General features: G+C 40.7%; 2 protein-coding genes across 2 annotated transcripts; both read right to left on the reverse strand.

Annotated features, from left to right (window-relative positions):
- Positions 1-1616: 1616 nt before the first annotated feature.
- On the reverse strand, positions 1617-13421 carry LOC120536941 (tripartite motif-containing protein 16-like). The gene is made up of 6 exons (XM_039765516.1): positions 12816-13421; positions 11091-11186; positions 5788-6021; positions 5549-5708; positions 3522-3575; positions 1617-2805 (listed from the first exon to the last, which is right to left on the reverse strand). The coding sequence occupies exons 1-6, from the start codon at positions 13401-13403 to the stop codon at positions 2264-2266; spliced, it is 1674 nt and encodes a 557-aa protein (XP_039621450.1). The 5' UTR covers positions 13404-13421; the 3' UTR covers positions 1617-2263.
- Positions 13422-22899: 9478 nt separating this feature from the next.
- On the reverse strand, positions 22900-41770 carry LOC120536942 (tripartite motif-containing protein 29-like). The gene is made up of 6 exons (XM_039765517.1): positions 41146-41770; positions 32918-33013; positions 30383-30616; positions 30113-30272; positions 28615-28670; positions 22900-24010 (listed from the first exon to the last, which is right to left on the reverse strand). Exons 1-5 carry the CDS (start codon positions 41716-41718, stop codon positions 28618-28620), a joined length of 1116 nt encoding a protein of 371 aa, XP_039621451.1. The 5' UTR covers positions 41719-41770; the 3' UTR covers positions 22900-24010; positions 28615-28617.
- Positions 41771-53072: the final 11302 nt, after the last annotated feature.

The following is a 53072-nucleotide window of genomic DNA, read 5'->3' on the forward strand; positions in this document are numbered from 1 at the left end:
TTTGAAAAAATAAAAACTTTGGTAAATAAAAATCAGTCTCATTACTTTTCTGCCATATATATATATATATATATATATATATATATATATATATATATATATATATATATATATATATATATATATATATATATACTGTATATCTTGTTTAGTTGTGGGTCCTAAGGTGACCTATTCCCCTTTACTTCCCTATACTCCTTATTACATAAACTTGAGCAAAATTCTCCCTAATCCCTGTTATAGCCCTAATATGTTACACTGTCTTTTATATCTATGACCTTAGGGAACAAGAAGAGGTATTAGTGAGGTAGGTAACGCTTACCCTATGGTTTAAATGTTGATCCCAATGCCTCAGTGCAGTGATGGGGACGCTGTGTATAAATTTCACTGTCCTTCAGAAGAGACGTAAAAACCGAAGTCCTGAATCTTTGTTGTCATAAAAAATCCTTGGGTATCCTTCGTAAAGAGTAGGGTGTATCCCGATATCATGGCTAAATTGCTCTCCATGGCCTAGTTACTCTGGCCCCCTAGTCATCCTCTGTGTCTAATTGGCTATCTCTCTTACCCCTTCACCACCTAATAGCTAATGTTAGTGAGCATACTGGTGCAGAAATGGCTGTTGTTGCATCATTCTGGTGGATGCTACACATTAGTGGTGGTTGAAGTGGCTCCCCACTGACTTTGTAAAGTGCTTTGAGTAGTGAGAAATGCTTTAAATAAATGTAAAGAATTATTGTTATTAAGATAGAGTACCAGAACAGGCAGAAGATAAAGTAACACTTTTATCATGTACTTGCCGTCCCTTACAGCTCTGCTCTCGTAGTAGTGAAACAGGACAGTGAGGAGGGCCCTGCCCGGCTCCTCACTTCTGACGTTACACTTCCCCCTTCCCTCAGCCAATTTAGAATCTGTCTCCGACTATGATTCTTAGCACGATGAGAGAAGTCGCAAAATCAACCAAAATCATTCCATCCATCCATTTTCTAACCCGCTGAATCTGAATACAGGGTCACGGGGGTCTGCTGGAGCCAATCCCAGCTAATACAGGGCACAAGGCAGGAACCAATCCTGAGCAGGGTGCCAACTCACCGCAGGACACACACAAACCAAGGCCAATTTAGAATCGCCAATCCACCTAACCTGCATGTCTTTAGATTGTGGGAGGAAACCGGAGCGCCTGGAGGAAACCCACACAGACACGGGAAGAACATGCAAACTCCACGCAGGGAGGACCCGAGAAGCGAACCCGGGTCTCCTAACTGCGAGGCAGCAGCGCTACCACTGCGCCACCGTGCCGCCCATCAACCAAAATGTTCAAGCAAAATTATAGGAAAAAATCCAATCTAAATCTGTTAAGTAGTTCTCTCGTTCGCTAGCTAAGTGGATGTAAGACATGCCCTGAGGCTGGTGTGTGAGTTAGGAAGGCCCTGCCCCCTCGCCCTCGGCCTGCTGCGTGTTTCTCGGATTCGAGCAAATAAATCGTTACCACAAGTGAACTATGATACATAGCACAATAAGAGAAGTCGCAAAATCAACCGGAATGTTCAAGCAAATTATATAAATAAACCCAATCTAAGTCCGTTAAGTAGTTCTCTCGTGAAAAGCAGACAGATTACAGACAGACAGATGCTGAATTTTATATATATAAAGATTATATGTAGATAATACACCAACGATTACAACAATGCACAGATGCAAGTGTTGGCAAAATAATATTACTACAAGCTTGGAAATAATCAGTTCATCTTGTATAAGCTATCAGGTGCCTTTCTAAAGTTGTGTGTTGATTGGCCTCTGGTCCAACGTGGTTGAGCATGGCCCTTAAACAGAGTGGAGTAAACCGATAGCATGACCTGTCTGAATATGTCAGCCGAGAGTGAGAGAGTTTCTTTTCTACCCTGTCTTTACATTAATCCTGCTTACCTGATGTACCTCCTGGAGTAATGGGATAGGATAATTCCCTGCTTCATTCCAGTCCATGCTTTCCTCCTGGAGGCTGAGCTGGTGTCATACATTTGATTTATCTCTTCCATTCCAGGCTATGCTGGACTTTCAGTTCAGCCTACCTGTATTCCCTCAGACCAGCTGGCCAGAGTCTCTGAAATTTTTCTATACTAGTTTAGACACATTTAGAATCTACAACAATTCACTTTCTAGAGTATTTTTAAGTGTATACTTTCATCATAATAATATTACACCATCCTCATAACATATCCCTACTACCCTTTTCCTGTCTCCCATGATTTGAAACACCATTTTAGCACTAAGCCTGCTGGTTCACTTGGCAGATTGTCACACTGGAGCCATAACAATTAAGAGAAAAGCCTGGATAGAGCAGTTCAGTGAAGTTGCCCTCAAACCTGTGAAGAAGCGTCATTGTGTCTAAGATGCTGTAAAACGAGAGAGTACCAGAGGGGTAGTCCAAGTACACCCCGATTCTGGAGGAGTAGGGGGCAATTATTTCTGTTTCCTGTTTATCGTGGCGGGCGGAGTAGCTGGAACCAGAACAATACAAGCCCCAGGAGCTCTTATTGCCTCCCAGGTGGCAGTCTTCATCTCCTCCTTTGCGCCCAATCGAATGGTAAGCTACTCCAATGACTGCACGACTCCCAACAGTCTCCACTTCCCAGTAGTAGCGACTCTTGTACAGACCCTCATTGCAGAGGACTTGTAACCAACGATCAAATCTGTCAGGGTGGTCGAAGCTGGGACAAGGCTCTGTGCTGTGTGTGACTTTTCTGACATCTTCAGACAACCACAAGTATTCATTTGCTGTGCACGGGTTCAAGGTGAGTTGACAGGCATCTACAAAAGGTAGAAATTCGGAGGGTTACACTTTAGTGCAGCAATTGGAAAGACAGAATTAGTTGAATGTATGGAGGGATGAAATGAACATGAAGATGAATAGCCTCAGAAGGTAAGGCCAGTCTTGCAACAGAAAATAAATCAGAATTGCATGTTTTATTTTCCAGATACTACACTGTGTTGGACTTTATGAAATGATTTGGGTGCAGATAATTAGGAAAATAAAGAAAATGTAAATTGTATAAGTGGGACATGGGGCCACAACTAGCCAACATAACAGCTTCAGTATAGATTCGGCAAGAACCAGAACTGCTTTGAGTGGACATCACACTATTCTTTCATGGTTTCTTCATCAACTGGTGCATTCATGCGGATATCTGAGGTACCACTTTAGTATTTCCCATAATTCTCCTATTGGAAAAAGAACTATTGAGTGGGATGGCCAGAACACAGTATATGATTTATTAAATTGACATATTCCTAGTACTATTCCCTGAACATCTAATGTATGTTGCTATTCTTGCACAGAAATACCTCACAACTACCAAGAAAAATTATTTCACACTAAGGTCAAAGTGATTGCTTAGAATTACTTTGTATTTACTGGAAAGTACTTTGTGAGAAACAGCAGACCTAAAAAGTGTCAGTAAAATACACCCCACGGTATATACACCTTTGAGTGTCAAAGAAATCAGCGATTGGAGAAGTACACTTACATTTTAAAAAGTCTTTCTGGCTTCTTGGAAATCTCATGATGTAAACTGACTCTCCTACAGAACAAAGATGACAAAAGCAAAATACGGGTCACTCTTTACATAGGAATCTCATGCTTATTCCTGACTTCCCACACTTGCAAAGCAGTTTGGATAAACATCATAGAGTCTATAGGAAACTGAAATAAATGCTTATGATATAAGGACAAGGATATATCTTAACGAAAGACCTTTAAATGAAATTGTTAGGTAGGTGTATCTAGGAAAGTGGACTCAAATCTTGAAATCCCACCGCTGCCTCCATGATTAACCCAAACTTTAATTGTACTTCATATGTCAAATTGCTTCAGTTGCTAAGTACTTTTTGTTTGTGCAATTTACACCTGGATGAGATTCCATGTGAAGTTCTTTTTGCTTTGATTATGCTTTGGTATTTGGAACACTGTGTTAATCTTCAAGGGGAAATTAGCAATTGACATAACCTTTGTTAGGTCAGAGTACAGAGTCAGCCATTGTACAGCGCCCCGGGAGCAATCTTCAGGTTAAGGGCCTTGTTCAAGGGCCCAAAGGAGTAGGATCCCTTCTGACAGTAACGGGATTTTAACCGCCAACCTTCCAGATACCAGCGTGGATCCTTAGCCTCATGGCCACCTTATGTTAATAGATGAATCAGTAAGAATGTGTAACTTCATCCTTTGGTGGACTAGGGTTGTTTTCTGTCCTAAACCCAAAGTCGCAAGGATAGATAACAGCTTAATGTAACCAACTCTTGGAGGCAGTGTGTCTGTGATTAATGAGAAGTGAAACAGAAGAGTTTCAGTTCACATACAGTTTCTTGAAATTGCCCCTAAGATTTGGTTTCAATTTGATTTCACTATTTTAAAAAGTGAAACTCACTAAGGGCGACGCGGTAGCGCAGTGGGTAGCGCTGCTGCATTGCAGTTAGGAGACCCGGGTTCACTTCTCTGCGTGGGTTTTCTCCGGGTACTCCAGTTTCCTCCCACAGTCCAAAGACATGCAGGTTAGGTGCATTGGCAATCCTAAATTGTCCCTGGTGTGTGCACCCTGGCTCCCTGTCTGGGGTTTGTTTCCTGCCTTGCGCCCTGTGTTGGCTGCGATTGGCTCCAGTAGACCCCTGTGACCCTGTAGTTAGGATATAGTGGGTTTAATACTGGATGGATGGAAACTCACTAATATGAAATTTCGTGGGGAAATCAAGGGATATGGCTCCCCAAGGATTTGTTATCAAAGTCTCTTTCTTTGGCCGCTCTCCAGTACTGCCAGTTACTCAACTCATTCACCTGGCGGGTTTCACCTTGAACCGCTCATTTAGGGTCAGAGGTAACACCATCAGTGTTCAGTTTCTCCAATTCCATGAGTCAAAGTAACCCAGGATCCTTTCAGGGGCTCATTGGTGGCCACTTGTCCAGACCAGTGGATGCGTGGGGCTTGCAGGTAAGTATTTTCTGCCCACATCCCCCTTTCTGTGAAACACATCCTAATGATTTGTGCCCTGCTTTTGCACATGGTGAAGGTTCACGATGACATGAAAATGTTTGTGCTTATGGTGTTTATCTCGCTTCTGGCAAACCACAATTTGTTTTGTGATTTTTTCCCCTTCAACTTCAATTTCACACAAATCATCTCCTCATCGCTAGCTGTGGTGGTGGTGGGGGGGGGTTGTTTAGGTGGGTTTGGGGGTTTCACAGTGGATGAATCATCACCGTTGTAGCCCACTGCTTTAAAGACCAGTGCTTAGTATCTGCACAGGTCAAGTGGTGAATCTGCACATTCTCCCTGTGTTAGCTTTAGGTCTTTTCTGAGGTGCTCTGGACCTTCTCAGTGTGTGTGTGAAGTTAATGGGTTACATATAATAGTGTGCCTCATGAAATGTCCTGGGATAGGTCCTGCCTTGCATTCATAGGCTCTGGCTATGAAAGACATGGGTGGATGGATTTATTAGGACAGAATTTAATACATTAAATAATAAGATCAGCAATGGCCTACATGGTCTTGTGTATTTATCACACCTTTCTTGGTTGTTTTAAGTAGCTGACATTTCTTTACTGGTCCCATAGATTCCTTCAGAGAAGACAGCAACTCCTTCAGCTCCTTAATAGAAATGTCACTGCAGATAGTGGCGGACAGCAACTCTTCATCTCCAGGAGGGACAGGAGGGCATGGAAATTTCTACATCAGGAAAGCAGAAAGAATAGAGTTATAACTAAATAACTGGACATTTGCTGATGCCTTCTGCTGACACCCTCACCTCAAGGAATTCGATTCGGTTAATAACCAGTGCCAGCTCTGACAGCTCTCTGTCTCTATTCTTCAGTTCCTCAATCTCCTTCTCCAATTGCTCCTTGACGCCTTCCACCTTCTTCACTTCCCTCTCTGCCTGGTCTCTGATCAGCTCACTCACTTTCTTACTGGCCTCTTCCATGGACTGGATGACCTCATGGAATGCTGCTTCACTGTCCTGCACCTTTTTTTCTGCGGAGACCTAAGTGAAATAAGAGATCAGAATTAAACCAATTCAGTTTTAAAGAAAGGTCTATTCTTTTAGGTGCATTCACATCTCTCTCTCTCTCTATATATATATATATATATATAAAATTTGTTTGAACATTCTTGTTGATTTTGCAACTTCTCTCATTGTGCTATGTATCATAGTTCGCTTACGGTACCGATTTATTTGCACGAATCTGAGAGACATGCAGCATTTGGGCTCTCCTTAGTCACGTGCTAGCCTTGGGGTGTACCTTACTTCCACTTAGCTAGCGAACATGAGAACTACATAAGGGATTTAGATCAGCCTTTTTTCTAGAATTTGCTTGAACATTCCGGTTTATTTTGTGACTTCTCTCATTGCACTAAATATCATAGTTCGCTTGCAGGAGCGATTTATTCGCGCTAATCTGAGAAAGTGGCTGTGGGCCAAGGGGATGAGGAAACGTGATGTCAGGAGTGGGGAGCCGGGCAGGGCCCTCTGTCCTGTTTCATTATTAATACGCGGGTGAAGCCGTGAAATGTGAAAAGCACCCACTTCAGTCACCCTGTTTGTCTGCCTGCCCACATGAAACAACTCAAGTCTCATTGGACAAAGAGCATATATAGTGTGAAAAAACATGTACTATGTACATTACACTAAAGATTTATCCCAGAATGAAGATTGCAACAAATAAAACAGATATTATGATTCAGTGAGTTTTAGAAATTTCTCAGTGCTTGATTCAGCTTCTTTTTGTTCATTGTTGTTCCCATTTTGGATTTTCCAAAGTGATGAATCATATTTTACACTTATTTTTATTAATAATATTACTTTTAGTTTAATAGAATAACTTACCATTTCTGTTTCTATTTTGTTTTTGTATGGCAACCATTACTATGCACAGCAACTGACACAATGTTGTATAAACCTTTTGTTTTATATTTCTAGTGCACTTCACTTTGCCTAAGGTAAGCATTGGCATCAGATTTCACTTTCAGTTTTGAACTCCTGTATCATCTGATTCAGATTACCATTTTACTTTTGTGTTTTGTTTGCCTTATCGTCTGTCACTTTGGCTCTTTTCACCACAATTTGTTGCTAAACATGGCCATATCTTGGTTTCTTTGTGCTCCTAATATTCTTTAGCACCTGCATGTCATAACACTACAGAATGTGTCTGCAGAAATGACATAATTAATGTCACTGATGCAACAAAATGGTACATCAATGAAAGTCACTGTCCAACTTTATGTTTTTAAATTATTTTGAAAAAAAAAATTTTTCTTCATTAACCTAAGAGCTTCCTGTCAGGTTGTATTTCTTCAGGTTCTTCTTAGGTTAATTAGATTCTTTAAAGCCTTTGAATATTGTTTTGATTATTTATTTTCTGTAACTGGAATCCTCCAATACCATTTTATGTGTGGTTGGCATGCAGTTGTCAGGAGTTCACAACCTCCTGCTTCATTATAAAAAGCTTCTGGGTTGGCAATTTAGTATCCGACTTTGTTACGATATTCTGGAAATTTTTTTTTCTGTACTTCATGTTTGATTTTGGCTTTGAGTTGGCATTACTATCGTTCTTTGATTACTGTTTTGGTAGTGATGAATGACAGGACAGATCTCTGGTTTCGACTTTGCCTTCTGTTAATGTTTTCCTCTCCTAGCAATCTCAGTCAGCCTTCCATATGTAAGGCATAACATCAGATGGATAAACATTGGTAGAACACACAAGTACAAATGAGCAAAGAGGAAAGACTCTGAGCCTCACTATCCTTCTGCTTAGTCCTATCAGCTTAGTTGGTTGGCTACTCTATGTATTATCTCAAGATGAATACTGGCAGGTGAATAATAGGATCAGGTGATGAAAGACAAAGAGTCAAAAGCAAAGTTACAAGTCTGTAGGCAGAAAGAGCAAAACTTACAGCAACCAAATCCAAAAAGCAAGGTTCAAAGATACAGTTACTAAAAAAGAGCTGCATAACAAAAAAAGTGTTATTATCAGCAACATAACCACAGAAAAAACATAAAATGCTGGCAACATCACAAATATAACATGAAAAGATTTTCATAAAGTCAAATATTAAAATAATTAATTATATAAAAATTTCAAATTGAAACAATAAGTAAAAAAATATATACTGTATTTACCACTCCAGTTACCACAAAAACCATTCAGCCAAAACAGCTCTGCTACTCAACCCCTGGACTTCCTTTATCTTTCCTTCTTTGGGAAAATGGCTTAACATGGTTCACAGATGCTTCCAAAGTTTAATATAGCACCTTTAAACAATTTGTCATCCTTTGTATATTTGTTTGTGTTTCTTTACTTCCTCCTATGATGCAAAATGAGAACAGCCTAGTATACTGATTTTTACATTGGATTTCTTCAGAAAGCCTTTTTTATTTTAAACTGCATTTCTTAGCACTCATAATCATTAAACATTTTATATAACTTTTCTTTCTTTCTTTCTTTCTTTCTTTCTTTCTTTCTTTCTTTCTTTCTTTCTTTCTTTTTCTTTTTCACAATTCTGGCCACACTACCTCCCTGCCAGATTAACATTTTCCCCAACTCACCAGCTCCAAGCTTTAAAGGCCACAGAAGTTTGCAGTGCCATTCAAAGGAGGAGTTTAAAAGGAGGCAGGCCCTGGGGAGGCGGGCCCTGAGGCTTGTTATTTTTGGGTCAAGTACAGAAGAAATATGTGTGTTTTGCTGCTTTTTTATGAAAAATCACTTTGTTGTAATGAATTTTGCAGGTAATATGGACTTCGCTGTAAGGAGGTATTTTTAACCATTAAAACGAAAATTTGATTAAAGCAAAGTTCATTCTAATAGAATTTGTGCTGTATTATTCATTATTTAGCAGGTTGTTTCAAGGATGCACCGTATTGTTGCCACAAACCAATTTTGTTTTTAATTTATTTTGCAAAAAACATTTCCTTCATTAACCTAAGAGCTTGGTCAAGTTGTGTTTCGTCAGGTTATTCTGAGGTTAATTTGATTCTTTAAAACCTTTGAATATTGTTTTGATTTGTTGCTTTCACTAACAGGAATTCTCCAACACCATTTGTGCGTGGTTACCATGTAGTTGTCAAGATTTCACAACCTCCTGCGTCATTATAAATAGCTTCTGGGTTGGCAATTTAGTATCCTACTTTGTTATGATATTCTAGAAATTTTATTTTCTCTGTATTTCATGTTTGACTTTGGCTTTGACCCCAAATTTGTTTACAAATCTTGTTCTTGTCTAACCCTTGGTCTTGTCACACAGTACAATTGTTCTCTCAGCTTTTGACCTTCACTTTTGTATTGACTTCTATTCCTTGTCTTTACTAATTCCTCTCAGTTGTCTACAGAGAAGAGAACAATCGTGCTATAAAGCGTGTATCACAATATCTTTTGTATGTGGATTAAACGTTTTGTCTCATGACTGGTACGTTTCTTTTGGGCAAAAATATGCCTTGCCTCAGATGGTATTATTTAACCTGTCAGGCCTGCTCTCCAGAGATGTTTGCCTCTCGGAAGCAGCAATTACACAATGTTTAGATGGAGATGGATGCCTACGTGCTTGTGTCACATTCCAAGGAGAGCTTAATTAACACAAAAGGTTTAAAGGTTTCTATGGTCATTATTGTCACATGTACAGAGTGCAGTGAAATTCTTACTTGCATATGCTAATCAGCATGCAACTGGTCACAATTCTCCAGTGCCATAATCAATGAGTATTACTGCCTAACTTGAAACTTCTGTCTTCTTCACTCTCAGAACAACATGTTGCCAAGTTCACATGGCATTTAACCTGTGATAGACAGCTGGCAGCCCAACCCGGCTGGAACACCCAGAGACTGAAAGGAGGGGGAAGGTAACTATTTAAGTGCATTGCCTCCCCCATAGACTCTAGATGACAGCTTCCCTACAGTATAGTGGTGCCCTGAATTCCCGCAGGGCACTATAGGACATGGAGTTCAGCATCACAGCCCTGCTGGGTATCGTGGGTGCCACCAGGGGATGTTGTAGGACACTGGGAGACAAGGTTCTCACCGAGTCCAGGAGTACTAGTAGGTCACGAGGATGGAAGCCCCAAAGTACTTACAGGCTGATTTAAAAACTTGAATTCTCCATCTGACCTGAAAGTAATGGCAGATTCAAGTGGACAGAAGAGCAGAGGCACTTCCGGGTCAGGACTATATAAAATGAACGCTGAAAACCCAGCAGATGAGCCTGTGTCGGGAGGAGGTGGACAGCACTTGCTAGGAGGTGTGGAGGAGGAAAGAAGAGAGAGAAGATTTGTGGTTATTGTGATCTTTGCTTTATTTATGTGTTTATAGTGGCTGTGGTGCTTGGAGGGCACTGTAAATGAAGAAAATAATTAAATAATACTTCTTAGTGCTTTTACCTGGTGTCCTTCATGTCTGTCTGTTGGGTTTAAGGGGCAGCAATTACTCCTAGTGTCTACAAACCCTATTCAAGACAAATCATTTTAACAAATTACCCTGTTTAGAAAAAAACTGTCCTGCCTCTTCTGTATTCAAGTTGAACCATTGCTTCAGGGAGCTACTATTTTCCTAACATTGTCACACATGTGCGACTAGGAGAGCTGAGTGGAGCAAGTGGAGGTTAGTTACCCGCCAGGCCAGGGGGTGGTGGAGTGCACTAAACCTACCTCTGTTATCTCTACAGGCCAAACATGGGAAAACCTGCCTGATTCAACATCACTTCCGGTTCCGGCCAGATGACATCACTTCCGCCTTTCGGCTTATAGAGCTACCATCTTTTCTCAACTGTTCACTTCAGTTCAGGACTCAAAAAAGAGTACATGATTGCTACTTTAAAACCCTTTTTCAGCCAGGGACAATATATGGGTGGCTGCCCCAAACCTTTTTGTGTGTCTCAAGGCTGTTCATTTCACAACATGTCTAGCCAAGGTAAAGCCAGTTTAAAAATTACACCCCGTTACCCTGTAAAAATACCCACTCAAGAAGATTATGTGCAAAGACAAAATATTAGAAACACCATTCTTCTTCATAAGATAATGAAATGGTGGAGCGACACATGAGCTCCATTTCTAGCATGAATCTCTCACCTTGATCAACTCTGCGGCCTTCAACACCTCCTCCAGTTTCTTCTCTCTTTCCTGGACTTTCTGCTGGATTTCAGTCTGTGCTGTCCCTAACTGGGCCTGGGTGGTCAAAGGGGGATTCTTTCATTACTGATGTAGCATTCACAACAAAGGCAAAACAACTGTAAATTAAATAAACCTTAACAAATGCCTGTGTTCAGCATGGGCAATGAATTTACATTTAGAGCAGACAGTTTGGTCAGTCCATTCTTAGGTTACATTTACATTACTACATTACCACATTTACTTAAAATGAAAATGATCTCTGTGTTTTCACGTCATTTTCAAAAGTATCTCTGTCCACACTAAAATGACTGCAAATGCTTATGATGCAAATGTCCGTCAACATGGGGCACCCATGCGTTGATGGAAAATAATCCTTGAAAAGGCGGTAATGCCACTGGCCATGGGGTTTATCACAGAACTGTAATGACCAGTAAATTATTTGTGCATGTATGCAGCATTCAGACACAATTTAGAAGCATACAGGTAAGCAACATGCACTATGGAAAGCAACTCCCCTATGTCTGCTATTTTTGAATATGGTTTTCTTCTGTAATGTTGTGAATAACACTTTCAGAAATGCCCAATTGAGAGGGGTATACCACCAAACCATGGCTAGATATAAGGGCAACACATAAGCTTTATAAAAATAAAAAGGTTTATTTCCACATAATGCTTGTAACAAGAATGTAGCTCCATAGAGCACAAAAGGCAAAATGGAGTTGCCTAAAACCCAAAGTAATCCTGGTGAACAAGGTCCCAATACAGAAATCCAGAGACATAATCGAAATAAACAGAGCAGAAGGTCAAGTAATCAGTAAATCACAAATGGAACAGTAAAGCAAGGGTAAACTCATCACTCCCACACACATTCAAAATGAACTGCCAGGAGCTGTGGAAGACCCTCAAGATTTAATGGCTGTTGGGCAGTTCCTAGTGGTGATTGGCTGGTGACTCCGCCTCTTGGGGCACCACCCACAAAACAAAAGTAAAATAACACTGGCAGCTTATAAACAAGATCAAAAACAAAGAATAATGCACATGATCTACAAAAGCAACATTAACATCAATAAATGGCACACATAGCACAAAACTTTGAATCCCAGCCAGAGAAGCATGACATGTGAAGGGTGACCAGTCAGGGACTGGGATGTTGTAAGGGGCAGGACCCAATCAGGGAAGGGCTACATAATAAGCATGAACCAATCAGAGAGGGGTTAGAGTTTATGATGTCAAAGGTCTGCATTTTCACCCATCTCTATTGCAAAGTCAAGCAGGCATTTTCAGAAGTATACAGCTCTGAAGAGTATTTCAGGAGTTAAAAACATCAGGGTAGTGTGGACGAAAAGACAAAAACAGACAGAAAACGAAGTAGTGTGGACCTATCCATATACGGTCAACATGCACTTTCACATGGTCAATAAAGGTCTGTGCATTTACATGGGGTCAATAAGTATTACTTATCCATCCATCCATTATCAAACCTGCTATATGCTAACTACAGGGTCACGGGGGTCTGCTGGAGCCAATCCCAGGCAATACAGATCGCAAGGCAGGAAACAAACCCCAGGCAGGGCACAAGTATTACTTATTGTATACTTATTATGGTCACAATAGTCAACAGTGCTCTATCAGTGTCATGGCTTAGATATTCCCACCGTCGTTCATCCCACCCCTGTACATCACCCGTTTCTCCACATGCTCTGTCTCCAGCATTGCGGTGTCATGGCTCTTGTGTTCTGTCAACACACAGCTGTAACAAAGACACAGCCGATCAGTCCAGCAGAAAAACTTAATGGGTTCCCCATGTATTAAGCAGAGCTCATCAGGCAGATCAATCTCCGGATCATCCAGCGTGTGCTTCCTAAATGCTTCAGAGTTTCTATGAGGCTGAATGTGAGTCTCGCAGAAGAAGGCCTGGCAGGTCAAGCAGTACTTCACAGCTTTTCGCTTCTTATCAGTGCAGACATCACACTCCATATCTTCAGGACCTGCACAGCTTTCCTCAGGCGGGAGGCTGACCTCCATCTGTTTTAATTTTCCCATAACTTCAGTCAGCATGGCATTTCTGGACAGGACAGGCCGGGAGCTGAAGACTTCATTGCACTGGGGACACTTGTAGCCCTCTGCCTGATCACTCTGATCCCAGTGTTTATTAATGCAGTTAGTGCAGAAGTTGTGTCCACAGGTGGTCGAGACAGGGTCCTGCAGAATCCCGTGACACATGGAGCAGTTGAACATTTCCTGTAACATCGACAGCCAAGCTTCTGCCATTGTGCAGCAGTCAGGCAGAGGAACGACTTCTAAATAAAAGAAAGTAAAACCAACGATCCAGTTTTCAGGAAAGAGTCAGGTGTGGTCTTGGGCAGGAACCAAATGCTTGGGAATTGCTTCATGTAGGAGTGATCCCATATGTTACCAGCACTGTGTCAGCTTTATATTTTAATGAGTGAAAACAGCAGGAAAACACAACTTCAGGTACACTCCATTACAGAGCTGAGATGCAGTTCCAAGAAACAAGGAAACCAGAGACTTCTGAGAAGTTGGAAAAGTGTGATTGAACTATAAAAAAATGAGTTAAAAGTCTGTCAGGGGACAGCCATCTAGACACAAGATATTTATAAGCACAAAATGGCACTGATCACTGCTGACCATGGGATCAGCCTTCCTGGGAATACTATCTAGTGAAGCTTTGTCATGGGATCTAGAATTACAGGCTGATTTAAAAGGAACGAGGCAGACCAACATGTAACGATACATTGCTCTCTGGTGACATGTGTCACACGCATGCACATACAGAGCATCTGCAAGGCTCTGGCATTGTGACCCCTCTGCTCCAAGTATCTGAGGGATTTGCTGTCACTAACGCCTCCTTCTTTTTCATCAGCAGACTGAAGGATGAGTCAGTAGATGACTTCTGACATCACTTCTAGATTTTGCAACTTCTGTTCCGTTACCAATTTAAAGAAAGACAACACCAGAAGTCAACATTCATTTACAAACCCAGCTCCAAGAAGGTCACATCTCCAACGGAAGAATAACCTAATAGAGGAACATGAAACTCAGGAGAGCTAACTAATACAACCTGTAAACAGGCAACAGACGGTCTGGCATTTTGGTTGGACTTGTAAGTGCTAAAGTGGATGGACTAGGCATTTAGTCAGTTAGTAAGTCATTTTCCAACCCGCTATATCACAGTGTCACGGGGGTGTACTGGAGCCAATCCCAGCCAACACAGGGCGCAAGGCAGGAACAAATCCCGGGCAGGGCACCAGCCCACCACAGGGCTCACACACACACACCCACGCACCAAGCACACACACTAGAGACAATTTTAGGATCGCCAATCGACCTACCTTGCATGTCTTTGGACTGTGGGAGAAAACAGGAACACCCGGAAAGCCACGCAGAAACGGAGAGAACATGCAAACTCCACGCAAGGAGGACCTGGAAAGCGAACCCAGATCTCCTTACTGTGAGGCAGCAGCGCTACCACTGTGCCTGAATGACATTTATTTTTATAATAATTGTTCAATATATTGTTCATTTGATTTGATTTGTTGTTGATGGTTCTTTAATGTACATAATATAAAAATATAATCATTGCCTTGCGGTTTACTGCTCAATGGAATCAAGGATAATATCCTACCCGGCTGGGAGGCCATAATAGAAGGAATACAGGAGTGGAGGTGCAGCCTTCAATTCCTGCCCCAATCAGGATGATGAATAATGGATAGACAGGGGGAGGTTGGATATTATGAGCAATTCATCCCCCAGCAGGAGAGATGGCAATATTCTTCTGGCTCGCTCCCAAATTGGACACTTGCTGGGTTGCCTGTGAATTGTGGTGCACAATCCACAATCACGCCCCAGCCTCAGGACATACCTTACCTCCGCTTAGCTAGCAAACAAGAGAACTACTTAACGAATTTAGATCTTTTTTTTTCTATAATTTGCTTGAACATTCCGGTTGATTTTGCGACTTCTCTCATCATGCAAAGAATCATAATTTGCTTGCAAGAGTGATATATTCACGCTAATCCGAGACAGAGAATGTGGGCCGAGGGGAGGGGGAAGTGTGACGCCAGGAGTAGGAAGGCAGGCAGGGCCATCCTCACTGTCCTGTTTCATTAATATCTGGGCGAGTCCTGGGAGACGGCTAGTAAATATATCAAAAAATAAGTAAATGAAGTGTATGGGCGACCAACCTCACAGAGAACAGACCACACCACATAAACTGTAACTACAAAAGAAGGTAGATCTTGATAATGTGATTTGAAAGAATGAAAAGTAAACATCACACTATATAAGAAGTAACTCCTGAGAAACATCCTCACTAACACCTAACACATGCAAAAAAAAAAAATCCTTAATTAAGTGATGGAAAACGATTTGAAAAAAGTCCAATAAGTTCATAGATAACCAAAATTATTGAAAAAGAAATTGAATGGATTAGAATAGAAGTCTATGCAGATGGATGGCATTAACCAGATGATAAACGATTGAAAAATAATTCGCTCTCCCAGCCGGGTTTACACAGTCTTACGAGTTTTCTTTGAAGTGATCAAAAATCCTTGAGAACTTTAACTATAATAAGGTGGGCTGCATTTCCCCCTTCTATACCTGTTTACTGCTGTAACTCTTCTTTGCCATAAAACTGCTGGTTTTCTTTTCTTACCACTATTGTATTTAACGCTTCCATTCCTGCCTAGGATCCTCCTTTTACTGCCATTACATATTTGCTATTTTTCTTCTCCTCTCATTATTCCCACTGCAGATCAGAATAAGAATTTTGATTATTGGCCTGGGAAGAAGCTGGTCCATTAAAAACCAAAGAGATATTGGTATTAAGACAATTCTGTGGAAGGATTAATTCTGATTAATGTCTTTATGAAACTATACCTGAAGATAATTATATCAGAGAGGCCATAAAATCATTCAGAGACAGCTGGCCAATCTTGGTAAAAGCCTATGCAGGCACAAGAGCAGGAAAGGGGTGGGGGTTGGCTTTGGTCATTTATTTATTTCATTTTATTATGACAGATATTGGAAATAAGCCAGTGCAAGATGATTCACAGGTGGATAAGCTCCAAGCTTCCTTCCAACAACTAGAGGATTTTATAAGCCATTTTTGGAGTATTGCATATGTTGAGAAGAATTTCAAGTGGAATGAAGGAAGGAGGAGAACAAGACTTCTCTGAGAACATGTATGCCTATTAGTATGCTCTCCAAACAAGAGGTTAACAGTTCAAGACTTATGTACAATATTGCTTAGGACATAACTGACCAAGAAGAAGATCCTAGTTGAGTTCATCCCATCATCATCCACCGAAGTATTAAAAACACCAGTGGATCCTCAGCCTCACAACCTAACGATAATTGCAAAGTTCTGACACAACACCTTTTCATTATAAACCATTCTTCACCTCATGAGGAGGCCAAATGTTGGTGTTCCCTTAGTCTGTTCTTCTCACACTTTACATTTTAACAACTGGAGCACAGTAAGGTTAAGTGACTTGCTCAGGGCCTACTAACCTGCAAACAATGAAGCCTGAATGGGCAGACAGTGAAATCTTTTTAAAATGAACTTTTAGATGTTTTCTTATTTGATGTTAAGTCTCTTAGCCAGATACCCTCTGGCTACTTACTCATGTGAGAACTATCTACTTCTTCACGAGAGCATGCCATTTCTTGCACAAACCAATTATTAATGAAGTTACAATAGCTTTTCCTGGCTCTTCAATTATTATATTCTCCTTATTCTGTGCCTCTTTACAATTGATGTTCTGGCACTAAAAAAAACAATTTTCTAAGTGAATAAAACTTTTTTTTCAAGTTTATGTTAAAGTTCGTTTTATGTGCTATTTGCAATAAATACATTGAAATTCTTTTTTCCGCTTATTTCGTCTGTAAACAGCTTAAAATTAAAATAATAAGTAATAACATGCACTCCAATTGTAGCATATACTATGTTCCGACAGACAGATACAAAATTATGAAAATGTTTAATCAAAAAGAAAATATTAAAACCTATTATGACAAATTGAATACTGAAATTCACAAAACACAAAATGAACAGTGCCCTCATTGCTAGTCCAGGTCTACATATTACCACCCAAGTATTAGCATTCCTATTCTGCAATACAGTCTCTGGCTAGAAGCATCCAAAAAATTATGTTCATATTTAAAAAAAGAGGAAAACATTTGAAGAAAAATGCAGCCCTTTCAACAGTCATTGCCACTTGTCAGTGCAGAACAACAGATTGAGACACATTGGCCACACCAGAACTAACGTCTACAGTAGGTGAGGTGTGGAGAGGAGATTCCATGACAACAGCACATGCCTTCCCAGGACCCAAGGCAGGGTGAGTCGACAGTAAGGAGAACAGCGACATGCAGACTGCTCCCTGAAGTTGTGGAACTCAAAAGCTCTATAATATTAATAGCCCTTCAATTTAACTCATGATGACAATCAAGAGAAAATGAAAAATGGTAGCTGTTGCTTTAAGAACAATTATCACTGCCATATCTGTGGACACAAGAAAGAATCTGCCTGTTGCGGTTATTTTGGTTCAATTCATTAATTTTTTTTATCTTTTTTAGTTTTTCACATCTACATGCATATTCTGTGGTTATTGTGCTTAAGTCCATGCTGTTTTTATATTTTTATTTTATTTTATTTTGACTTAATGCATACTTTTTTTAACCATCATTATTGTGGTCCTTTGAGTTTCCTGTATGTATTGCATAATATAGATTATACTTGTAATAAATATTTGCCATTAATGTATAAAATCTTTATTATATCATATTTTCTTTTCGTATTATTACATTTTTTAAATCTTTACTTATTGTATTTGTTTTATTTGATTTCCTGCTTATTCTACACATTTATAATTTATTCACCACTAGCTGTTTCCATGCAGCTCCGCCCATGTAGTAGTGAAACAGGACAAACTTTAAAAATCACTTAAAAAATGTAATTCTGGCCAAGCGGAAGGCAGGTACTCTCCAATGTTAAACGTTACCACTTTATCTGATTGTGTTCAGCTCTGACGGGAGAGCGTCTCCTGTGTGTGGAGAAGAGCATGTGGCCGTGATATCTCTGCCAATCAGCAGCTACTCTCTAAAACAGATGGGGCTCTGATTTCTCTCTCAAAAACATCAAACGTCACTCCTTAACAATCTGTAGGTGATAATGTCTGTTGAACAAACAGGTATCCCTAGCTAAGCAGAGGCAAGGTGCACTCCAACACATGACGAGACGTAGACCAACTCGAACAGAGGCTGATATGTGAGCAAGGAAGGCTCCACCCCCATCCCTTCTGCCCACAGCCTCTTTCTTGGGTCCGCGCAAATAAACTGGTAACGCAAGCGAACTATGATACTTAGCATGATGACAGAAGTTGCAAAATCAACTGGAATGTTCAAGCAAATTCTAGAAAAACACCTGATCTAAATCCGTGAAGTAGTTCTCTCATTCTCTAGCTAAGCGGAGGCAAGGTACATACCCCAAGGCTGGCATGCGAATGAGGAGAACCCCGCCACCCTCCCCTCCACCCGCTGCATCTCTCTTGGATTCCTGCAAATAAATTGGTACCGCAAGCGAACTATGACACTTAGCCCGATGAGAGAAGTCACAAAATCAACCAGAACGTTTAAGCAAATTCTAGAAAAAAACCTGATTTAAATCCGTTAAGTAGTTCTTTCATGACAGACATTGGATTTTATATATAGAAGTAGTACATACAGAAAGCAACTGTCAAAGGAGGTGTTAAATTGATTTATGACTTTAAGCCCCGCCCCAAACATAATTGATGACCTTAAGCCCCGCTCCTAAAGGATAGTGTCAAACGGTTGATTGATGACTTTAAGCCCCGCCCCAAATATGAAAATATGATTTATGAAAATATGAAAATATGAAAATATAATTTATGTAAATATAAAAATATGAAAATATGAACTATACCCCGCCCCTGGGGGGTGGGGGGTTGGACCACCGTCATAATTGATCATCTCTAAACCCCGCCTTTTAGGGTGGGTCTTTCGTAAACTGGACACTTATCACTCCCCATTAACGATACTCACTCCCCCGATGTACGCCTTTATCTCTCTATCCGCCTATAGGGTTAGGGGTGAGGCGTATCGCTCCACCCCTTCCCAACCCCGACTGTGGGAGGAGACGAAAGAGTTCTTGTATAAAATTCTATTTATTTAATGAAAACGCCACGACACACAAAAGCAAACAGAATGGACAGTCTTGTGAACGCTCCTAAGAAACTGAAAGTAAACAGGGTGTCCAGAAGAACGTTATGTGAGTTACAGGAACCACGCTTCAGCTCTGTCTGGTACGATTCTAACTGTGTTTTGTGCCGGGTAAAGGTAAAAAGAAATGCTGAGGGAACAGCTCACGATCGCCGTTTCCAAGAAGGAGCCTATCTTTGGCCTGCTAACCTTCAAGCCAACACTGCATACTCTACTCCCGACGAGATGATCGACACTAACCTACAGCCTCGCTACTCTGCGGCAGACCAGATGCTGACAGACAATGATTTGTTTTGGCCGGCTAACATTCAAGCAAACACCGCATACTCAACTCCCGACGAGATGATCGGCACTAACCTACAGCCCCACTACTATGCTGCAGACCAGATGCTGACAGACAACGATGTTGTTGGGCCAAAACAGGCCGTTTAACTGCTGCTGTCTGTTCCATAGACCAACAGGCCTGATCAGGAACATAGCTGGCAGGGTGCTGGTTGTTACCCGCCCAAAACACATCGCTGTCTGCCAGCATCTGATCTGCAGCAGAGTAGCGGGGCTGTAGGTTAGTGCCGATCATCTCATCGGGAGTAGAGTATGCGGTGTTGGCTTGAAGGTTAGCCGGGCAAAACAGGTAGTCAGCGGCGGACGTATGTTTCATACCCCTGGAGCATGGTTCTTCGGAGCGCATCAAAATGTCGAGGACTTCTGCCACCTCAGAGGCCGAAAGAACAGGGAGACGACCGGCCCAGCTAGCACCAGCTTCGGAAGGGTAGTTAGTTGAAGACATCGCGATAGGGTTTTAGGTTAATGTAGACTATGGAAAAGACCTCTGTATTTATCTCCGCTCACTTAGGGGCGGTTGACTCCCAGTTTTCTTCCTCCTCCTCCAAGCATGAATTATTCAACATGCTAAACTCCTCCTCCAATTTTCTTTTAATTCTTTTCATCTGATCGGACAGTTTTCCTTGATAAACAGCTTCATCAATATTTGGCATAAGAGCTTTAAAAAAAGTCCAGTCTTTTATAGAAAAATTAATTTCACTCACTCGTTCCTTTAGCACATTTTCTTTATCTTCATCCTCCTCTTCGTGATCGGCCTCGTTATATTTTTATATTTACATAAATTATATTTTCATAAATTATATTTTCATAAATCATATTTTCATAGTGTGGGGGCGGGGCTTAAAGTCATCAATCAACCGTTTGACACTTTCATTTAGGGGCGGGGCTTAAGGTCATCAATCATGTCTGGGGGCAGGGCTTAAAGTCATAAATCAATCTAACACCTCCTTTGACAGTTGCTTTCTGTATGTACTATCCATCCATCCATCCATTGTTTAACCCGCTGAATCCGAATGCAGGGTCACGGGGGTCTGCTGGAGCCAATCCCAGCCAACACAGGGCACAAGGCAGGAACCAATCCTGGGCAGGGTGCCAACCGTATGTACTACTGAATAGATATAAATTAGCAGGCTTTCACTGGTTTATTTAGTGAATGTTTAATTTATTTTCCTAACAGATTCTCCATAACATGCTGTTTTAGCAATGTAATTTTTGATTTTCAACACAGATATGAAGAAGGTTGCATAAACAGTTATGGACTGTAGATATTCAGATAGATTGATTGAATTTAAGCATTCAAACACAGGTCACAAATACATGTCTGTATTGAATTTAGTACCACATACAAAAGTGGCCTAAATCTCATCTCCAGAGTTTTGATTCCATATTTTTATGCTGTTCATGCTTCTCTAAAAAAGACTGATTCTGATTGAAAATGTAAGCATTGAGCTGTAGCGTGGTCTTCTTCTGGGGCACCTAGTAACATGCATTTTTAACTGGACCCCTCTCTTGTTGAATTTATTTATTTATGTTGTTATATTTCTCAGTTAAATTTAATTTACTTTATTGCCTTATCAATGCAATTTGCAGGGAAGTTAATGCAGTGAGACTTGTACAAATAAAAAAAAAGTTCCGTTGGAAGAAATTCCCTTACCTTTACTGCTTGACTTGCATCAAGGTAACTGAACCACATTTGTTTTAAGAAACAGAATAATATAATTTCATTTTATATACAAGCAGGGCGGCACGGTGGCGCAGTGGTAGCGCTGCTGCCTCGCAGTTAGGAGACCTGGGTTTGCTTCCCGGGTCCTCCCTGCGTGGAGTTTGCATGTTCTCCCCGTGTCTGCGTGGGTTTCCTCCGGGCGCTCCGGTTTCCTCCCACAATCTAAAGACATGCAGGTTAGGTGGATTGGCGATTCTAACTTGGCCCTAGTGTGTGCTTGGTGTGTGGGTGTGTTTGTGTGTGTCCTGCGGTGGGTTGGCACCCTGCCCTGGATTGGTTCCTGCCTTGTGCCCTGTGTTGGCTGGGATTGGCTCCAGCAGACTCCCGTGACCCTGTATTCGGATTCAGCGGGTTAGAAAATGGATGGATGGATGGATATACAAGCATTATAGGAATTGGATATCTGCTATTAAATTAACCATTGAGACGTGCACACAAAACAGGGTCACTCACTGATATCTCCAATTTTATAAGTTTACAGGCCTTTCATTTACCTCTGGAATGTTAGCGTGCCCTCACAGTCAGCTTGTGCTTATCCTTATGCACAGAGGTGGGTTATATTCAACTCCTTAAATATATGGAGGTGGTTGGGATGAGAAATGTCAAAAATACCACAACAAAGGATCAATACTGAGAATCTGTCATACAGTCATATAAAAAGTTTTGGGAACCCCTCTTAATTCTTTGGATTTTTGTTTATCATCGGTTGAGCTTTCAAAGTAGCAACTTCCTTTTAATATATGACATGTCTTATGGAAACAGCAGTATTTCAGCAGTGACATTACGTTTATTGGATTAACAGAAAATATGCAATAGGCATCATAACAAAATTAGGTAGGTGCAAAAATATGGGCACCCCATCAGAAATATGACATCAATACTTAGTTGAGCCTCTTTCCCCTAATCCATGATACTGAACAATCTTTGTTTTGAGATCTTTTGAAAGTTGCTTTGAGGATCCCATGCTGTGTGTCACTTTTCAGAGGAGAGTCAAAGGGAAGCACAACTTTCAATTGACCACCTTAAATACCTTTTATCACTCATGATTGGACACACATGTCTATGAAGTTCAAGGCTTAATGAGCTCATCCAACCAAGTAATCAGCTTTGAGCAGTGACATGCATTCAAATTAGCAAAATTACAAGGGGACCACATTTTTGCACAGCCAGTTTTTCACATTTGATTTAATTTCATACAACTAAATACTGCTTCACTAAAACTCTTTGTTCTGAAAACACCCCAGCACTCAGATGTTCCTAGGAAATGAAAGACATACCACTGTTATTTTTTTTGTTGAAAGTAGAGTCAATTATTATGCAGGCTGAGAGCGGTTCCCAAACTTTTTCATATGACTGTATTTTTCAAAAAAATCAATCTAAAAATTAAAGTTGTAGTAAGTAAAAGGGTCTGTGACACTAATAATGAACACTAACAACAACAACATACAAAGATTTATTTTGATTTTATCCACAAACTCTAGGAAGCTCACAGCGCAGATCTTTTAAACCTGAAGTTAGCATTACGTACCTCCGAGGGATGTTGCAATGCAATAGCAACTATTGCTCAAAAATGAGCACACCCAGGAAAACAAAGATGGCATTAGAAAAACACACATAAAATATTTAACAATTTAAAAATTAATATTGATTAAAAAAAAAGCTGGTGACAAAATTGACTTCTCTGTCCCCAAAAATCTATATCCAGATATAGTATGTAATTAGTGAAGCTCAAGGAACTTAAAGAGGGCTACTCTGTTACGCCACCATCTGAAGCTTCTTGTTTCAAATTAATTGAAAGCTTAAAAAATCTAGAAGTTTACCTGACACAGTTAGTCATTGGCTTCTTACACATTAACAATGAGTTATGAAAAAGTAGGTTTTAACTGGCTGTATAGTGGCTATGTAAAGAGAGGGAGATTGGGGGCATACACTGATACAGTGTGTTGTCGCTCCCACCACATGACAAACCACACTATGTAGAGTTCTGATTTATCTTCTTAAGAGTAGAAGGGTAGGGTAAAGATGCCAAGCATTTCAGGATGATGACTGAAGCCATGCACAATTGCATGTCATACCATGTGGTTCTTTTGAAGTCTTCCTCAGCTTGTTGCTAGGCTTTTTGCTTTATTATCTGCAACTTCATATGGAAAAGTATGAGTCAAAGGTCATTGGTAGGCTGGAGAGATGTCTGCACCACCAGTTTTAAAGGAAGTTGTTGCCTCCTATTATTGCATCAGAATTCACTTCCAATTACCGGTCCATGCCTAGTGTTCATTAAGTGAAGCAAGAGTTCAGTTTGCAGTGAGGTACTTAAGATTGTTGACCTTGTAGTCACCTCTTTGGTCTTGAAGGATGTCAACATTGTCTTTGAAATTCAGAAGGCAAGCTGACCAGATATTGGTCAAGGAGAGAGATGCAGAATAGCTCAGCCGTTTAGCAAAGCAAAGTCTTTTGGTAAAGCAAGTTTAGCGGGGAAGCTGGGTTTCTGTGCCCCTGTCAAGCCTGTTTTTTTTAACAAACGATGAGGGAAGCACAATGGACACATACTGTCCTACAATATAAAAGAACAACATGAGAACAGAACAACTGGAAGCATCAAGCCCAACAGCCCCTGGAACAACCAAATGAAAAAATAAAAAATATACACACATCAAAAATATTCATCAAAGTATCCAACTAATCAAATATACACATATTCATTATTACATTTGATCTTCTTCATGTCCATTGTAAGAAAATTAGTAAAATGAGGCAATGGCGCTGCTTCTCCACTTGATATTCTTTGTCTGCTGTGATTTTTGCTTTATTTAGCCCTTTCCTTTTTCCTCACCTTCTCTGTACACAAGATAAACTTTTTGCACTAATCTTCATGTCATACATGTCTCACTATATTGTCTTTTAGAGCCTACATATTCTCAGTATAGGACAATCAGTCTCCTGCAGGGATTTTCGTTTCTTGTCACTGTCCAAGACAACAGTTAACAGTAAATAGTGTCTGCAAATGGACCCATTTCTAAAGAGTGTGGTTTTGTGTGACAGGATCTCCTGACATTACCTGGTGTCCTGTTCATGGCTGGTTCAAGATCTAGAAAATGGCAAAGGACTATTACTTGAGTTTTTATCCACAGGTCATAAAACTACTTTAGCAGCCACTCATACTAACAAATGTATGTTTGTTTCTTGTATTTATATTATGTATGCTATGTAGACCCCTATGATTCAGGAGTTCCATAGGATAGCCAATTAGATTGCATGTTTTTGTCACCTGGTTTACCTGACTTGAGTCAGCTAACTCCTCCCACAAACCCTACTCTTACCCATACTGTAAATGAATGCGTCATGTACACATCACTGACATGTAATGACAACCACCGCAATGGAGCAGAGCTCTGGAGGTCCACAGCTTGACTCTATTCAGGTTATAGCTGCTTCATGAATCGTCTTATTAACATCATTGACAGTCACCTGTTGGATTCATTCACAAAATTAAGTTTAGATCTACCGAATATACTCGTGTTTTAAGTTCTCCCCTGGATAAGTCAGGGGCTTGATTTTACAGTATAAATTCCAGTATTTTGTAATGACGGTCGTATAAGTCGAATGCGGAAAACTCACACTGTTGGTCCAAGAGATTATGATATGCTAAAGCCCACCTGAGAGAGTAACCACCTAGCACACTGCCTTTTACTTTCTATGTATTTTACCTACATGACCACATGGTAATACCCAAACAATTCCAAAGTGATGTTTGCACTGTTTTGTGTTTTTTTGTATCTCACACCCTCATACACCTTTATCATAAGAGCATCCCTTATCAATGATTGAGCGTTTCATCAGAAGAAAACATGAAGCTGGTTTTAAATTAAAAGTCGTTGAAGTGGCAAAAGAAATTAGTAACTGCACTGCTGCAACAAAATTCAATGTGTCTGAGAAACTGATGTGAGATTGGAGGAAGCAAGAAGATTAAAAAAAAAAAATTAAGTGTTGTATTTTTGAAAGGGCGTATAAGTCAGGGTCTGATTTTATGATCAATTTTGGGCGTATAAGTCGTGGTCTGATTTTATGATCGATTTTTCGGGTTTCAAGACCTGAATTTTACACGAGTATATACGGTATTCAGAAGTGTAGGTGATAGGGCCCCATGTTTATTTGTTAAATATCTAAATACTGAGCTTCATTTGGACCCTGTATTTTCTGCATTAAGTAAGTTTATAAAGCATTATATATTTTTATTAATAGTAGTTGTATTTTATATTATCCTTATTATTAGTATTCTTCTTCTTCTTCTTGTCATTCTCCTTCTCCTTCTTCTTCTTCTTAGCAGTAGTAGTGGTGGTGGCATTCATTTTTTTTTTCTCTTGTTGTATCACATGTCACATGTGATACTTGGCTGTATCAAGTAACATAGAGTAACAGCATATCGTTACCCTGGACCATTATTATTATTATTATTATTGTTGCTAATTACACCTTTGTTTATAAAAGTGGGGGGCCCCAAGTTTCCACTTAGGTCCCAGTTTGGTGACACTGATCAGAGAAATCAAGCAAGAATGATTGCAAAATGAAAAGCAATAACCCAAAGTCAATTCCACCATAAAGATTAAAAACCCAAAAGATCCCAATGGCTGACCCTGTGCTTAGACCTCCAAAGGTCATACAAAAAGACAATTTCACCTCAGGGATTAATTAAGTATATCAAATCAAAATCAAAGTCCCATTGCTATCTTGTACTGCCATTTTATTAGTATATGAGTGATGACATAATGTGTCGTGCGACTAGCTATGGGGGAAACGACAGTAAACAATATGGCTACAGCAATACGTTTCACATTTTACAATTGCAAAATCCCATGCAAAACAAAATTTTGTCTCAGTTTTGCAAAACTGTATGCAAATTGAAATGTACCTGACTGTTTCACTTATCACAACCCATAACCATCAGAAGGAAATGGATAAAAGTTTATATCATTTAAATACCATTATGGCCAGAAATGGCAACTGGCAAGTCTATAGGACTAAAAATTATGTGAAATAAATGAATGCCAGGGATGTTGGGTTATCAAAGGAGCAGACTCAGGAATAATAAAATAGCAGGCAAGGGTGTGATTTTGGGAGTTCTGTTTAATATCGTGTGTCAAAGTAAATTTGTGATCTATCAATCATAGTGTAAAACTCAGAATTGAAGTCCTGGCGCTAATTTTTTGGGATAACAATACATTTTTATTCAGGGGGTGGATACATTTGTACAGTATTTTGAGGCATTTACTATTCCGTTATTTTGGTTGAGCTATTATGTACAAAATTCATTACAATTTTTTGTATGCCATTAGAGGCAAAAGAAATGCAGTCTTAGCATGCCAGAACATTAAAAACGTGTTTTATTTTTACTTTTGAGCAATACATGCATTTTTTTCTAAATAAAAAATCCTATTCTAAACTACAGTAAGATTAGTAAGATTGTTTTATCAGGAGGATCCAGGATGTGGACGGCTGCTCTTAAATAGCTGTGGCACAAGTCAAATGTTTTTGACTGACAAGTCATTGCCATCAACAAAATGCCATCCATGAGTCAAACAACAAAATTGCAACCGCTCTTTTAAAACTGAACCACAACAACAAAACATCACTGTCATAAACATAAAAATTAATCTAATGAAATATAGCCACAATAACAAAACATAGTCAAAGATGATCATACCAAATACCACCCTTTTATTATTTTCAAAACTTGTTTTTCTCTAATATAAGACCACTTTGACTAGAGAACATCCTGAGAAGGAAAGTAGGAGCCAGTCCAAGAATGAAATCCAGGAGATCCAGTATTCTGAATTAAAGTAATCCATATACAATATCTTAGCGCAGTGGAAGAAAGGTTTAACAGAAAGATACAACCCACATGGATGTGGGGAGATGGCACCATTAAACAGCACTGCTAACCACTGTGCTGTCAGACATTTCTGAATCGAATGGCATTATTATTCCAGTTTTTATTCTTCCTTTACTACTGAGGGTCACTGTATGCCACTGTTTAGCCTGGCAGCACTGGGTGCAAGGCAAGACCTAATCCTATCCTCTCTCCCTTTATGCTGCTGATTTTTGGTAACTGAAGGAGCCTCATGTCACAATAAAATCCAATGGTTGTGAAAAGCACTTTTTAAACCTGGGGTCAGAGGTCTCAAGGGTTTCCCCATTCTCACACATGTGCGAATAGGAGGACGCTGAGTAGACCGAAAGAAGGTAATTCCATGCCAGGCCGGGGGGTGGTGGGGTGCACTAAACTCTCTTCTGTTTCCTCTGCTGACCAGACAAGGTAAAACCTGCCTGATTTCTCGGCAAAGACATCACTTCTGGTTCCGGTGCCCCGAAAGACACCACTTCCAGTTCCAGTGACATCAGGAAGCATCACTTCTGGTCCCGGCATCCAAGATGTCAATTTCCGGGACCTGGTCTTTAAAGATGCCATTTTAACTAAATTATTGCAGCTCAACTTGAGAACTCAACCTGTGCACTTCAGTGCTTATTTAAAAAACCATTGCAGCCAGGTTTAATATATGGGTGGCTGCCTCATACCTTTCTGTGTATCAGAGGCTGAATTATTTCACACCATGCACTACCAAAACAGCATTGCTTCAGGTTTTAACAATGACAGCACAAGCAATTATGCATACAATATTTGCCCTCTAAGCTTATTTAAATAATTTTTGCCTCTTTAATTTCATCCTCAGACTTCTAAATTTCTGGGTTTTAATCTTAGCCTGTGTCATTGCTTCTGTGGAGGTTGTCCATTCTCCTCATGTCTGCATAGGCATTCCTGCAGGTACTCTACTTCTAGTTTTTCTCCCACAGAACCAAACCCATACATTACACTAAGTTGACTGTCCACTGTCATTTCTGGTGATGGCCCTGAGTGTGCCATGTGATGAACTGCCACTTCAACCAACTTTGATTCCTGACTTGTGCCAAGTGTTACTGGGATAGATTCCAACTCCCTAGAAATCTGAATGGGAGTAAGCAGGTGTGGGAAATAGAGAGACAGGTGTACTGACAATACAAGACACTTTCATGAGTTTCTGCGTATATATGAAATAAACATGAGGCCCAGGATGATGGGTTATCATAGGAGCAGAATCAAGCTAAAAATGGAATCCAACTTACATTTTAAGGTTCAAGTGGCGGAGCCACCCTCAGTGTTATAACTGGAACTGCACCTTCTGACAAGGAGAGACATACAGAACTGTAAACCTTCAGCACAAATGAAGGAATTCTTTTGTTTGACTTAAAACAATCTGCAAATGTTCCATGAAATATATTTCCACTTAATTTCTAATACACTATTAAAACAAAAACACCATGTAACAAGCTCAAAGAAATACACATGCACAGAAACAGATAACCACACATACACTCACAGGGTAAATTCTTAGGAACACATCTACACCTGCTTATCCATAGCAATTTATTTAATCAGTCCAGGCTGGTGATGGTGGTGTAATGGTGAGAGGAATGTTTTCTCTGCACTCTTGCAAACCATTAATAACAATTAATCATTGCTTGAATGTCAAGGCCTGTTTAAGTATTGTTGCTGAGTATGTGCATCCCTTCATAGCCACAGTTTACCCATTTACTTATTAGTACTTCCAGCATGGTAATGCACCATGTCGCAAAGCAGAAAAGATCTTAAACTGGACAATGAGCTCAGTGTTCTTCAATGGCCTTCCAACAGAACACCTTTGGGATGTGGTAGAATGGGAGATTTGCAACATGAATGCACAGCTGATAAATCGGCAGAAATTGTGTGATGCAGTCAACCTGGACTAGAATACCTTTGCACACCCCAATGGTTTACACCTATTGTATCTTTGTTGTTATATCTGACATAACCTGGGTAGTGAGATTTGTGCTGCTTGAGAGTGTTGGCCTGTTGGTCAAGCAAGTCGGTAAGAATTGCTAACTCTGCAAATCGGAGTGATTATGCAACATGAGATATTTCACTTGCTGAAAATAAAGTAGAAATTACCCAGCAGTCACAAGCCTGATCCATCAGCTTTTGGTTTCTCTTCACTGCCTTCTGTTGGTGATGCCACTCTGATCTTTTTACTTACTTGTATATGATGTATAGGGAAAATATTGGAATTGTCCTAATATTCCATTTCAAGATTTTAATGAATCTTGACATTTTAGGCTTTCCTGAGTCCGAAAATACCATTTTTGGAATTATGTCTGTTAGTCTGTGTGTCTGTCTGTCTCTCTGTGTGTATATGTAAACATGATAACTTGAGGACGCTTTCACTTAGGTGAACCAAATTTTGCATACAAGTATTGGGTGCAAAATGTAGATTTCTGTCAACTTTTGGGCTATTTCAGTTAACCAGAAGTGGTACTTTACCTTTTATTCATGCAGCTGCAGGGTCCGATTTATTCAACTTTACTTTTATAATAATTGTTCAATATATTATTAATTTGATTTGATTTGTTGTTGATGGTTCTTTAATGCACATAATGTAAAAATATAATTATTGTCTTGAGGTTTACTCCTCAAATATCCATCTCTATATCTAAGTATATGAGAAAGACGAGGGGAGACCACTCCCGATTTTTTCTTATAAGTAAAGATTTTTTTCTCCAGATGGAAATTTCAGATGGCTATGCATACCTGTTTTAGCGACTGCCTCCAGTCCTCGCTTGTTGATGTCCTCTAGAGTTGTTTCCAGACCTAACAACTCTTTCCTTAGTTCTTCAGATGAAAAGAATCTACATACAACTTTAGAAGGTAAAGCACCAGTTCCACAAGGGACAGAAGGTGTCTTGTAGTTCTACAACAGAGGACCAGAAATAAGAAGGCGTTGAGTGTTTTTTTTTTTTTTCCTGTTTCAAAAAGGAGATCTTTCACCAGCTTTTAGTTTGAAAGATGTAGAAATATCACCTGTAGGAAAAGAGTGTGGTCTTCAATATCCGAAAGCTTTATCATCTCATTATACTTTGTTTTCAAATCTTCAATCTCATTCTCCAGTTGCTTTTGAATCAATCTGGCCTTTTTAACTTCCATCCTTTTATGTTCAGTAATCAGATCACTCAGCTTTGTTTCCAACTGAGTGAGTAAATTTTTCAGGAGGCTAATAATCTCCTCACATTCTTGCTGTTCCCTCTTTGCAGAGGCCTGAAGTCAGAGAATAAAGAAGCTGTGTGTACAGTTTGAGAGGTGTGGTGACCATGGCCTTAAACCACCATAACCTCAAAGAAGCTGGATTAAGTGCTAGCACTTATTTAGTGTACAGTGGGACCCAGAGGAAATCACATACCCTGCCAAAACTCCTACTATAAAAAATGTGTGTAACAAATTTAAAGCATTTTAATATTATATATATAGTTACATCATAACCTGATTGATTGGCTCAAGCAACGTTTTCAGACAAAATGGAATAAAATTTACACAGAATGCAACAAGTTCATACCCAAAATTATTTATGCAGGATCCTGACTTTCTTCTTAGCCAGATCTCATTAAACCTTTAATCAATAGTGTCAAACAACCCAAAAATGACATGAATTGTAAAGATTAATGTTATATTTTAATTTAAATTTCATTTCTGAACTTTCATTTTCTCATATGATATCATAAAGATGAGTAATAGAATGGAGGAAAATATGCGCCAGTACACCTTCCAGATAAGATGACCTTTCCTGGTCAAGATGCCAAATCAAGAGATATTCTAAGAGATAATCATATCCCAGACCGGAGGGCGTGGCAGTACTGGTATCCTACGCTGATCTACTAGGAGTTGTAGCATCTGCTGTGATCTTTCAGGAAACCATGTCAACATGTGTTTTTTGATTGGCTGGAATCACCTCTTATAGGCCTTCAGCTCTTTAGTACGGTGAGCTTGGAGTGAGGAGAGTGAGGACTGGCAAGGGGTTACTGGGTGAGAAGAAAAACATGGCCAGGTCAGTGTAATAATGGAAGGGTGGTGTGGAGGGGGTTGACAAAGAGTTTACATATTCATTTGCAAATGTCAGGATTTTGCGACAGGAAAGGTTTTCTTCTGCTGACTCTACCATGAAGGTCATATTTGTTCTGGTGTTGCAGCACCTCCACCTCCATATATATATACTGCTCAAAAAATTAAAGGAACACTTTGAAAACACATCAGATCTAATGGGAAACAAAAAATCCTGCAGGAAATCTATACTGATATGGACTGGGTAATGTGTTAGAAGCGAAAGGATGGCACATCGTCTGATGGAAATGAAAATGATCAATATACAGAGGGCTGAACTCAAAGACACCCCAAAAATCAAAGTGAAAAAATGATGGTGGGGTTTCGGGTTGTTGGTTTAGCATGTTCCTAATGAGTCGACGGATGGTGTCTGGCTGGATCTCCTCCCAGATCTGGGCCAGGACATCACTGAACTCCTGGACAGTCTGAGGTGCAACCTGGCAGCATCAGATGGACTGAAACATAATGTCACACCCAGAAGTGTTCTATTGGATTGAGGTCAGGCGAGTGAGCGTGGGGGCCAGCCAATGGTATCAATTGCTTCATCCTCCAGGAACTGCCTGTATACTCTCGCCACAAGTCAAGTCAAGTCAAGTTAGGAAGCATGCACTGGTACAGTGCGTTGCCGCACCCACTACACGATGAAACAACCAGGAGGAACCCAGGAGCCACTTCACCAGCACAGGGTCTGACAATGGCTCCAAGGATTTCATCTCAATGCCTAGTGGCAGTCAAGGTGCTGTTGTCTAGCCTGTAGAGGTCTGTGTATCTCTCCATGGATATGCCTCCCCAGACCATCACTGACAGACCACCAAACCGGTCATGCTGAATAATGTTACAGGCAGTATAATGTTCTCCACGGCTTCTCCGGACCCTTTCACGTCTGTCACAAATGCTCAGGGTGAGCCTGTTCTCACGCCTGCTCTGTGAAAAGCACAGGGTGCCAGTGGTGGACCTGCCAATTCTGGTATTCTATGGTAAATGCCAATTGAGCTCCACAGTCTGGCAATGAGCACAGGGCCCACTAGAGGATGTTGGGCCCTCATATATATAAATTATTATATATACTATTATTATATTATTTATATTATTATATATATAATTTTTCTTCTTTTCAAAGATCTTACTCTTTTTTTCCTTTAATTAACTGCCAAATTTTCATTTTTTTATAGTAATTTATTGCTCTCTTTCATGCCTCCTTTAACTGAAACTGAAGTAAAATTGTAAAGTGCTGCATAGTAAATAGTGGTTGGTATGGCAAGAAAGGGTTGTGTTACCCTCCTCCTCCTCCTCCACTAAGCACCTGCTACACACATCTGTAAACTTCTTAAGGGTAAATGTTGCATAAACATTAGGAGGTTTTTCTTCACACAGAGAACTATGGACATGTGGAATAAGCTACCAAGTATTGTGGTATACAGGAGGACTTAGGTACCTTTAAACTAGTCTTAATACAAAACTCACCATAATTAGTTTTGCAGTTTCTTTCTTTGCCTGATGCTTCTGTTGCTTCTTCTTAACTGCTTTATGGATCAGTTTCATTTTTGCTTTCAGCAGGTCCTTTGTGGAGATATAATTCAAATTTAAGAAGGTGTCTTGAGGTACCTTCTGCAACCTTCTAGATTCTTTTGGCAAGGAAGGAAGCTCACAAAGGCAATGAGAAGAATGAAGAAAGGAAGTTTCCTGAAATAGGAAAATACCTAAAAAAACCTATGACTTCTAAAAATGTATTATGAGATGAAGAAATACAATATCACTATGAGGCACAGCCTTACCCAGGACCTGGAAGCTAAAGAGTGAAGTGATGTAAATGGATACACCTCACAAAGTATACTTAAGAGTGACTACATTAATGTTGGGAGGAAGAAGACCCTAAGTTATAAGTTAGGGGTAGACTAGGTTTCATGGGAGCAGTGCTGCCTCTAGCCAAATTGGAGCCATAAATGGAAACTTTTTGGGGGCCCACCCCAACATCCCCTTAAAATCCACTGCATTAGTGTTTCTTATAATAGCTTTCATTTGAACAATAAATCTATAAACAATGAAAAAATAACAAAGAAACACAAAACACAAATCTAACTATAAATTTAAGCATACAGGAAGGAGGGGCTCTGCACAGGAGCACTGGGCTTATACTTTTGTTTGGGATCCACCTGGTTGTTCTGAGGGAACCACAGAAGAACAGCAAGTCATGTGAGAGTATTCAATAGGGGCATGGATAGCGGCAAAAACCATTGAAGCCAACACATTAAATTATGAGTGTTATATAAATATATACATATATTCAGTATGTATATCTACTTATATAATAAAACACTAATGTCTGTGTGTTAAGTCCCTCAGAGGAATCTGATTGGTTAGTTTGGCTTTGGTGTGATTGGTCAGTTTGGTGACATGATGAAAGACACATGAGGAGGAGTAAAGGCTCATGCTGAGAGAGTCACCTTCAAAGGCAGAAAGGTGACCTCAAAAATAATGATAGTCTGAGAAGCAGGCCTTAAGGGAACATGCTGAAGAGAGGAAGTGCAGGTTCACACATGTGAATACAGAGGAAAGGCACTAAAAGTACATGTGGGCCAAGAGATTGCAAATTTTTTTAAAATTTTCTATTACCTGTCTTTGACAGGTGCTGTGGCTAATATACACATCATATGTATGTATATATATATATATATATATATATATATATATATATATATATATATATATATATATATATATATATTGTCGCGATGCCAGGGCGCGACCGGCCGGACGCCTTGGAAGACCGGAAGTGGGCATGTGCCCATCTGGGATCACGTGGGGGCCACCTTCCTGGTTGCTTTGGGGGCCACAAATGCCTTGGGAACTTGTGACCTCAGCACTTTCGCCACACCAGGAAGTGCTGGGGGGAAGACTTAGATGGATACCCGGGGAGCTGCCGGGGGAACATCCGGCACTTCCGCCACGCTGTGGCGTGGCCAACGAGGGAATGCCGGGAACCACCTGGGGCTCATCCGGGAGCGTATAAAAGGGGCCGTCTCCCTTCATTCAGGGGCTGGAGTTGGGTGGAAGAAGGACAAGGCAAGAGAGGAGAGTGGAGGCGGCCCGAGAAGAAGGCATTGTGAGGCCAGGACTGTGTGTTGGGGTTTGTGCACATTGAACTGGGTCTGAGTGACCAATATATTATTGTAAATAAACACGTGTGGTGGTTGATTAACAACATGTCCGCCTGTCTGCGTCCGGATCGGCTCCACTATATATATATATATATATATATATATATATATATATATATATATATATATATATATATATATATATATATATATATATATATATATACTAATAAAAGGCAAAGCCCTCACTCACTCACTCACTCACCCACTCACTCACTGACTCATCACTAATTCTACAAGTTCCCGTGTGGGTAGAAGGCTGAAATTTGGCAGGCTCATTCCTTACAGCTTACTTACAAAAGTTGGGCAGGTTTCATTTCTAAATTCTACGCCTAATGGTCATAACTGGAAGGTATTTTTCTCCATTTACTGTAATGGAGTTGAGCTGGAAAGACGTGGGGGGGCGGAGTTTCGTGTGACATCATCACGCCTCCCACGTAATCACGTGAACTGACTGTCAACGCAGTACGTAGAAAACCAGGAAGACCTCCAAAAAGCGCTTAAGAAAACATGAATTATATAATTGAGAAGGCAGCGAAACAATAAGAAGCGAGCGAGTGACATAGTATATGTATACTATGTTGTGAGTTCGGCCCTCCGGTTGTAACATGACCAAGCTGTGTGCTGAGCTTACTCTTGATCATGTAACTTACAGTTGGCCATGTGAACAGTAATCTTGTCTCAAATCTCACAGCTTGGATTGCTGCTGTCATAATCGGTTTGAGTTTCATGGTTTGTTTCAATTACGACAGTATTTGCAGGATTTGTTGTGTTGAAGTGACATTTGGCATCTGTCAAGTGTTGTAAGCACACAACCGGTTTCATCGATAAAATCACATCCAGCTTTTGAGAGTTTAAACATTCATAAACATCAAAGTGTCCACTACTGAAATCGTCACCTGTGAATCTAAGATGTTTAAGAGGCATTGGTGGTTGTCGAAAGGTGTAAAATATTTGGCCATTTCGGTACACTTGAAAGCGACAACCGAACAATTCAGCAGCAGCCATCAACTCACATGCAGAACCATAGGTGAAGGGCTTAAGCATTTCACTCTTCTAGTGCTCCTGTGTAGTATAATTATCTCCTGTACCATCATCAGTCCACACCTTGAACCTGTCCCAGTCATTCAATACATAAGACACAATGTTCCTCCGGATATCAAGAGTGAGCCTGATATGGCCGTGCAATATGTAACAAAGAGAATGGAAAAGGTAGGTGCCATCTCCGGGTATGGAAACCACTCGGTAAGTGACAGTTCTTTGATCGATGGTGATCACCTCGATAGACATGGTAATGGGGGTTGGAATGATAAAGGAAATGGGTACCTAAGCAATGTAAAGTAAGTGTAAAATACCTATACAATAACTATAATTGTAATAAACAAACAATAAAACAGCGGAGAAGCCGTGGATTAAACAAAAAGGCTGTAGTTATCAGTAGGGAGACGTGAATCCTGTGGCGAAGCAAGGAAGGGAATGTAGAGACCGGAGCGACGGACAGTCTTATATAGGCAGGCAGCCAGCCAACAACGTGGGAGGCGTTGGAATGGGGGACCCAACGCCACCTCACACGGTGACCGAGGTGCAGGCTATGGACGTACAAGGTGTGGCAGAAAAGTAATGAGACTGGCAACATTGCAAGCGATCTGGCAACGCTGCGCTGTTGTTCTTGATAGAGCACGTGTATCAGTACCCTCCCATAGCTCAGTGCGAGTTTCAACTCCTTCCGTTAACTACATGATTTTTGTGACTGCTATTAGCGAAGTTGTGTTTTTGGTTGTGCGTCACGCAAAATGGAACAGCGGAATTTGGAGCAACGTTGTGCCATTAAATTTTGTGTTATGCTTGGAGAATCGGCAAGTGTGACCAAGTTTTTTATAAAGACGTCCTTGAAAGGCTCAGAAAAAGGGTCATTCGCGTGAGACCAGACATTACAGACAAATTGATGCTCCATCATGACAACGCCCCATGTCACACTGCCCTCTCCATAACAGAATTTTTGACCTCAAAAGGCATTCCTGTGGTTCCCCAGCCCCCTTATTCCTTATTAAGGACGTCATTTCGGGACTTTAGAAAACATCCAAAAGAGTGTAACGGACATACTGAAGACCATACCGGTTGAAGACTTCCAGCGCTGCTACCAACAGTGGGAACAACGTCTCCATCGGTGTGTAGCTGCCCAAGGGAACTGCTTTGAAGGGGATAACATTGATGTTTGAAAAAAATAAAAACTTTGGTAAATACAAAATCAGTCTCATTACTTTTCTGCCACACCTCGTATATATGTACGTAAGTAGGATTCAGTTAGCGTTGGGAACCTGTGTACCAAATTTCTTGAAGATGGGCCCATAAGTAACAAAGACTGTTGAAAAGTTCAATATGGCGGCCGACAGTGGCATCATACCACCGAAATAAGTACGTACATTGGTTTCGGTTAGTGCAGGGAAGCCGCCTACCAAATTTCGAGAAGATGGGGCCATAAATAAGAAAGTTCAACATGGTGGACGTTGTTGTCCGTTATGACCATTACGCGTAGAATTTCGAAATGAAACCTGCTTAATTTTTGTAAGTAAGCTGTAAGAAATGAGCCTGCCAAATTTCAGCCTTCTACCTACGCGGGAAGTTGGAGAATTAGTGACGTTGGAAAGTTCAATATGGCGGCCGACAGTGGTGTCATACCAACGAAATAAGTACATACATCGGTTTTGGTTAGCACAGGGAAGCCACCTACCAAATTTCGTGAAGATGGGGTCAGCATTCTACCTACACGGGAAGTTTGAAAATTGGTGAAGTTGGAAAGTTCAATATGGCGGCCGACAGTGGCGTCATACCATCGAAATAAGTAAGTACATCGGTTTCGGTTAGCGCAGGGAAGCCGCCTACCAAATTTCGTGAAGATGGGGCCATAAATATGAAAGTTCAACATGGCGGACGTTGTTTACCGTTATCAACCGTTATGACCGTTACAGGTAGAATTTTGAAATTAAACCTGCTTAACTTTTGTAAATAAGCTGTAAGGAATAAGCCTGCCAAATTTCAGCCTTCTACCTACATGGGAAGTTGGAGAATTAGTGATGAGTCAGTGAGTCAGTCATTGAGGGCTTTGCCTTTTATTATTATAGATTATATAAATTATATAGATTATAATATTATATATATAGATTATATAGATTATAATATTATAGATATATATATATTTATAGAGAGAAAGTATGCAATGTCAAGACATAAAATTATAATTGATAGCCATTAGGGCATCGTCTGCCATGCCAGATATTAAGAACAAGTTGGATTGTTCAACTAGCTATTTTGAGAGAGAGAGAAAGAAGGAGAGAGAAAAGAAAAAAATTTTAAACATTCTGGCACCAAATTCAAATCAAGTAATTTGTGAAAGGTAACTGTTACCGTAATTCTAAGTAGAAAATACAAAGTAATATAGAAATTAAAATATATAGTAATATATTCTATATAAAAGTTATATAAATATCAGGGCTGGGCAAGTTAACACATCAATTAATTAACACAAACAATTATTTTATCGTGCATTAACACAGTTTTTGTTATTATTATTATTATTATTATTATTATTATTTTGAAAGCCTCAGTCTCGCTAGCGATCGATAGAGATCAGTGATCTTCTTGTTACAGCGCTTTTCGATATGCTTTTGCTAGAAGGAAAGTTAGCTTTGTTGATTTGACCTCGATTCCCTGCTTGTGTATGAGTAGTGAAGAGCAGACAGCTTCTAAAATGGCAGGTGGAGAGACACCAAAGTGAATGCTCAAAGCAAAATAACCCGTGGATGACTTTTTTTATATTATCGCTGAATCGAACTCTGATTTGTCAGACTGCGATTTTGATGCAAGTGATCTGGAAATGAAGATCGAAAACGAAAGGGAGGTACCAGCATCAGCCAATCTGTCCCCAGCTGATCGTGGTGCTGAACACATTCATGTAGCTGATGCACCTATGGCAACGTTGGCCTGGGAGGACAGACACTTACCATGACAGGAGGTACAAAACATATTGCGTCTCACTGCAACTGCCACCCCCGTGCACCCGTCTCACAAAGACAGCCAGCCCACCGTGCATTCCTGCTGGCCGTCGAGCCACTGCAAACTGCAAACAGGTGCCAACAGCAGGCACAAGAGGCAGCAACAGGCGTTTTATGTTGATTAATGTGTGAGACCGTTGCTTTGTGCGCTTTTCAGAAAACACAGTTTTTTGGAAAATATAATGTGATCATGCGGTGATCGTGGCTATGGACTCTGAGGGTAACTTGTTTTTCTATAACAAATGAGATAAAACATTAATGCCCTGGCAAAGGCAAATAGCTTTGGTTTTATATTTGATTTGATTACATTAATGTTTAAGTTGAGATTTACAAGAAATATTTTAACTGCTACTATGTAAAGGGAATACTGTTGTTAAAAAGCATCTTATTTGTTTAAAGTGTTTGCAGACCAAATACACACAATACATTACTTTTGAGTTCATTATTAAATTTTGTGCATAACAATATGATTGTTGTGATTGTCTGTGAAAAATTTTAATTGTTGCCAAGCACTAATAAATATATAAAAATAATTTAAAATAAAAACAATCAGCATATTATTTTTTAATCAGTTTGCAGAATCTGCTGACTTTTGTCAAGCTACCAATAAATTTTACGTGTTGATCAGTATTATAGCCAACTCAGTAATTATACAAGGTAGAGTTTGTGTTGCTTTGTTGCCAAATGATTTTTTTTGTTAACCAAGTATAAATACATGAGAAACAAATGAAAATGTTTTTCACTTGAGATCTACTGTCTTTAAAGTGTTTCCTTTTTTAGCTTTCAAATTATATACAGTAAGTGCAAAGAAAGCCAGCAGCTTGTCATAAGCCAGCATTTAAAAAAATAGAAATTTAAATTTGTACAAAAAATGTTGTCATATATACTGTACAATGCAAACCAGCCTTAGTATGCTAATGAATAGCATCTTGTGATATGATTAGATTTTAAACAAAGCCATTAAAATAATATTTGCATGATAAATGGTGTGCTTTCTTCTAAAGGCTGCCTGGCCTCACCCCTTTTACTTTTTAAACACACCACAGCCCTTCTCTCAATATGCCACACCTCTGTCTTTGAATTGTTCCAGCCCATTTCCACATGCTGTAGACAATATGCATGGTCCATTATAAGTGCATAGTTTCTTTGTACTCCTTGGCCACCGTTGGTGGCCAGTCTAACAGCAGGAATACATCTTTGAAAAATGAAGAACACATACTTTTTCAGACATCTTGATTAATTTTTTTGGCCCTGTAGCTGGCTGGGCCCTGGGCTGTAGCCCATGTTAGCAGAGGTCCAACAATACTGAGAAGGGAACAGGCTGCCTGGCCTTTAATGACAGCAGTAATTTTTTTTTTAATTGCAATGACTGTCACTCAGGCAGACTCCTAATCAATGAGCAGTATACTGAGCTGCTAGGCTGTACCATATAGGTTGTAAATGATGAATTTAGAATTGAACAAACTATTATCATCTTATACAGTACATTTGCTGGGTGTTTGTTTCTGGGTCTGCTCAAGGTTTTATTGTCTTTATGTTTTTGTTTCTGTTTTTTGCTTGTTGTGTGTATGCCATTTCCTTTTCTTGCCACCTTTCATTTTTAGAAGCTATTTCCTTGCTTGTGGTGTACGTTATCTTTTGCCTGAACTTACACTCCAGATTATGTCTGTCTGCTTTTCTGATTCTGTGTAATTTTACACTGACGTCAACTTTTATTATTCACTAGACCTGCCTATCACATAGTAGCTAGATACAAAATGATAATAGAAGTTTTATACGTTTATAGCTGGTGTGTGATTTAGTGAGAGTTTCAGTTTTACTTTGTTATTCCCGTCAAATACCAACCCTTTGTGAATTTTTGTGGTCTGGCATATTTTGGTGCCTGGTTGGACCAACCAAACTCCACATTAGAAGCCAATTCCTGCTGTTAATGAGACAAGTTCTTTAATTCTGTGCAACTGTGAGTGCACTCATCCTACTTGTCAGGCATTTCTGATATTGTTGATTCTGTTTCTTTAGTATCTCCCATCTCTATAATGTGGTGATTGTTTCCATAACCCAGACTGGAGACCCCTGCTTTAGATTTAACAGTGACACATACTATGAAAAAAACAGTTTAAAAATTAATGGAAGCCAAATTCTTATTTAAAGAATGTTGTAGAGGAGAGGGACATCACTCTCCACTGGCATAACTGATGGCCACACTTACCTTGTATTAATAACATAAATAGGTATTAATTACATTTTACTGAACACAGAAACTTTCTTGCGGTTGATCTGCATGTGTAGCTGCATGTGTTGTTGTCGCTACATAACTTTTAATTACATTTGCTTAGAGTGTATTTTTATAGATTACTTTGTGAGAGGTATTCCTATTTAAAAATTAAAAATGGTATATAAAAGTCATAGCCACAATTGCCACAGTTCATTCTATGAAAGCTCAAGCTAATATGTCATTGAAATCAGACAGTACACTCGTCACCTGCTTTAGTTGCCTTTCTTCTTCCGTTGAGCAAATATCGTGAGTCTTATGTTCACTCACTTCACATAAGTAGCAGATACAGGTCTGGTCTGTCTGACAGAATAACTCCATGGGCTTCTCGTGCTGACTGCAGACTCTCATCTTCAGGTTTTCAATGGGATCTATCAGCTTGTGGTTTCTCCAAATGGGAATGTCATAGTGGGACTGGACGTGGGTTTCACAGTAGGAAATCAAACAATTCAGGCAAGACTTCACCGCTCTGCACTTTGTCTCAGAGCAGAAATCGCACATCACTTCTCCAGGTCTCAAATCTCTCTTTACTGGAGAGCTCAGTCTCCTCTTCTTTGTCACATCGACTGTGGTTTCTTCCTCCGAGGACTTTTGGACCCGAATTGTCCTCTTGGTTGAAGTCCTTTTGCATTGAGAGCAACAGCTTACTCCAGTCTCAGTCATGAGGCCTTTATTGCATTCTGTGCAGAAGCCATGCCCACATGGGAGAAAAACAGGCTCCTGCATTTCTTGCATGCATCCGCAGCAATAAACAGAATCCTCTGGGTCTACTTCCTCCTTCATGTTTCAGAGATTGGCACACAAGACTGACAAAGAGAAGAGCTTTCAGTTTTCTGAAATGCCAGGTTGCTGCTTGCACTTTTAAGCAGCTATGGGGTGGAGAATTAGCCTAGTGCCGAAATAGCACCTGACAGAAAAGAGGAAGGATGCATTTCCAGGAAAGCAGAATGATGACTGCTGAAGAATCGAAACTTAAGCTGGGGCAGATGTTTACTGTAAATAAATTAATATTTGAGTAACAAATGTGAGCCATTCCTGATTTGTATCATCCTGCTCTGGAATGCAAGTGAATGACTACAAACTCACATGTCTGCTATGGAGCACAAATCACTTGAAAGCCCTACTGAATAAGAAGAAGAAAGCCTTCAGGTCTGATGATTAGGAGGAAATCAAAAGGTGCAGTCAGAACTGAGGAAGCAACTTTACAAGGGGAAATCCCATTAAAATGATGAACAGAAGTGCAACATATAGAAGAACAATGTGAAAGAAGTGTGGAACGGGATGAGGACTATCACTGGCTACAAGCAGGTTATATAACCTGCAGAAGAAGGAAAACAACAACAGAGCTAATAAATTGAACCAATTCTTGAATACATTTGACTCATTCCCATCTATCCACTGTGGACGAAGGTTCGAGACAACAGCAGGCAGACACCGATTCAAACAAGCAGAATTCTTTTTTATTCTTTCTTTTCTTGGTGAGCAGAGAAATCTGTGCAGACCCTGTCAGCCTCTCTACCCCACCCCCCTAGAGAGTCGGCTTTTATATCCTTTTTTTATCAGTACAAACTTACCGCAAAGCTTACCTTATAGTTGCAGCTTTACAGGCAGCCCTCCCTCACTGGTGGAGTAACTTCTTTTTTTGTTAACTAAGACAGGGTGCATCTTCCTAAGGGCTGACACACCCTTCATCCACCTCTTCCCACTTAGCTACTCTCTACGCCCAGGCTCTAACCTTTAACTTTCCTACATCACATACCTTAACAATCTTAATGCATTCAGTACCAAATGTTACATTGCACTTAGGTGTAGTCTCAAGATATTCTTCCTCTCTTTTGGACTAGGTCAAAAGGCCCTCAGCCCAAGATTCTTTGCTCAACTACTATTTAAGATATTGATTCAAATTTTTATTATTCCACATTCCCCCCTTTTTGAACAAAGAATCGTTCAAACAAAACAATCTTGATCGAGAGTGGATTGAGAAGAGGATTGGGGCTGGGAGAGAAGATGCATGCATTCTGAGTGGAGGAAATAAGCTTTAGTTACTGAGGCAGTAAAATACTTCTGGTCACTGTATCCAGTTTCAACAGAAAACGTGGAGGACAGGGATGTGAGATTTAAAAATTTGATAGGAATTTGGGAAGAGGATGGAGTAGTGGGTGGGGATAGGGTAGTGAGGGTGAGTGTTGTGTTCAAAGTGGTTGACGGTGGTGCAAGAATAGAGATTGGAATAACTGCGATGTTAAACTGCCCTAGAAGATCAGTTCCCGATACATATGCTCCCAATACCAGATTCATGAAGTTGCAGGTCCTTTAGGCTAATAATTAAGGGATACAGTTATTCTCTGAGCAGGTTGCACTAGTGTGTCCCTTAATGATGGAAAATCTAGTTTTCAATCCATGTTGTTGTGCTCTCCAAGGCTGATAACCCCAGTCCCGAATACCTACCCGAATAACTACCTGTGTTAGCAAAGACCCAGTACCAGTTGGGGCAAGGACCTTCTATTAGTTTGTCATCGGGTGGAGCAATATACACATACTTGTCTGACCATGTCCATTGTTCTTGTCTGTCCTTCCCACAAGAGACAATAGTACAGAAGTCTATTTGCAAAGATGTAGTCTTCCGCACCTGAAACGTCAGAGTAGGAAGGGAAACGGTGGTTGGAATGGCAACTAGAGTGAGGATGAGAACAACAATCAGGAGTGCCATGTTTTGCAATGGGAAACGTGAATCCAGGCAGACAGTCCTTCAACCGTTATGGCGTGAGGGGTGGATAACAACATTTTGAATGGTCCTCTTCAACGAGGTTGGTGCCAGTGCTTCCTTCAGGTGTCTCTGACCAAGATCCAGGTCCCCAGCGGAATTGGAGAATCTTTAGATGGAGGGGTGGTTCGCCAAGCCTGATTAACCTGTTTCGTGCACCTCCTTCAAGGATGTGCGGAGACCTGTAAGACTGGAAAGAAGATCATTGTCCACAGTATGCAGATTGACATTACCAATGATCATGCCAAAAGGCATGGGTTGTCTGGTCAGAATTTCGAATGGCAACAGCCCTAATTGTCGGTGTGTCCTCCCTCTTAATCCCATCAAGGCCAGGGGTAAAGTGTCAGGCCAGGTTAAATTTGTCTGCTCATAGATCTTAGCCAATTTAGATTTCAGGGTGCCAATGCACCTTTCTACTATACCTCTGCTTTGAGGGTGGTAATTGCAATAGTGATGTACGTTAATTTGGAGCCAAGTGGTTAGCTCATTAATTACTGAATTCACAAAATGGGTACCATTATCAGTTTGCAATTTCTGTTGTATTCGCCATCTTGGAATGATTTCTTTTATTAACGCTTTTGCAACAGTTTTGGCATCTGCATGTTTGGAAGGGAAAGCTTCCACTCATCGGGAGAATACATTGACAATTACCAAGCAGTAACGGTAGCCCTTAGATGGCGTTAGTTCAATGAAGTCCATTTGGAGATGTTTGAATGGACCCATTGGGTTAGGTGTGACGGCAGGACTTACCTGGGTACCTTTACCTACATTAAATTTTTGACATAGTGCAGAGCATCTGCAGAATTGCTCTGCATATGTGGAGAAACCTGTGGCTTCCCAATGTCACTTGACATCTTGAGTAATTGCGTCCTTTCCTGTGTGGTCCAGGCCATGTGTGATTTTTGCCATTCCTGGAAAAGAAGCTTTTGGGAGGAAAGGTTTGTTATTTTGCTTATGGGTCCAGATCCCATCAGAGAGGGATCCTTCTTTGGACCATTTTCTCTTTTCTCTGTCCGTGGGCTGCGCTCTGTAAAGAAATAATTTGATTATTAGGGTCTTTGTAATCTTACTGTTGGAATAAAAAGATTGGTGTGTTATTATAGGCAGCTTGTTTGGCAAAGTAGTCAGCCCGTTCATTTCCTTGGCTGACAGGATCTTGTTTCCCAGTATGAACTTGGCATTTGACTATTGCCAATTTTAGTGGTTTTCTTATGGCTTCTAAGAGGGATTTTACTAATTTTTGAAGTTGGATGGGCTTGCCAGTACTGGTCTTGAATCCCCTCAATTTTCATATCGCCCCATGATCATGGCAGACATCAAAAGCATACCTGGAATCTATGTAGATTGTTATGATTTTTCCTTTTGACAACTGACAAGCTCGGATGAGAGCTATTAACTCAGCGGCTTGCGCGCTTAAATTTGAAGAAATTTGGTTTGCTTCTAGCAGGTGGTCACCTTTGTCCACTGCATAGCTGGTTGAGGGTGTTCCATTATCCAATCGTAAGGAACACCCATCTAAGTAGAGTACTTCTCCTGTTTCTAGTGGAGTTTCCTGCAGGTCTGGTCTGGGTTTTAGGACCTTAGTTATTTCATCATGAGAGTTGTGAGGCTCCCCTTCTTCTTCAATTGGAAGAAGAGTGGCTGGATTTAGAGTGGAGCATCTTTCAATTGTGACATTTGACAGTGTACAAAGTACATTTTGATAGTGTATTGCCCTAGCAGTAGTGAGATGCAATGTACTAAAATGGAGTGTACGCCGTGAGGCACCTTTACTGTTAAGGGGCTCATGAGCACTATATCTGTACTGGCTAGCACGGCTTCTGTTGTGGCTGCTACAGCTCTGAGACAGGTTGGAAGTCTCTTAGCCACTGGATCCAATTTTTTTGAAAAATAGGCTATTGGCCTTTGTTTTTCTCCATGGAGTTGTGTTAATACTGCATTCATATACTCCCCCTTTTCATCCACAAACAGAGTGAATGGACGAGAATAGTCAGGGAGTCCTAAAGCCGGCGCAGAAAGTATTGCACTTTTTAAATCACATAGAGCCTTTTCAGTCTGCTCATTCCACTGTATGCAGCCAGAAAGAGGAAGGTCAGCAGTGTTAGCTAGATTTTGTAAAGGCTGTGCTCTTTTAAAATTAAAATTTAAAATCCATTGTCGATAGATACAGACTTAACCTGTTGTTTTGTGACCGGTCTGGGCAGGTTTTGAATAGTGATTATGTGGTCTTTTGACAGAGCTCTGGTACCACAAGTGATGTTATGCCCCAAATATATGACAGTGGTTTAAACTAACTGCAGCTTGGTCTTGGAGACCTTGTGCCCATTTTCTGCAAGATACTTGAGCAATAATTCTGTATCTTGTGTGCATGCTTTCTGTTTCGCTACAGATTAATAAATCATTGACGTACTGTATCAATGCACTTCCCCTGTCAGGCCAGAAACTTTCCAGGTTTTGAGCAAGTGCTTGGCCATATACACAAGGAGCCTCTGTATAACCTTGTGGCGTAACGGTCCATGTCCAACGGCGGTTTTGAAAAGTAAAAGCAAAATAAAACTGAGAATCAGTATGTACAGGAATAGAAAAGAAAGCATTTGCTAAATCAATTACTGAGAAGTATCGAGCAATAGCAGGAATCGTAGAGACAACAGTGGAAGGATTAGGGACAATCGGTGCCCTTGGAAAAATAGCAGAATTAACTTGTCTGAGGTCTTGGACAAAGCGCCAAGAGCCATCAGCCTTCTTCAATGGCAGAATAGGAGAGTTTACAGGAGAATATTTGATAGGGATTATAGCCCCTCTTTCAACAAGATCTTTATGTACAGCAGCAATTCCGAGTTCGGCCTCGGGAGAGAGACGATATTGCACATGGCAAGGACAGAAGGATGATTTTGGAAAAACCACAATTTGCGATCCTGACAAAACCGTTCTTTCCCTGAGACCATTGGGTGTGTAGCAGATAGAGGCGTGGTCCACCTCCAACACCCTCAGGTACCACTCTGAACACCAGGTAAAAGTCCCAGACTCTTTATTAATTTGTAACAATGTGCACAAAGCACTCTCATCACTACTCACATCAATCACAATAATATTCTCTCTCCTCGCCCAGACACTTCGCCCTCCTACCTCCCAGTTCAGCTCCGTGTCTAGACTGGCCCGTAGTCCTTTTATAGCCCCTGACCCAGAGGTGTTCCTGCCCAATCAATCCACAGTTCCTTATTCCTTCCGGGTCAGGGTAAACAGTCCTTTTCTTCAACCCAGGAGCACGTCGTTTCTTCCTGTCACGTGATCGTGACGCACTCCCAGTTCATAGGGCACATAAGAGCATATGAGCCCCCCTACAGCGACGCCTGGTGGCCCCCAAGGTATCTAGCAGGGCTGTGTATAAACACTACATAGTCCATGATGCCCTGCTGGAACTCGGGGCATGATCATACTGTCGGGAGAGCTCCTCCTGGCGGCCTGGAGGTGAGGGCCGGAGTAAAATGCCGGCAATCCACCACAGGTGTCAGGAATTGAAGAAAGCCATGGGAAAAAATCAATTTGTATAGAGCATAGAGAAAGAGACAGGTGACGAGGGAACGAATGAACGGCAGATCGATCTGGATTAACACCTTAGTTATCAAATGGTCTGAAATATCAAAAATACCTGGTGCGACATATAACCAATCAGTCCTATTTAGACATTGTTAAACCCAATCCCCAATTCTGACCCAACGAACGGTGTTAGATTTAGCCAGAGACACATGGGGGACTAAACCTCCTAAATAGAAAATGCTTTGTGAATATGTGAGGTAAACTGAAGCATCAGCTTTGGTGGATGAGATAAAAATGCAAGGAATGTGAAGGGTCCTGGGGCAGGTACCTGAAGAGAGAAACAATTCTAACCAAGGTATGCTTACTTCGGCAGGGAAGTACTGGGCAGTACAGTGTAAGGTGTCGGGGACCTGCAAGTGGGGAAAAATACATGAAGGAAAAGAGTGTAGGGCTTTAAGGAGAAGAGTGTGTGGGGAGATGTCTAGGATCCAGGCTGCAAAAGAGGGTTTGAGGTGTGAGGAAGTTTGGCACTGGAGCTTAGGAACGGAGCAGTAAAATCCTTGTTCTGTCAGTGAGATTGAGACTGACAGTTTAGTCATGAGGTCTCTTCCTAGTAGATTGACAGGGCACAGATGATTTAACAGGAAGCAGTGAGTTAATGGAGAGCTCTCAGTGCTGAGTTGCACTTGCAGAGGCTTTGAAACTAGTAGTGTGTGTGGTTGTCCTGAAGCAGTGAGAACCTACACAGTGTCTTTCGAAGGCAGGGATCCCCAACAGCGATAAATTTGAGTGTGTGGCTCTCGTGTTCACAAGGAAGACAGTTTCCTTGCCATTTACTATCAAAGTCAGTAAAGGATCTGTGTCAGCGTGACGGGTAAGCAGAGGAAACTGGAAGAAATGGCTGGGGGTCCCTGCTATTTCCTAGAACCACGGAATGTCGTTAGGCTCGGGGAGAGTGGTGGGCGCTTGTTTGGGCAGTCGCGTCTGAAATGTCCAAGTTCACCGCAGCCGTAGCAGGCATATGACTCCGGTGTTTGCTCCGAGGGGTTGGGCATCTGAGCGAAGGGATTGTTAGGGTTGGAAGACGGGAACCCCCGTCCCCTTCCACGCCCTCATCCTCCGGAAAAGTTACCATGTCCACGGCCTTGGAATCCTCTGCCCCTACCCATTCCCCCTGTGTAGTATTGTAGTTGTGCTGCAAGCAGCTTAGTCTGTGTATCAGATTCTTTTGCTTAGACTGTCTCTCAGCATACTCTGCATGGCGTTTTACCTCCTCAAAAGTAACGCTCTCCCAGCCAATGCAGGATGTGCGGACTTTGTTTTGAATGTCACTGAAACAAAAAACAGCAGCGCGGTTTCGGTCTTTGCTGTCTTCCAGACCAGAATGATTTGTCATCAGGTCTTCTATTTTGTGTGCCCACTAATCGACCGTCTCATCCTTCCGCATCCATCCTTCATCTCCAGGCGCATTTTTAAGCCACTGACTCCCTTAGAGTTAGGTAGTTCGGACACCACATCTTTCAGTTCCTGGATGTCCAAATTACCATGTATCATGACAGTGGTGGGATTGTTAGCTCCTGCGGGCTGATTGGGGTTGTGCCTGGGGTTGGGGACTTGTATTAAAGGGCAAGAAAATTCTGGTCTGGGATTCTGCTGCTTTGGTGGAATGAAGCTGCATCCCAATCGGGGCCTTAACTGTGATTGCAATATTTGGCTTCTAGTATGCCTAGAAATCAGGGAATGGAGTGAAGCATGTGTCTGGGGTTCAGTATTCTTTCCATACCAAGTGCCTTGGTCTTCGTCATCCGGGTCTGAATGAGAAGACGGGTCACAGTGAAACTGTTGGTCATGAAAGTCTGCTCCGGGAATTATGGGGCATTTGGAAGGGGAGGAGGAGGTGTGAGTTGATAAAGAGGTGGGGAGTGAATAATTGGGTAAAGGGGATCCTTTTTATCTGATTTCTTTCGCCTATTTTCTGGGTCTGGCTCTGTCTTAGTCTTTTGTAATGCTAGTAACATTTCTTCCTCTTCTTTCCGGGTCTTAACTTCGGCAGTGAGCAATTCATTACGCTTTTGTGCTGCCTCCAGGGTTCAATCCTTTATCACTAGTTCCTAACTATAAAACATATCCATTCGGCAAGGACCTTTATTACAACACCCTTGGGTGTTTCTACACAAGATTTTTCTTATTTCTTGTATTTCTGAAATGTCCCCAGTTCCTTCTACTGGCCATCTACCACCGCTTTGTTTATTCCATTTTTTACACGCTTTCTTAAAATCTAACTGGTTTTCTTTTCTATCAGTTTCCTAGGTGAACCTCCTTTCGAACCCGAGTGGGAACTGGAGTCCGATACGCTTTCCAAAAATAGTCCTTCCAACAGAGACTTTTGATTTCCCAAGGGAACCTCTTTGACCGGTTTACTGCTTTGTTTTCCCATAACTAAATAGCACTGGACCGCAGAAGAATAGATCAGCCCTCGCGACGTTCCGTCTCCAGTCCCTTCCGCTCCCGGATCAGTACTCTTGTGGTTTCATGGCTTTAGCGGACTGACAGTCTGTTCAGCACGGAGTCCGGGAGTTTCGACAGGTCAATGCCGATCCCTTCGTCAAGTGCTTCCTAGCTGGTAACCGCTCTTGGTGTCCACCACAGATTAACCTGTAGGAGCAGGAATATGACCAATTGTTAGAGACAGAAACTCGCCCACCCACACAGTGTTTTTCCCAGATGCTCAATGTATTTCTGTTCTTCCCACTCCCATTCCTCTATTTATTAGAAGTGTGCAACTCACCTCTTCTATTCCACTGCACAAGGAGTGTTACTCACTAACATTCTTAACATCTTACACTGTCCCTGAGGGACCCAAGTATTATTCCCTGCTTTCCAGTTTACTATTCGTTAGGTGAAACAGTATTTTATTTCTTAATTTTCTTTCCCATAAATCCGGTCAAATCCATGAGCTATGTCATTCACTCAATCGGATTCCCTCAGTCTACTCACCAAGAAGTTCTTGACCTGCTAGGGATATCCCAGTTGGTTCGACCTTCGCATTCGATCGGAGGAGGCCAGGGACTTCTCACTCAGGAATCGCCTGAGACAGGCCAGTCCTAACTTTTTCCGGAGCTGGTCCTTCCAATCCAGCCGGAATCGGTCCTCTTACCGGTCCTCTGGACAATCCCGCTCGAGGATTCACCTGTCCATCTCCGCCCCACGTTGGGCGCCAGAAAACTTAGGACAAAGGTTCGAGACAACAGCAGGCAGACACTGATTCACAGAAGCAGAATTCTTTTTATTCTTTCTTTTCTTGGTGAGCAGAGAAATCTGTGCAGACCCTGTCAGCTTGTCATTGACAGTTTCTAATCACAGCCCCCTTTACAGTAGGCTTTTATATGCTTTTTTATCAGTACACACTTACCGTAAAGCTTATCTTATAGTTGCAGCTTTACAGGCAGCCCTCCCTCACTGGTGGAGTAACTTCTTTTTTTGTTAACTAAGACAGGGTGCATCTTCCTAAGGGCTGACACGCCCTTCATCCACCTCTTCCCACTTAGTTTGCGGCTATTCTCTACGCCCAGGCTCTAACCTTTAACTTCCCTAAATCACATACCTTAACAATCTTAATGCATTCATATGGTTAACACAAAGAACTCTTATACTTGCAGATATAAACATTTCCTTAGCATCAGCTGGTTTGCATAACATATTTTCCATCCACCCAAATGCACCCAGATAGTAATCGTCAAGGCGCTGTAGACTTGTTTATCTAAGTACCAAATGTTACATTGCACTTAGGTGTAGTCTCAAGATCTTCTTCCTCTCTTTTGGACTAGGTGAAAAGGCCCTCAGCCCAAGATTCTTTGTTCAACTATTATTTAAGATATTGATTCAAATTTTTATTATTCCACAGGTTCCATGGGTGCCACTAGAGGGTGCTGCAGGGATCTGTGATCTCTGATTTGTGGGGCATCTGCTTGACCCGGAAGTGCTTCCAACAGGCTATACCCCAGCACCAGAAGTACTCCTGGGCCTAAGATAAAAGAAGCCACTTGACCTCATCCAGGAGAGTCGGTGTCAGATGGAAGAAGGACAAAGCTTGCTTGAAGTGGAAGGAGGAGGAAAAGAGAGAAGAAGAGAGTTGTGCTTGTGTTTATTATTACAACAAAACCTATTTGTAAAGTATTTCAATACTAGCAGAATACCCGCGCTTCGCAGCGGAGAAGTAGTGTGTTAAAGAAGGTACGAAAAAGAAAAGGAAAAATTTTAAAAATAACGTAACATGATTGTTAATGTAATTGTTTTGTCACTGTTATGAGTGTCGCTGTGATATATATATATATAGCAAAATACCCGCGCTTCGCAGCGATGTCATGTGTTAAAGAAGTTATGAAAAAGAAAAGGAAACATTTTAAATATAATGTAACATGATTGTCAAAGTAATTGTTTTGTGTATTTGGTGGCAGCGTCACAAAGTTATTTTCGTCTAGCTGCATCAGAAAATGTACCACGACGTCTGACATGCCTCCTTTTTACTGTTTTCTCACAGCTTGGATTGCTGCTGTCATATATACACACACACACACACATACATACATACATATATATATATATATATATATATATATATATATATATACACATACATATCTTCATATCTACATATCTATATACATATCTACATATACACATATATATATACATACCTATCTACATCATATATACACACACATACATACATACACACACACAAATTATATGTGTGTGTGTGTGTGTGTGTGTGTGTATATATATATATATATAATGTAGATAGGGGTGTGTGTGTGTATATATATATATATACACATACATACATATATACACATACATATACTTGTGTGTCTATATGTGTGTGTATAGCTTTGGTCACTGAGTGCAAGGGAAAAATAATAAAATATAGTGTATAAGTTATTAAACAGTAAAACAATAACGTTTCAAGAAGTGCAGGTACATTGAGCACTACTGGAGTGGTTGTGGGTAAACTACATTTTAAAGACGGTGTAACACAACAGGTAAGTAACTAACAGCAGCTAAAATGTATATGGATCATCTCTCGGTAGTAGATCGCTTTTGAAAGGCGCTACACGACGGCTGTGGTATAGAAATTACATTTTCTATGTGAACGTTCAAATTTGTGTATTTGGTAATGTGCCTTACCGGCATTTAAAGAAAATTAGTTTTGTGTCCTCTGCAGTGTTAAGAGAGAAAGGCTTTGGTTTGGCATAAAAGGAAAAAAGGTGTAAAGAAAGGAAAGTTGCCTTTTTCTTTTATATAGTATAGAGAGATGTGTTCGCTGACGTTATGATCGCCTTTTGGGGACAGTCACGGTCGGTCTTGTGTAGACTGGTGAGACGTCCCGCCATTAATCGGCTGTGATGGCACTGTCAGTCCTGCACTCGTGTGCGTGAATTCATAATCCGAGTTTAGGACCTCATAATCGTATACGTGCAAAAGAAAGTGTGAATCGCCTTAATATTATTTTGCCGTGGTGTAGAAAAGGGGTCCTGTGTTTGCACTTGTCTGGGCTATAGCGCAGGGGGAGGATGAAAAAAATTAAAAGTGCTCACTTAAGGCAGAAGCGCAGTCAGCGTCTCAAAGGCCGGCACAGCTATGCGTGCGCGCTGGCTGCTCGTCTTTTGCTGTGCAGGAGACCCCTTTTGTACACACGAGCCTGATTGAAAGAAATAATGATAATCAAATCCTTGATGACAGCAACATTCAATAACATTCACAAAACAATTACTGCATATTGACAATCATGTTACGTTATTTTTAAAATGTTCCCTTTTCTTTTTCATAACTTCTA

Source organism: Polypterus senegalus, chromosome 10, assembly GCF_016835505.1.
Source record: "Polypterus senegalus isolate Bchr_013 chromosome 10, ASM1683550v1, whole genome shotgun sequence".
Taxonomy (NCBI): domain Eukaryota; kingdom Metazoa; phylum Chordata; class Cladistia; order Polypteriformes; family Polypteridae; genus Polypterus; species Polypterus senegalus.

Bases quoted from the DNA above. Each gene is read 5' to 3' on its own strand.
- LOC120536941 (XM_039765516.1), bottom strand. From the start codon at position 13,403: ATGGCAGAAGCTTGGCTGTCGATGTTACAGGAAATGTTCAACTGCTCC. The intron at 11,187-12,815 runs GTGATGTACAGG...TTGACCACCCAG, and splicing joins CAGAGCATGTGGAGAAACGG to GCCCAGTTAGGGACAGCACA. The intron at 2,806-3,521 runs GTAAGTGTACTT...TACCTTTTGTAG, and splicing joins CCAGAAAGACTTTTTAAAAT to ATGCCTGTCAACTCACCTTG.
- LOC120536942 (XM_039765517.1), bottom strand. From the start codon at position 41,718: ATGAAGGAGGAAGTAGACCCAGAGGATTCTGTTTATTGCTGCGGATGC. The intron at 33,014-41,145 runs GTGACGAGTGTA...ATCTCCACAAAG, and splicing joins AAGAAAGGCAACTAAAGCAG to GACCTGCTGAAAGCAAAAAT. The intron at 28,671-30,112 runs GTATGCATAGCC...TCTCCTTGTCAG, and splicing joins GGAGGCAGTCGCTAAAACAG to AAGGTGCAGTTCCAGTTATA.